This window comes from Oncorhynchus masou, chromosome 23 (assembly GCF_036934945.1).
Source record: "Oncorhynchus masou masou isolate Uvic2021 chromosome 23, UVic_Omas_1.1, whole genome shotgun sequence".
Lineage (NCBI taxonomy): Eukaryota > Metazoa > Chordata > Actinopteri > Salmoniformes > Salmonidae > Oncorhynchus > Oncorhynchus masou.
Genome location: NC_088234.1, coordinates 15,052,560 through 15,117,664, shown reverse-complemented (window position 1 = coordinate 15,117,664; position 65,105 = coordinate 15,052,560). Strand labels below are relative to the sequence as shown.

The 65,105-nt window shown below is 43.3% G+C and overlaps 1 protein-coding gene across 1 annotated transcript; it reads left to right on the top strand.

Moving 5' to 3' along the window:
- Positions 1-16,404: 16,404 nt before the first annotated feature.
- Positions 16,405-60,704, top strand: LOC135510393 (astrocytic phosphoprotein PEA-15-like). Its single transcript, XM_064931275.1, has 4 exons — positions 16,405-16,823; positions 57,993-58,167; positions 58,496-58,651; positions 60,557-60,704. Exons 2-4 carry the CDS (start codon positions 57,996-57,998, stop codon positions 60,619-60,621), a joined length of 393 nt encoding a protein of 130 aa, XP_064787347.1. The 5' UTR covers positions 16,405-16,823; positions 57,993-57,995; the 3' UTR covers positions 60,622-60,704.
- Positions 60,705-65,105: the final 4,401 nt, after the last annotated feature.

Below are 65,105 nucleotides of genomic sequence, written 5' to 3'. Positions count from 1 at the left end.
TCCTGTTCACCTGGCACTCCAGGCATGCTAGACCAAGCACTGAAAGTATTTAAAATATTTAAAATAGTATTTGAACCCATGTCTGACACATATTGGCATTTCAGGATGACAAGAAGATGACAATGTGTAGTCACTGTTTACGTCCCAAAAGGCACCCTAGAGTACCCTTGCCCATAGGGAATAGGGTGCCATTTGGGACAAAGTAAGTGTAAAAATGGAAGGATTCTTTGACAGTTTGTTAACGACTCAGGGACATGCTGCTTGGTAACTGCAGAACCTTACAGAATGTCAAAATCTAAACTCAAAGTGTGTGTGTGTGTGTGTGTTTTACACACTCTCTCTGTCTCTTTCTCTCTATCCACACACACACACACACACACACACACACACACACACACACACACACACACACACACACACACACACACACACAAGAGCTGTATCTGAGGCAGATGGTGCTTTAACCAAAGAGCAATACAGAGGCCCTTTCTTTTTGTTTATCTTAATTCTCTGTTTATCATGTTCTGTGGAAAACATCTTTGTCCAATTAGTCACTTCAGTTCCTGAAATTGTAATTGCTTTCCTTTAGTCTACATGACCTTGAATCAACTTGATGCAGCCATTTTATAGTCCAAAAACATACCGTAGGCCTACTGTAACAACCTCTTAATTGTTTTTGTAAATTGTTACAAAGTCAACCAAACGGATCACAAAGAAACAGAACATTAATTTAACCCGCTCTAGTTTTGCAACCCGCCATTACTGTTCTTCTCCCTGACCCACACTGAAACTGCAACCATTTTGGATATTTTCCCTCCAGCTGTGCCACACTGAAAATGCAGCCATTTTGGATCTTCTCCCTCCACCTGCACCACACTGAAAATGCAGCCATTTTGGATATTTTCCATCCTCCTGCACCACACTGAAACTGCAGCCATTTGGAAACTTCTCCCTCCACCTGCAACACACTGAAACTGCAACCATTTTGGATACAGATTAATGAGGTAAAAGCTGTAGTTCAGCAGGGGTTCTGTGCTGCAGTTGCCAGGGCCTAGTAGCTGCTGAATCGGGTCTGTAATTACAGCGTGGCTTCCAGTCACAGCCCCCGGGGGAGGGGCCTAATTAACGAGCTTCTGGTAATATATACTAATTAGTGTTGCTGTTAGTGTCCCACTCGGGTCTTAGGCCGGTTCTGTGTGGCACCCTATTCTCTATATAGTGCACTACTGTTGACCAGAGCCCTGAGAGCCCCAGGTCAGAAGTAGTGCACTATTAAGTGAATAGGGTGCCCTGTGACCTGGCCTCGTCGACTCTCACACAGCACTGGGGAGAACACAAATTGGTGTTGCTGCATGGCTGTGAGACACTCAGGGTCCCATCCAGTTAGTTAAAAGGTTTTGCTACGTTTTCTAGCTATGCATTCTGAATAGCACATCCTCTCTGAATAAGGCTGGATAAATTCCGCCTACCGAACATGGTCTCCCAGGGTTTTAAGCAGAAAAGGTCAACTCAAAAAGCTGAAGTACTTCAGAAGGCAATCCAGGAGCAGGGTTGCCTTTCCAGCCACTGCACTGGAACACACATCTCTAAGTACTAACTAGATGCCAATATTAAGCGCTATTTACTTCCTTACGCTTGTTATTGACGTTCAATTAGTACATAGCGACGTGTGTTGGCCAGCCTGTACTTAGACACACGCACGTGCACACGTACACACACACACACACACACACACACACACACACACACACACACAGGACTGTCCAGTCTCTAATCAGGGCTGTCAGATCAGTGTCAGACAGGAAAAAAGAGAGAGTTGTTTAAAACGAGAGAAAGAGCAAGAGTTAAAAGGAGAGAGGGGCAGAATGACTCCGCATTTTCACTTTTTGTCTTTTCTGTCGACTCCACCCCCACAACAAGCGTTCCTTTCAGCGACATCACAGCCAGTGGTCAGGGAGAGGACACACACACACAGACGCTCTCTCTCTGTCCTTCTCCTTCTCCCTGTCTCTCTCTGTCCATCTCCTTCTCCCTGTCTCTCTCTCTCCTTCTCCCTGTCTCTCTCTGTCCTTCTCCTTCTCCCTGTCTCTCTCTCCTTCTCCCTGTCTCTCTCTTGCTGTCCTTATCCTTCTCCGGGTCTCTCTCTATCTCTCCTTCTCCTTCTCCCTGTCTCTCTCTGTCCTTCTCCTTCTCCCTGTCTCTCTCTCCGTCCTTCTCCTTCTCCCTATCTCTCCTTCTCCCTGTCTCTCTCTGTCCTTCTCCTTCTCCCTGTCTCTCTCTCTGTCCTTCTCCTTCTCCCTGTCTCTCTCTTTGTCCTTCTCCTTCTCCCTGTCTCTCTCTCCTTCTCTCTGTCTCTCTCTCCTTCTCCCTGTCTCTCTCTCTGTCCTTCTCCTTCTCCTTCTCCCTGTCTCTCTCTCCTTCTCCCTGTCTCTCTCTGTCCTTCTCCTCCCTCTCTCTCTCTCTCTCTCCCTCTCTCCCTCTCTCTCTCTCTCTCCTTCTCCTTCTCTGTCTCTCTCTCCTTCTCCGTCTCTCTCTCCTTCTCTCTGTCTCTCTCTCTCCTTCTCGCTCCATCAGATGACTAGCAGAAATGTGTTTAGGATGTATTGTACAGGCTGCTCTCAGAATCCACAATAACAAAGCTACTTTTGTATCTAAAACAGTAAATCTTTGTCTTTATAAATTAAAACAATATATATTCCTCTCCTCTATCTCTCCTGCTAATCATTTAGTTTTATCTTTGTATCTAATATTTCTTCCTTACTTTCCCATCCTTTGTTCTCAAATGGCCTTGATAAGCATGGCTCCTAAGGGAGGGTTGTTTTTGAAGAGTTCCTCTGTGTGTGTGTGTGTGTGTGTTTGGTATGAGGTATTTTCTGAAGGTTTCTTGAGATAGCTGCAATGAAATAGCAGCATTACTGCACTGTATATTCCATCGTCATTGGCAACTATGCTAAATTAGTAGTAGTACTGTCTGTTTGTCTTTGTGTGTGTCTTTGTCTGTGTCTGTGTGTGTGTGTGTGTGTCTGTTTTGTGTGTGTGTATTATGTGTGAGAGAGCATGTTTGTTTTGCATAGTGCGGTGGGTGTCTGTTTGTTTGTTTGTGTGTGTGTGTGTGTGTGTGTGTGTGTGTGTGTGTGTGTGTGTGTGTGTGTGTGTGTGTGTGTGTGTGTGTGTGTGTGTGTGTGTGTGTGTGTGTGTGTGTGTGTGTGTGTGTGTGTGTGTGTGCGTGCGTGCGTGCGTGCGTGCGTGTGTGCGTGTGTGTGTGTGTGTTCGTCTCTGACAGTCACTTCTTCTTCTCCCTAAATGAGTTGATCTTGTGATGGGAAATGAGAACTTCCCTGTTAGACTTTCTCCTGGGTGTGAACACACAAACACACACACACACACACACACACAAACAAACAGACACCCACCGCACTATGCAAAACAAACATGCTCTCTCACACATAATACACACACACAAAACAGACACACACACACACAGACACAGACAAAGACACACACAAAGACAAACAGACACACAGACAGGGCCTTGTTTCCTAGTATGTTCTATGTCTCGACCCAGGAACATGCAGTCCCTGTAAACACAATCCAGACCAGACAGGGAGAGCCAACACAGCACTCCAAATGCACTTAAAAAACACACATTTGCATGCATGCAAACACACTCACAAACACATATGGATTCACACGCGAGTATGTACACATATCTGTGCATGTGCATAAACTCACACACACATACGCGTGCACACACACACACACATACACACACAAGCACACATACACTCCTGAATACACACACACACACACACACACTTCTGAATAGCACACACTGGCACACACACACGCTCACATACACATGAACATGGCAGGACACGTGCTGTGTTTGTCAAACAAACACGATCAAATATTAATATATGTGAAAAACAGGTAAAAACACAATCCAGAATCCAGTCATAATCTCTTGGGAACATTATGTAAAACCACTGCATGAATATTCCAACACCAAGGAGTCTGCGTTTCTCTATAATACTTCATAGTAATTACTTTTGGGTTACTCTGTAGATCTGCTGTGCTATTCAAACGCTGGGTAACTCTTCATTTAATTAAAGAGTATGGAACAAGATCTGTAAAAAACATACTCATTATCCATTGCAAAGTCACAGAGAAAACACGGATACGTTCTATATTATATACAGCTGAAGAAAGAAGTTTACATACACCTTAGACAAATACATTTAAACTCAGTTTTTCACAATTCCTGACATTTAATCCTAGTAAACATTTCCTGTCTTAGGTCAATTAGGATCACCACTTTATGAATGTGAAATGTCAGAATAATAGTAGACAGAATGATTTATTTCAGCTTTTATTTCTTTCATCACATTCCCAGTGGGTCAGAAGTTTACATACACAAAATTAGTATTTGGTAGCATTGGCTTTAAATTGTTTAACTTGGGTCAAATGTTTAGGGAATCCTTCCACAAGCTTCCCACAATAAGTTGGGGGAAATTCGGCCCATTCCTCCTGACAGAGCTGGTGTAACTGAGTCAGGTTTGTTGGCCTCCTTGCTCGCACATGCTTTTTCAGTTCTGCACACACATTTTCTATAGGACTGAGGTCAGGGCTTTGTGATGTCCACTCCAATACCTTGACTGTTGTCCTTGAGCCATTTTGCCATAACTTTGGAAGTAGGCTTAGGGTCATTGTTCATTTGGAAGACCCATTTGCGACCAAGCTTTAACCTCCTGACTGATGTCTTGAGATGTTGCTTCAATATATCCACATAATTTTCCTACCTCATCTATTTTGTGAAGTGCACCAGTCCCTCCTGCAGCAAAGCACCCCCACAAAATGATGCTGCTACCCCCATGCTTCAAGGTTGGGATGTTGTTCTTCAGCTTGAAAGCCTCCCACTTTTTCCTCCAAACATAACGATGGTCATTATGGTCAAACAGTTCTATTTTTGTTTCATCAGAACTGAGGACATTTCTCCAAATAATACGATCTTTGTACCCACGTGCTGTTGCAAACCGTAGTCTGGCTTTTTTATGGCAGTTTTGGATCAGTGACTTCTTCCTTGCTGAGCGGCCTTTACAGTTATGTGGATATAGGACTCGTTTTACTGTGGATATAGATACTTTCGTACCTGTTTCCTCCAGCATCTTCACTTTGCTGTTAATCGTGGTCCCATGGTGTTCATACTTGTGTACTATTGTTTGTAGAGATGAACATGGCACCTTCAGGTGTTTGGAAATTGCTCCCAAGGCTGAACCAGACTTGTGGAGGTCTATAATTTTTCTTCTCTGAGATCTTGGCTGATTTATTTTGATTTTCCCATGATGTCAATCAAAGAGGCACTGAGTTTGAAAGTAGGCCTTGAAAGACATCCACAGGTACACCTCCAAATGACTCAAATGATGTCATATAGCCTATCAGAAGCTGCCATGACATTCTTTCTGGAATTTTCCAAGCAGTTTAAAGTCACAGTCAACTTACTGTATGTAAACTTCTGACCCACTGGAATTTTGATACATTGAGTTATAAGTGAAATAACCTGTCTGTAAACAATTGTTGGAAAAATGACTTGTGTCATGCACAAAGTAGTTGTCTTAACCGACTTGCCAAAGCTATCGTTTGTTAACAAGAAATTTGTGGAGTGGTTGAAAAACGAGTTTTAATGACTCCAACCTAAGTGTATGTAAACTTCTGACTTCAACTGTATTTCTTTGTTCTGTTTTCTGTTTGTCCATTGTGCTGTATCGGCTTCAGCAACAAGGGACCACCAATCAGCCGTTTTCTGTTAGATGTATGCAAATATAGAACTGGAAGAGGATTTGCATAAGTCAAAAACAATATGCAAGTGTTATTCTTGAAACCAACTGTCAATATGATGAAGAAAGCCATGGGCCTATAAGGTAGTTGAACAGTGCAGATGCAAAGTTTGGTAACAGAACGACGGCACAAACAGCAGAAACCGTCATTCTCTTTTACCAAACTTTGCACTTTGGTATAATGATTCCAACTTAAAATAATCAATCTATGCTTTATAGCTACCTATTTTTATTACGTCACATCCGATATTATTGTCATGGAGAGATGTAATTATAAAGTAATTGGTCTTGTGGAGTCGAGCTTGTACTTCATATTATCATTTTGAATAATACAATAAAGATTATACGTGCAATTACTTGTCTAGTGTCATCCATCGAAACACACACACGTCTTTTCACATAAAACATGTCAGGGGTGTGTATTCACATTTCATATTAGGATACCAGATGATATTCAATACCATAATGAGTTTGGATGTAAAGACATGGGGAATAGGGTCAAACGTAGTGCACTACTGTATACAGAGAATAGGGTGCCATTTGGGATGCAGGCTCTGTTCATTTATCACACTTTCTGGCACAGTTCTTAGAGTACTAATGCTGCTTTTAAACAGATCAGTGCATATTCAGATATGGCGACATGCCCTCTTCAACACACACACACACACACAGAGAGAGAGAGAGAGAGAGAGAGAGAGAGAGAGAGAGAGAGAGACAGAGAGACAGAGAGAGAGGCAGAGAGAGAGAGAGAGAGAGAGAGAGAGAGAGAGACAGAGAGAGAGAGAGGTATTTACACACTAGAGCTGGGATGATAACGCAAAAATGATCGACACTGACCATACCGATCACTTATCCCAGGCATTTGTTGATATCATTCATTATGATAAGTAGTCTATGCTAGAGAAATGTTAAGTTTGAAAATAAATATATGGGTGATTGTTAGTGGGACATTTTATGTCTCCATGTCACGACTTCCGCCAAAGTCAGCTCCTCTCCTCGTTCGGTGGTCGAGGTCACCGGCTTTCTAGCCATCGCCACTCCACTTTTCATTGATCCATTTTTGTCTTGTTTTGCACACCTGGTTTTCATTTCCCAGTCACACTGCATGTATTTATTCCTCTGTTCCCCTCCATGTCTTTGTGTGATATTGTTGTGTGTTACGTGTCATGTTTGACGCGCCAGATTGGTGTTCGTATTTCCCGTGTTTTGTCACGTGGTATGTTTATTTGTTTGAACATAATTATTGTGGCGCGCTTTGCACTTTTGCCTTATTGGCTGGAGGTTTTGACGCAGAGGCGTCCGTCTGTTGGTTTCTTCTGCCTTAATAAAGTGTGCGCCTGTTCACAGCTCTCTGCTCTCCTGCACCTGACTCCGCTACCAGTACACACACACCTGACTCCGCTACCAGTACACACACACCTGACTCCGCTACCAGTACACACACACCTGACTCCGCTACCAGTACACACACACCTGACTCCGCTACCAGTACACACACACCTGACTCCGCTACCAGTACACACACACCTGACTCCGCTACCAGTACACACACACCTGACTCCGCTACCAGTACACACACACCTGACTCCGCTACCAGTACACACACACCTGACTCCGCTACCAGTACACACACACCTGACACTACAACCATCAAACTAGTAGTAGAATTTCAAAAGATAATTAAGAAAAACTGTGGTGCACATTGTTATACTGATTCATTTTATTTTTATTTAACCTTTATTTAACTAGGAAAATCAGTTAAAGAACACATTCTTCTTACAATGACGGCCTACCAAAAGGCAAACGGCCTCCTGTGGGGATGGGATTAAAAATAAAGGACGAAACACACATCACGACACCACAACACTACATAAAGAGAGACCTAAGACAACAACACAGCATGTTATCGTTCTACATATCGTTTTCACATCTATTCAAGATTTTTGTCCATATCACCCCGGCTCTAATACACACAAACACACACACACACACACACACACACACACACACACACACACAAACACACACACACACACATCTCTACCTCCATTAAACACCCCTGTGAAAGTGTGGCATGTCTGGGTCTAAAGTTACACTTTTAAATAAAGGAGGACATTCCATTCTCTGTTCTCTCTAGTCAAAAACAGCTGTCCCTTCTCTCTCCATCTCTGTTCCTGCCATCTCACTCCTCTGCTTCTCCCATAATACTCAACCCACCACATCCCACCCACATAGACAGGGTCTAGGATAGCTACAAGATGACAGTTTAAAGGTGGACTTAGCAAAAGAGCGTTGCCACGAGAAGCAACACAGATATTGAGATGAGCAAGATGCAAGACTTCACACAGTATCTGCACTGGTTTTCTTTGTAGCCAGGTGACCAAAACAGTGGAGAAGTTGAGACTGGGCTTCAACCCTTATTAGTTGTTGTGGAAATTGACGCGCTGTGCTGTTTACTTTCTGCATCTATGTCATATTTCGGAGTCTACTTGTAATAAACCCTATAGTAGGCTAACCTCATCCCCAGGATAATCATGTATTAAGCCGGAAGTGGCTGATGAATAACAGCAGGCCTACAAATTTGGCTACAACTGCATCAAAGTTGAGAGAAAATTGTAATTCTGATGTTTTTTAACTGTGATAAACAAACCTATTCCGCAGTCTAGAGAATTCCATGCCATCTCCTTAGCGCTTTTTCTGGCATCTCGCGCTTCCGATGGCACACTGAGATAGTAGAAAAAGAGTTGGATGGGAATTGTGTATGGGGATGGGGGGGGAGGGAGGGAGGGAGGGAGGGAGGGAGGGAGGGAGGGAGGGAGGGAGGGAGGGAGGGAGGGAGGGAGGGAGGGAGGGAGGGAGGGAGGGAGGGAGGGAGGGAGGGAGGGAGGGAGGGAGGGAGGGAGGGAGGGAGGGAGGGAAAACGAGGTAGGATTTGCGAACCGGATAGCGCGGTGACATCAGCTTGGAAATATGCTAGTGTCTGCAAAGCAACATTATCAGACGGTTTCCACTAGTTACCAACACAATTGGCTGATAATTTAAGGTTAGGGGTTAGGAATAAGGTTAGCAGTGTGGTTAAAATTAGGTTTCAGGTTAGGGTTAGGTTTAAAATCTGATTTTAAGAAGATAAATGGTAGAAATGGGCGGGGTTTATGACTTTGTGTTCATGGTAACTCGTTAGGACCCAGACAGCGCGTGTGACCGGGAACGAAAACCGAGAGAGGACAGCGATAGTGTAATATTTTCTGTTATTTTTTTATTGTTTATTTCACTTTTGTGTATTGTCTACTTCACTTGCTTTGGCAATGTTAACATATGTTTCCCATGCCAATAAAGCCCTTGAATTGAAAGAGAGAGGGGGGGATTGCCGTTTTCCTAGCAGCAGGATATTATGATGGCAGGACGAACGCGAAATGTATCTTTTCAAAATAAGAGTCCCTCTGCAAAGACATGCTAAACTTTGGGAATGTCGAGAGAAAAAAGGAAGTGGAAGTGGAATTAGTGTATCCTCTTATTCTCTTTCATACTGGCTTAAGGAATCCATAATTGTTCCATTTGATGTAATGCTATTACAGCTAGCATATGTTGCATATCTATAGCTGGCTATAACTGTCCAATGTGACTTCAAGATCACAGGCACTATTACATGATCAAAACACCAGCAGTTTTGGGCCGTGCCAGGCACATTTGGCATAACCTTTTCGCTGTCACTAAACAGACTCTGTAATTGTTGACTTGCAAAAGACGCAGGTGACACAAATTGTTCCTTCACATGTGACTTCAAAATATAATTGTAACCGTTAATTATTTGGTCGATGAATCGTTTTGGTTGTCTTTGGAATTAGAAGTTTAGTCACAGATGAGTCATTCTTTGTGCATTTGTCAGAGCACAGATACTTCTGTCTTTCTGAAGAAAATGTAGTACTTTTTCACTGTGCTTCTTTTCGTATGATACCAGATAGAACACAGCATGCTTCAGGAACTCGTGGACCTCCTCTAAAGTTAAGCCCACACTTGGTTGGGATACATGAGTGCAGTCAATATAACAGAGCTAATGTGTACGATTTCACAAATGTGTAATTATCGGAAAATGCTATAACACTAGATAATTCAGAGAGATGTGTGCAATATATGCCGGATAGATTCAAGCTCCTGGGTAAACAGCTATCTGCTGGCCTGTCTACCTTCACAAGCAATGTCTTCAAATCAAAATCAAATCAAATTTTATTTGTCACATACACATGGTTAGCAGATGTTAATGCGAGTGTAGCAAAATGCTTGTGCTTCTGGTTCCTGCAATGCAGTAATATCCAACGAGTAATCTAACCTAACACATTAACTTTTTACTGCAGTGGGCTATATCAGGGTCACACCGAGTGATTCTTGGTAGTCTTAAACAAATCTACTTTGAAACAAAAGCATACATCTCACACACATGGTTATGACCTTAAATTAAAGAAGAGATCTGTACCATGTCAGATATAGAGTTGAAATATGTGACATTTTGAGTTTGCATCCCAATATTACACATTATATACAGTCGTGGCCAAAAGTTTTGAGAATGACACAAATATTAATTTCCACAAAGTTTGCTGTCTTTAGATATTTTTGTCAGATGTTACTATGGAATACTGATGTATAATTATAAGCATTTCATAAGTGTCAAAAGCTTTAATTGACAATTACATGAAGTTGATGAAAAGAGTCAATATTTGCAGTGTTGACCCTTCTTTTTCAAGACCTCTGCAATCCGCCCTGGCATGCTGTCAATTAACTTCTGGGCCACATCCTGACTGATGGCAGCCCATTCTTGCATAATCAATGTTTGGAGTTTGTCAGAATTTGTGTTTTTTTGTTTGTCCACCCGCCTCTTGAGGATTGACCACAAGTTCTCAATGGGATTAAGGTCTGGGGAGAGTCCTGGCCATGGACCCAAAATATTGATGTTTTGTTCCCCAAGCCACTTAGTTATCCCTTTTGCCTTATAGCAAGGTGCTCCATCATGCTGGAAAACGCATTGTTCATCACCAAACTGTTCCTGGATGGTTTGGAGAAGTTGCTCTCTGAGGATGTGTTGGTACCATTCTTTATTCATGGCTGTGTTCTTAGGCAAAATTGTGAGTGAGCCCACTCCCTTGGCTGAGAAGCAACCCCACACATGAATGGTCTCAGGATGCTTTACTGTTGGTAGGTGATGGTAGCGTTCACCTTGTCTTCTCCGGACAAGCTTTTTTCCGGATGCCCCAAACAATAGGAAAGTGGATTCAGAGAAAATGACTTTACCCCAGTCCTCAGCAGTCCAATCCTTGTACCTTTTGCAGAATATCAGTCTGTTTTTCCTGGAGAGAAGTGGCTTCTTTGCTGCCCTTCTTGACACCAGGCCTTCCTCCAAAAGTCTTCACCTCACTGTGCATGGAGATGCACTCACACCTGCCTGCTGCCATTCCTGAGCAAGCTCTGTACGTGTGTCGCCCCGATCCCGCAGCTGAATCAACTTTAAGAGACGGTCCTGGCGCTTGCTGGACTTTCTTGTGCGCCCTGAAGTCTTCTTTTTTTCACCTTTATTTAACTTGGCAAGTCAGTTAAGAACAAATTCTTATTTTCAATGACGGCCTAGGAACAGTGGGGGCAGAACGACAGATTTGTACCTTGTCAGCTCAGGGATTTGAACTTGCAACCTTTCAGTTACTAGTCCAGCTCTCTAACCACTAGGCTACCCTGTCGCACCCAACAATTGAACCGCTCTCCTTGAAGTTCTTGATGATCCGATAAATGGTTGGTTTAGGTGCAAACTTACTGGCAGCAATATCCTTGCCTGTGAAGCCCTTTTTGTGCAAAGCAATGATGACGGCACGTGTTTCCTTGCAGGCAACCATGGTTGACAAAGGAAGTACAATGATTCCAAGCACCACCCTCCTTTTGAAGCTTCCAGTCTGTTATTTGAACTCAATCAGCATGACAGAGTGAACTCCAGACTTGTCCTTGTCAACACTGATATCTGTGTTAACAAAGAGATTCACTGACATGGTGTCAGCTGGTCCTTTTATGGCATGGCTGAAATGCAGTGGAAATGTTTTTTGGGGATTCAGTTCATTTGCATGGATTTTGCAATTAATTGCAATTCATCATAACATTCTGGAGTAAACGCAAATTGACATCATACAAACTGAGGCAGCAGACTTTGTGAAAATTAATATTTATGTCATTCTCAAAACTTTTGGCCATAACATGTCCACTATCTGTCAAAAGTTTTAGAACACCTACTCATTCAAGGGTTTTTCTTTATTTCTTACTATTTTCTACATTGTGTTACGGTTTTCTAGGTGTGAAGGAGAGTCGGACCAAAATGCGGCGTGTAGATTGCGATCCATGTTTAATAAACTGAAGCAACACGAATCCAAATACAAAAACAATAAACGTAACGAAAACCGAAACAGCCTAATACTCGTGCAAACTAATACACAACAGACACTAAGGACAATAGGACAATCACCCACCAAACACTCAAAGAATATGGCTGCCTAAATATGGTTCCCAATCAGAGACAACGATAAACACCTGCCTCTGATTGAGAACCACTTCAGACAGCCATAGACTTATCTAGAACACCCCACTAAGCTACAATCCTAATACAAAGCACACCACATACAAAAACCCATGCCACACCCTGGCCTGACCAAATAAATGAAGAAAAACACAAAATACTTCGACAGGGCGTGACACATTGTAGAATACTAGTGAAGACCTCAAAAATATGATACCCATTTGTGTATTTCCCACCCTGAATCATGGAGGAGGGGGTGTTAGGGGGTGGGGTGCTTTGCTGGTGACAATGTCTGTGATTTATTTAGAATTCAAGGCACACTTAACCAGAACAGCTGCCACAAAATTCTACAGCGATACGCCATCCCATCTGGTTTGGGCTTAGTGGGACAATCATTTGTTTTTCAACAGGACAATGACCCAACACACCTTCAGGCTGTGTAAGGTCTATTTTAACAAGAGGGAAATTGATGGAGTGCTGCATCAGATGACCTGGCCTCCACAATCCCACAACTTCAACCAAATTTAGATGGTTTGTGATGAATCGGGCCGCAGAGTGAAGGTAAAGCAGCCAACTAGTGCTCAGCATATGTGGGAACTCCTTCAAGACTGTTGGAAAAGCATTCCAGGTGAAGCTGGTTCAGCGAATGTCAAGAGTGTGCAAAGCTGTCATCAAGGAAAAGGGTGGCTGTTTGAAGAATCTCAAATATTAAACATATTTTGATTTGTTTAACACTTTTTTGGTTACTACATGATTCCATATGTGTTATTTCATAGTTCTGATGTCTTCAATATAATTCTACCACGTAGAAAATAGTAAAAATAATAATTTCAAAAATCAAATTAGTTGGAGTGTAACTTTATATTTTTATATACAGTTGAAGTCAGAAGTTTACATCCACCTTAACCAAATACATTTAAACTCAGTTTTTCACAATTCCTGATAATTAATCCTAGTATAAAATCACTGTCTTAGGTCAGTTATAATCACCATTTATTGTAAGAATGTGAAATGCCAGAATAATAGTAGAGAGAATGATTTATTTCAGATTTTATTTCTTTCATCACATTCCCAGTGGGTCAGAAGTTAGTATTTGGTAGCATTGCCTTTAAATTGTTTAACTTGGGTCAAATGTTTATGGTATCCTTCCACAAGCGTCCCACAATAAGTTGGGTGAATTTTGGCCCATTCCTCCTGACAGAGCTGGTAGGCCTCCTTGCTTGCACACGCTTTTTCAGTTCTGCCCACAAATGTTATATAGGATTGAGGTCAGGGCTTTGTGATGGCCACTCCAATAACTTGACTTTGTTGTCCTTAAGCCATTTTTCAACAAGTTTGTAAGTATGCTTGGGGTCATTGTCCATTTGGAAGACCGATTTGCAACCAAGCTTTAACTTCCTGACTGATGTCTTGCGATGTTGCTTCAATATATCCACATAATTTTCCTACCTCACAATGCAATCTATTTTGTGAAGTTCTCCATTCCCTCCTGGAAAAAGAACTCCCCCGTTTTCCTCCAAACATAACGATGGTCATTATGGCCAAACAGTTATATTTTTGTTTCATCAGACCAGAGGACATTTCTCCAAAAAGTAGGATCTTTGTCCCCATGTGCAGTTGCAAACCGTAGTCTGGCTTTTTTATGGCAGTTTTGGAGCGATGGCTTCTTCCTTGCTGAGTGGCCTTTCAGGTTATGTCGATTAGGACTCGATTTACTGTGGATATAGATACTTTTGTACCTGTTTCCTCCAGCATCTTCACAAGGTCCTTTGCTGTTGTTCTGGGAACTATTTGCACATTTCGCACCAAAATACGTTTATCTCTAGAATACAGAACTTCATCCTGAGCGGTATGATGGCTGCATGGTCCTATGCTGTTTATACTTGTGTACTATTGTTTGTACAGATGAACATGGTACCTTCAGGCATTTGGAAATTTCCCCCAAGGATGAACCAGACTTGTGGAGGTCTACCATTTTTTCTGAGGTTTTGGCTGATTTCTTTTGATTTTCCCATGATGACAAGCAAAGATGCACTGAATTTGAAGGTAGGCCTTGAAATACATCCACAGGTACACCTCCAATTGACTCAAATGATGTCAATTAGCCTATTAGCTTCTAAAGCCATGACATTATTTTCTTGAATTTTCCAAGCTGTTTAAAGCCACAGTCAACTTAGTGTATGTAAACTTCTGACCCATTGGATTTGTGACACAGTGAATTGTAAGTGAAATAATCTGTCTGTAAACAATTGACTCCCCGTACTTGCTTCTCATCCCCAGCATCGGTCCTTACGGTAATTTTTTAGATATTACTTGTTAGATTTTATTGCACTGTCAGAGCTGGAAACACAATCATTTCGCTACACCCACAATAACATCTGCTAATCACGTGTATGTGACCAATAAACTTTGATTTGATTTGATTGATTGAACTGAATGCCTTGATGCCTGTCAGCCTGCTTTATATAGCAAGCCACGCCCGGTGACTCACTGTTCGTAGGAGTTTTCCATTTTCGTGAATGGGGTGCGTTACCTAATAAACTGTCCGGTAAGTGTATAACTGTTGCAGTGGCCTCAATATTTGGGTCTTCTATAGAGAAAGTCGTAATCTTAAATGAGTCAAGTATAAACTGGGCCCAATAGTGTCCTTTCTTGGCTTTTATCCCTGAATGACAGATTACTGAGCTCAATCTGTAGGTCAACCTCTCATTGAAAACTGCTGGAAGATCAATAAAGCAAAATGGGGATACAGGGTTTTGAATTACAGTGGTGACCTTTGACCTTACACAAGTAACAAAAAGTACAAGAATATCTGGAGTGCCGGTGTAAATTGTTTGTCTACTGAGTACTGCTGCACATTTCACTGCATGTGTGCGGTGCTTCTCCCTTTGTAATCATTTGCTTGAAAATAATGTTGAATCTTTTGTCTTTGTTCGTGGAATGCTAAACATGGACGATTTTAATAAGACAAAGGCCAAGTAATAATCACTTGTATTTCTCACAAATTGCAATTTGGAGAGATGACCAATGATCTATGAATCAGTCCAAGAGGCAAACCTTTGATTTGATTGCGACCAAAGTGTGTTTAAGTAAATCATTGGAAGTCTTTGCATAATTGCGGTGATGTAAACCTATAGCAACATGATTTTCCTAGGATACTACCACAAAAAAAAAAAAACATTTTATTTGCCAGGTCAAGCGATTTGACTTTATGCATTTTTTTGGCACATGTCAGGGCTTGCCTTAGGCTGACTTCAATGTGTAATGGTTAGTCTATTACCATCACCATTAGGTTAATCTATGTCGTTAACAGGTATGCCAGTCCATCATTGTGTACATTGTGTCTTTGTTTACATTTTATTTCCACGCTGGGCGAACAAAGTAAGCAACAACATAAAAGCGTTCAGTCTTTACAACTGATATTCAACAGAACAACAGTAGATTCATTTATTGTTTTGGAATTCATATAACATGCATGACTAAATACATAACACAGTCCCCCTCCAAAACCAACCATATTTGGTTAGTAGAGAGTAGAAACCCTACTGAGTATTTTCCATCCCACTTTAGCTGAAACAGTTAGAAAAGCTTTCTCTCTTCAAGTCAATATGCATCCCATGTAAAGTATATTACATTGTATTGCATTGGAGGCTCTGGATTGGTGGACAAGGAAGTGCTGCTGGGTATGTATGACACAGCCCCCTCTAAAACGACACATATTTGGTTAGTTAGACCCCACTCAGTTCTCTTTATACTACAGTCCCATTTTCTCAACATACCAGTGTTCAATTTCATTTTTTTCATTATTGGCCTTAAAACATGTTTTTAAAACCATATTTTTTAAATTTGTTTTCTCAAATGACTTATTGCATTCACTTGTTGGCACAATAAACGTGTCCATTAATTAACATGCAATATAATTTGAATGAGTTATCCACATTGCAATGTTTTGAATTGTGGGCTTTTATTTTTGAAGGATTCCTTATTAGCATACAAAGTAACATCATCGTTTGTGCTGCTGCCAGAATACCAGTAGGAAAAGGCGTTTCCATCCACGATCCGGCAAGACTGTGTAGTTTATCCTACTAACAACCTGACGGACGGATCAAACTTGCCTGGACCAAAAAACAACAACGCATTTATCCACACTAGCTAATATAATTTCAACATAAGAATTGCTTTTGTAATCGCTTTTATAAATTTAGGCTATACAATAAAATCCATTACAAGACAGCGGTCTACAGCTAACAACATCCTAAACCAACTACATTCTGGATAGAGGAGCTGACTGAGGAAGAGTACTTTGCAGCAAGATTGTACGCGTGTACATCAAATATAAATCACATTTTAATAAAGTTTTGTGATAGAAGTGAACACTTTCTCTTACGCACAAACACAGATCATCTCTCTCGCTTCGCTGACTCATAGACTCCACAGAAACCAGGGTAAGTCACCAAGTCTTTTCGTTTCTGTCTTCACTCATTCGTTTTGATGTTATAATAATGTTGGTGTTATATATTGTATTGTGTGCTAATGTGTTCGGCTGTAGTTTTGCTTGTGGAACTTTGTCATGATCAAATAATCAATAATCAATCATTGGACTTGCTGTAAACTATAGCCTATCGTCATGTTTGCACCATCGGTGTGCATTCCCACACACAATGGACCATAAACCATGATACTTCCATAATGGTGTGTTTCAAAACGCTTGACATGGTTCATTTTCAATTTGTTTTCGTTGTTTTTTTGTCTGGGATGATGACCCATTTCCCAACAAGTTAACAATGCCGGTAATTTTCCTTGGTTTAAATGATGGCAGGTTACTCGGAAGAGAAACCGGCTTGAATGAACCGGTTTACATGGACCTGACGGTTGAACCGTTAAAGGAGACGGCCCTATCCTCCAACTAAGGACCATTTAATTGAGTTAATTTATGGATTAGTCGTTGTGATGATATTGTGTAGGCTGTCACTCCTGCTTTCTACACATTGTTGCGCAGACAAGGTTAACCTCTTCAAATAAAATAAAATGTTATTTGTCACATACACATATATAGCAGATGTTATTGAGGGTGTAGAGAAATGCTTGTGTTCATAACTCCAACAGTGCAGTAGTATCAAATCCCATCCTTTAATAATAAAATGATTTTTATTTTAACATCGAATGGCAACCCATACATCTGGAACGTTCTATGATGTTCAATATCGGACGATAATAATCGATATTAAAATAACAACCTCTGATCTAGTTCGTGTCAGTTGGTGTTCATCGGTGCCTCGTGAGTAGGAATGAATGGGGGAAAATGTCGAGCCTACATCATTCTTAATCCCGAGTGTTGCGCGAGTCCAGCATCACCATGCACGAATGTGTGCACGACTCGCGAGTGAGAAATTGTGGGGGGGGGGGGGTGAATGACTGCTTGCTGAATGACTACTGTTGGGCTATACTGTAATGAATAAGGATGATTATTGAGACAATAGTGTTATTACTAACATTACTGTAATGAAATGATAACAACATTATTAGGTGGTTAATTAGTACTAATGCATTACGAATGTATTATCATCAAGATATCATTTTTGGTCGATTTCATGCTCATTTCTGTCAGTGATTTGGTGCACAGTGTTTATATTTTCCTTGCACTACTAGGCTACAGAGCTGCTGCCATATAGGTAGCATCTCAGAGTAGGACTGCTGATCTGGAATCAGTTTATCATTTTAGCTCAGGTTGGCGGGGGGGGTGTGATCCTAGATCTGCAATGCTACTCGGAGACACTTGATGCAACATACGGCTCCTGATCCTCCCTACAGTAAGTGTAGTGATCCAGACTGAACCATTCTGTACAAGAATTAGCCAAACAAGGTGGAATAAGCTGTAAACATGGTTAAGCAAAGGATGACAGCTGTCACTGCATTTCCCGTCACTGCATTTCCTGTCACTGCATTTCCTGCCATTGCTTTTCCTCTCAAAAGTGACATTCCAAATATACCAAGTACACTTCCACTAGTTTGACTAATGATATGTATGTGCACAATACTTGTGTACAAAAAAGTGTGCAGATAAACTCCTAAAATAATATCTGTTGTAGGCTACCTTAACACGTCGTGTCAAATGTGTTATACGTCTGTTGTACCTGAGTGTGTGTACTAGGCCAATGATATTTGGTTAAAAGCACATATTTGGTAACAGGCAATATTTATATTGTCCAAGGTCATTCTGTGACAGGGTATAACACTTAAACTGTCACAGCAAAGAAAGTTCTCCTCTGATCTGTGCTATTAGAAAAGGACCAGTTGTTTTTGTGTTTAATGTTTTTAAATGTCTTCCTGAAACTCCTTTTAGTTGACTCAGAGACTGCTGCAAACACTCGACCACTAACATTCCCACAGACACAGACAGGAAGTAGCCAAGGGGAAGCACATTTCTGCTGCACTGGCCATTTTTGTCCACCGAGCAAAAACACTGAAATCAATAGATCAAATGGGAGCACACTGCCCAGCCTGGCAGAGAGAGATAGAGACAGAGAGAGAGACAGACAGACAGACAGACAGACAGACAGACAGACAGACAGACAGACAGACAGACAGACAGACAGACAGACAGACAGACAGACAGACAGACAGACAGACAGACAGACAGACAGACAGACAGACAGACAGAGAGAGAGAGAGAGGGGGGGGGGGGCAGAGGATCATTCAACCAGAAAGCTGACTCAATGTCACATATCTACCACCACATCCAGGAGACACACCCTGTTGTTATTTTGGCTTTACGGATCAGAGCAGAACTTTCTGTACTGTGACCATTGAGAATTTTCTGACTGACTCACTTCACTTGTGGATTAAGGAATTCCCCACTCTCTTCCAGAAAGAAAGGACTCTATAAATGAAATGCTTTGTCATGATATGATTTAAGATACAGCAGTGTTTCTGTATTGGTGTTGGCAGTCTCTGCACATATGTTTTGTTTCCGACAGACAGTAAGGGAGTTGGGATGTGCTCGTGACAATGCACAGTATCCGTTATAGCTCTGGGATGTTAACACGTTCATCTCACTCTGCCAGATGAAGAGGAAGCTCTGTCTCAAAGGGATCCTCCTGTTGGGTCCTGTGTTACATCATTTCTTCCTGTGTTACATCATTTTTTCCTGTGTTACATCATTGAGCTGTAACTGTTTATATTGCGTTGAACTCTGGAGAGAATTTTGGAATTGGAAATCTCCCCAAAATCTTTCAAACCATGATTCCATTCTGGAACAGATTTGGATCCAGATTTATTGTGATTCAGTCACACACAAATGTACACAGAAACACACACGCTCACACACATGTGCAGGCAGACACACACACACACACGGGGACACACATGCGTACACACACACACACCATCAAATTTACATCCTTGACTGGCACAGAGGAGCACAACAACCCAAACATTAATGGAAGTCTTTCACTTTAGCCTAATAGAAGTGGAACTAATCAAATGTGAAGCAACGGAGAGACCTTGCATTTTGTGTGGTGTGTGTGTGTGTGTGTGTGTGTGTGTGTGTGTGTGTGTGTGTGTGTGTGTGTGTGTGTGTGTGTGTTTGGTATGAGGTATTTTCTGAAGGTTTCTTGAGATAGCTGCAATGAAATAGCAGCATTACTGTACTGTATATTCCATCGTCATTGGCAACTATGCTAAATTAGTAGTAGTACTGTCCTCTCTGGCTGAACACCAATGTTTCACATGGCATCTATTGAGTGTTTCTGACTGTGGGCGTATAATATGTGTAATAATATATAATATGTGTTTGTTTGTTTTGTCACCACAGTCTGTTGATGGAGACATGTAGCTCAGTCTCATTGTGTTATATCATGAGTTTGGATAAAGTGTTTTTATTCTGTAAAGCCAGTTAATAATTGGTTAGTACAACACGTGTGCAGAAGGGTCAGTGTATATGCCAAGAGCTCAATCTGGCAGTTTATCAACAGCTGCTGTTTGCCTGTTACACTGGAAATTCAACACTACTGTGAAAATATGCAGAAGGTAGGGCAATGCACACACACACACACACACACACACACACACACACACACACACACACACACACACACACACACACACACACACACACACACACACACACACACACACACACACACACACACACCCCTCTGGACTGCAGCCAGCCCCAGTGAACAGAGCATTACAGACCCCTTTATCTGTGTGTGTAATGCTCACATCCGGACCAAGGCCTGCTGTGTGTGTGTGTGTGTGTGTGTGTGTGTGTGTGTGTGTGTGTGTGTGTGTGTGTGTGTGTGTGTGTGTGTGTGTGTGTGTGTGTGTGTGTGTGAGAGAGAGAGAGAGAGGGCGAGAGAGAGAGAGAGAGAGAGAAGCAGAATAGAAGGAAAATGAATGAGGAAATGCTACAGGATGCAATGACCTTTTCCCACTAGCGCACCAGGGTCACAGCTGCAACACACACACACACACACACACACACACACACACACACACACACACACACACACACACACACACACACACACACACACACACACACACACACACACACACACACACACACACACACACACAGCCTACTTCCCATTGAATGTAGGCCAAAATCCTGATTATAGTCAACAGCCCAACTGCATCATGGGAGGAAAGTAGCTTCCGTTTTGTATCTGCATTTATATATTTGGCTAGGAATTTGTTCTTAACTGACTTGCCTAGTTAAATAAAGGTTAAATAAAATAAACAAACAATCAAATAAACCAATGAAGCAGGAGGAAGATAAGGACAGGCTGTTGGCATGGAAACGTTATATTATTATCCACTGTTTGCTTTAATGACAACACCCAAAGCCTCTTACTCTAACTGCCCTAGTGGTGGAAACGAAAGAGGGAGAAACACCTGTTAGTGAAGCCTTTGACTTTCACCCATGTTGTTTTTCACATGGACTCTGAGTCAGCTGTAACATGTTGCAGAACAAGTGATGTCAGGTTATTTACTGTAAGACCTGATGCCAGTTCAGGTTTCAGGTGTCAGCTGGTGGTTGTACAATGATATCCTGTATAATGTTCTGTGTCCAACAGATCCAGGGTTGCTTTTGATTCTCAGATCCTAATGGGAAAACTGATCCTACAGTACATCTGTTAATGGCAAGTACAGCCTGCAGCGTCACGTTGCTTCACTTTCCTTTCAGAAGGGAAGGGGAGTAACAGGGAGGGAGGGGTGGAGGAGGGAGGGAGAGGGGAAGCAGAACATTTTTCAGAAGGGAAGGGGAGTAACAGGGAGGGAGGGATGGAGGAGGGAGGGAGAGATGGAGGAGGGAGGGAGAGGGGAAGCAGGACATCTTTTCAGAAGGGAAGGGGAGTATAACAGGGAGGGAGAGATGGAGGAGGGAGGGAGAGATGGAGGAGGGAGGGAGAGGGGAAGCATGACATCTTTTCAGAAGGGAAGGGGAGTAACAGGGAGGGAGAGGGGAGGGAGGGAGAGGGGAAGCAGGACATCTTTTCAGAAGGGAAGGTGAGTAACAGGGAGGGAGAGATGGAGGAGGGAGGGAGGGGGGAATGAGGACATCTTTTCAGAAGGGAAGGGGAGTAACAGGGAGGGAGGGATGGAGGAGGGAGGGAGAGGGGAATGAGGACATCTTTTCAGAAGTGAAGTGGAGTAACAGGGAGGGAGGGATGGAGGAGGGAGGGAGAGATGGAGGAGGGAGGGAGGGGGGAATGAGGACATCTTTTCAGAAGGGAAGGGGAGTAACAGGGAGGGAGGGATGGAGGAGGGAGGGAGAGGGGAAGGAGGACATCTTTTCAGAAGGGAAGGGGAGTAACAGGGAGGGAGGGATGGAGGAGGGAGGGAGAGATGGAGGAGGGAGGGAGAGGGGAAGCAGGACATCTTTTCAGAAGGGAAGGGGAGTAACAGGGAGGGAGGGATGGAGGAGGGAGGGAGAGATGGAGGAGGGAGGGAGAGGGGAAGCAGGACATCTTTTCAGAAGGGAAGGGGAGTATCAGGGAGGGAGGGATGGAGGAGGGAGGGAGAGATGGAGGAGGGAGGGAGAGGGGAAGGAGGACATCTTTTCAGAAGGGAAGGGGAGTATCAGGGAGGGAGGGATGGAGGAGGGAGGGAGAGGGGAAGGAGGAGTGTATCTGAGTCATCTACAGTTACAGACATCATCGGAGAACAGAGGGAGGGGCGGACGAGAGGAGAGGAGAAGAGAGAAGAAGGGACGAGAGGAGAGAGGAGGAAGTTATCATTCATGGCATCCATTACCTAAGAGGGTTTAGTGTCACTCAGATCTGATGATGTCAGTGTGGGGGCTGCTAGGTGACCTCAAATCATCTTCCATTCTATCTAGTTTATATCTATACCTTAATAGTTGTATTTGAGCTACTGACCTCCTTCCCTCTTCTATCTGATGTATATCTATTCTATAATAGCTCAAACCCATACTTAGCGTTACCGTCTGTGTTTAACCTAGCAGTATGGCGCAGAGATAAACACTTAATTAGAGTATGACTTTACTCCCAAGCAGAAGCATGGCTGTGTGACTCAACACTTTACAGCATGATTCACAGGAGTGTGTGTGTGTGTGTGTGTGTGTGTGTGTGTGTGTGTGTGTGTGTGTGTGTGTGTGTGTGCGCACGTGAGTCTGTGCGTGGGTGCACTTTGTTCTTTCCATTAGTGGAATCAGCAGCATGGATGTAGGAGGAGAAGGGGGGCGCAATATGATTCAGAGAAAATGAAACTCAGTCAATCATCCAATCATCGTCCTCCTGCGCGTGCGTTCCTTCTATAGGAGATGAGACATTTATTAAATGACGTCCCAGCTAGCACATAACATTCTGAGAACCATATGTTTCTTAGAGGTTGGTGAGAGTGTTGTTGTCTTATAGTTATTTTGCATACAACATTCTGGGAAGGGTGCAGTTCTGGCAGGTATCCTAGATGTTAGAGCGTTGGGCCAGTAACTGAAAGGTTGCTGGTTTGAATATCCAAGCCGACAAGGTGACAAATCTGCCAATGTTCCCCTGAGCAAGGCACCTGACCCTAATTTCCTCCAGAGGAACCATACTGTTATGGCTGACCTTGTAAAACCACACATTTTACTGCACCTGGTATATATGAAAATAAAATAAATACGTAATAAAATATGGATAGTTGCTTGGCTTTGGAACATTCTCAGCACATTTGAGGAACTTGACAAAAACACGTTCATACAGGTTTACTCTCACTTTTATTTAAAGTGATGTTCTCAAATTATTCCAAAAACGTTAAACAATGTTCTTCGTTGGGAATTTACTTCATCATAATGTTCCCTACAGCTTTACCCATGGTTCTATTTTACCCTGTAGTTCATGGTTCTATTTAAAGTCATGTTCTCAAATTGTTCCAAGAATGTTAAGAAACAATGTACTTCTGTGGGAATGTCAGTACTTCATCATAATATTTCCTACAGGTTTCCTCATGGTTCTATTTAAAATGGCAATCCATCACTTTCTTTATTCTACAGAACACAGAAGAGTGCATGATCAGTTTCATAGAGAATTCCATCACAGGCCTTGAGCAAAAAGCAGGTGGGTGCCTTTGACAGCCAAAGATCAACTCCAGAGGCCATGGCCAGGGTTTCACCATCCCAGTCATCCGGATTGTCCCTCATAATCCAGAACAGCACATTGGTAAAGGTAGATGGTCTGCACCAGCCTGGAGGTTGTTCCATCTGGTTGGCACGGCCCTCAGTAGAGTCGGCTGCTAGCAGTGCAGCCACAGAGCCAGTCTTACCATTGATAACACTCAGACTTAAATTGTTGTGCTATTTTAAATCACTTTTGATGTAGGTCCCTAAACTCAGGTATTCTTCTTCCATGCCTTATCACCACAGTTTTCACGAGAAAATCCCACTTTGAAAACTGTTTGAGATGCAACACGTAAGCCATACCGATCAGCTGACTTTTATCTAGCAGTAAAACGAACGTAAAGTAACCACCAAAAGGCAGCAGATGACGTATGGCGTCTATAGGCAGGGCTGAACTCTATCCCTTTACTTTTTTAACGTCAATGTATCATTTGAGTGCAATGAAAATGAATGGGACATACCGTAAAACTACAATTAAACGCAGCCTCAAATAGGCGCCTGTCCCTTTTAATAGCCGGGCAATAGCAAAAAGTTCAGCAAATAAACATCTGTTTCAAATAAACGCTGGGTTACAATTAATTGTTTACGAGGTTACCATGAATAATCATTAATTGTTGATGAGGTTTAATGTTTGATTTGTTACTTTAAATAACTCAGTAATGATTTTTTAAATGATGTCAATCTTCAAATGATGGACATTATCGAACAAAACAAATATTTATTGTGGAACTGGGTTTCCTGGGAGTGCATTCTGATGAAGATCATCAAAGGTAAGTGAATATTTATAATGTTATTTCTGACTTCTGTTGACTGCACAATATGGCGGATATTTATTTGGCTTGTTGGGTCTCTGAGCGCCGTACTCAGATTATTTGCTTTTTCCGTAAAGCTTTTTTGAAATCTGACACAGAGGTTACATTAAAGAGAAGTATATCTAAAGTTCCATGCATACCAATTGTATTGTGGCTCTCTGCAAAATCACCGGATGTTTTTGGAACTACTGAACATAACGTGCCCTTGTAAACTCAGATTTTTTTTATAGAAATATGAACTTTATCAAACAAAACATACATGTATTGTGTAACATGAAGTCCTATGAGTGTCATCTGATGAAGATCATCAAAAGTTAGTGATTCATTCTATCTCTATTTCTGATTTTTGTGACTCCTCTCTTTGGCTGGAAAAATGGCTGTGTTTTTCTGTGACTTGGCTCTGACCTAACATAATTGTTTGTGGCACTGTCGCTGGAAAGCCTATTTGAAACCGGACACTGTGGTGGGATTAACAAGAAGTGTATCTTTAAAATGGTGTGAAATACTTGTATGTCTGAGGAATTTTAGTTATGAGATTTCTGTTGTTTTGAATTTGGCGCCCTTCACTTTCACTGGCTGTTGTCATATCAATCCCGTTTGGGGGATCTCAGCCCAAAGAAGTTTTTACTATGCAAATGAGCAAAGGTTGTCTGCATTGAGGAAATAGACACCTGGCTCAAATAGAAGCCTGTCTCTTATAAGTGCCTGTTGTTTTTAGTGATTTAAGAAAATAAATGCCTGTGCTATTAATAGATGTTTTACTGTATTGACACATGAAAGGCATCGTAGCTCTGTGCCTTTTGACGTCCATGAGCTGGCAGTATAAGGGAGAAACACGCATGTGCAATGGCTTGCATTGAGTTTTAAAGGTGAGAAAGGCCCACGCCGAGTCTGTGTTTCCGCTGGCCTCCTTGCACATTTTGTACCAGAGCACCGCAAGTTTTAGAAGTACTAGTTCAGAAATCAAGGACATTCAGAGACTTGTTCCGAAGCCACTCCTATGTTGACTTGGCTGTGTGCTTAGGGTCGTTGTCATGTTGGAAGGTGAACATTTACTCCAGTATGAGGTCCTGAGCGCTCTGGAGCAGGTTTTCATCAAGGACCTCTCTGTACTTTGCTCTGTTCATCTTTCCCTTGATCCTGACTAGTCTCCCAGTCCCTGTCACTGAAAAACATCCCCACAGCACGATGCTGCCACCACCTTGCTTCACCGTAGTGAACGAGATAATCTTGTTTCTTATGGTCTGAGAGTCCTTTAGGTGCCTTTTGGCAAACTCCAAGTGGGCTGTCATGTGCCTTTTACTGAGGAGTGGCTTTCGTCTGGCCATTCTACCACATAGACCTGATTGGTGGAGTGCTGCAGAGATGGTTTTCCTTCTGGAATATTCTTTCATCTCCACAGAGGAACTCTGGAGCTCTGTCAGAATGACCATTGGGTTCTTGGTCCCCTCCATGACCAAGGCCCTTCCCCATATTGCTCAGTTTGGCCAGGTGGCCAGCTCTAGGAAGAGTCTTGGTGGTTCCAAACTTCTTCAATTTAAGAATGATGGAGGCCACTGTGTTCTTGGGGACCTTCAATGCTGCAGAAATGTTTTGATACCCTTCCCCAGATCTGTGCATCGGCACAATCCTGTCTCGGATCACTACGGACAATTCCTTCGACCTCATGGCCTGGTTTTTGCTCTGATATGCACTGTCAACTGTGGGACCTGATATAGACAGGTGTGTGCCTTTCCAAATCATGTCCAAACAATTTAATTCACCACAGGTGGACTCCAATCAAGTAGGATCAATGGAAAAAGAATGCACCTGAGCTCAATTTCCAGTCTAATATCCAAGTGTCTGAATACTTCTGTAAATATGTCACGTCTGCTTTCGCTCTGTCTCGCTGGCACTCGAGGTCACCAGGCTGCTCATCATTACGAACACCTGTCACCATCGTTACTCGCACCACACCTGGTCTCCATCACGTCATTGATTGCCTCACCTATATCTGTCACTTTCCCAGTTTCATTCCCATGTCTGCATTGATGTTGTTTTGTTTCTCTTGTCCAGATGCTGTTTTTTTGGTTTCATGTCTATTTATTATTAAATCCTCACCCTGTACTTGCTTCCTGTCTCCCAGCATCTGTATTTAAGGAACCATTGCAAAATAAGAAAATTCATTTTTTTATACGAACATTTCTGAAACCCTGTTTTTGCTTTGTCATTATGGGGTATTGTGTGTAAATTAACGAGGAACATTTTTTAATTAATCCATTTTAGAATAAGGCTATAACGACACAAAATGAGGAAAAAGTGAAGGGGTCTGACTAGTACCAATCAAAAATTTGCTCACAGCTACTCATTCCAGGGTTTTTCTGTATTTTTTTACTATTTTCTACATAGTAGAATAATAGGGAAGAAATCAAAACTAGGAAATAACTAACACATGTGAAATCATGTAGTAACCAAAAAAGGGACAGCTTTGCACACTCTTGGCATTCTCTTAACCAGCTTCATGAAGTAGTCACCTGGAATGTATTTCAATTAACAGGTGTGCCTTGTTAAAAGTTAATCCTTGTTAATGTGTTTGAGCCAATCAGTTGTGTTGTGACAAGTTAGGGGTGGTATACAAAATATAGCTCTATTTGTTAAAAGACCAAGTCCATATTATGGCAAGAACAGCTCAAATAAGCAAACAGAAACGAATGTCCATCATTACTTTAAGACATGAAGGTCAATCAATCTGGAAAATTTAAAGAACTTTGAAAGTTTGTTCAAGTGCAGTCGAAAACCATCAAGTGCTATGATGAAACGGCTCTCATGAGGACCGCCACAGGAAAGGAAGACCCAGAGTTACCTCTGCTACAGAGGATGAATTAATTAGAGTTAACAGCCTCAGAAAGTGCAGCCCAAATAAATGCTTCACAGAGTAACAGACACATCTCAACATTAACTGTTCAGAGGAGACTGTATGAATCAAGCCTTCTTGGTCGAATTGCTGCAAAGAAACCACTACTAAAGCACACTAATAATAAGAAGAGACTTGTTTGGGCCAAGAAACACGAGCAATGGACATTAGACTTGTGGAAATCTGTTCTTTGGTTTGATGAGTCCAATTTCAAGATTTTTGGTTCCAACCGCGTGTCTTTGTGAGATGCAGAGTAGGTGAACGGATGATCTCCGCATGTGTGATTCCCACCGTGAAGCATGGAGGAGGAGGTGTGATGGTGTGGGGGTACTTTGCTGGTGACACTGTCTCTGATTTATTTAGAATTCAAGGCACACTATACTAGCATGGCTACCACAGCATTCTGCAGCAATAATTCAACCCATCTGTTTTGCGCTTAGTGGGACTATTATTTATTTTTCAACAGGACAATGACACAAAACACCTCCAGGACGTCTAAGGGCTATTTGACCAAGCAGGATAGTAATGGAGTGATGTATCAGATGACCTGGATTCCACAATCACCCGACCTCAACCTAATTGAGATGGTTTAGGATGAGTTGGACCGCAGAGTTAAGGAAAAGGAGCCAACAAGTGCCCAGCGTATGTGGGAACTCCTTCAAGACTGTTGGAAAGCATTCCAGGTGAAGCTGGTTGAGAGAATGCCATGAGTGTGTAAAGCTGCCATCAAGGCAAAGGCTGGCTACTTTGAAGAATTTAAAATCTAAACTATTTTGATTTGTTTAACACTTTCTTGGTTACTACATGATTCCATATGTGTTATTTCATAGTTTTGGTTTCTTCACTATTATTCTGCAATGTGGAAAATAGTAAAAATAAAGAAAAACCTGAGTAGGTGTGTCCTAACTTTTAACTGTTACTGTTTTTAAAATATTTTTTTGCCAGTCCCTAAACTACATTTATCAGGACAATGCTGTACTTTGACTTGGGTTGGGTCATTTTCAGAACAGTGATGAAGTTAATATTTAGTTACCAACTCTTCAAGTAACTCCACACATTTCAACTGACTATTCCGTTCCTATGGACATCGTCAGATTCACTGTAGGAAGAGCATAATGGACACATACTCGATTAAGGAGAGAGTATTTCGGTATTGAGTACTGCACTGTTGGGTAGGACTTGCAAGTTAAGTATTTCACTGTACTTGTGCATGTGACACATAAAACGTGAGTGGAGGTAGAGATAGGTGGAGAAAGAAAGAGAGGGAGAATGAAGGAAGAGACACGGAGAAGGGGAGGAGAGTGCTTCAATTCACACACGAGATCTACAAATGACATTAAACTACAAATGAATGTACATATATTTTAGTTATATCTCCTGTTTTTTTAATATATTTTTTTACTGTTTGCCATATCAATGTTTTCTGTCAGAGTTGTGAACATGGATCTGTACCCATCTTCTGATGTATCGATGCAAGTAGTCGGACTTTGGACTGTTCATTCAGACCAGGAGTGCATTGAAATCAAGTCAACAACAGCCACAAGCCTGTCTCTAATATGTGCCTGTCTCTGTTTCCAGCTATGGAAACCCTCAACAGTCTCCAGTATGTACAGAAGTTTGAGATCTCCTTCTGTCTAAATTTGTTCTCTTTCTCAGTCACCACCTCATGTGGACACAAGTTTTGCAAGGCCTGTAATGAACATACACTGGGAAAAAGTGACCTGTTCAAGTGTCCACTCTGTCAAGAGCCATTCCAAAGAAGACCTAATCTACGTGTCAACACAACACTAAGAGATGTTGTGGATCAATTTAATGCAAAGTGCCCAGCTCCTGCACCAGCTACAGCTCCAGCTCCTGTACCAACCCCAGCCCCTGTCCCAGCCCCCAGCCCCAGCCCCCAGCCCCCAGCTCCAGCTCCAGCTCCATCCCCTGTCCCAGCCCCCAGCTCCATCCCCTGTCCCAGCCCCCAGCTCCAGCTCCAGCTCCATCCCCTGTCCCAGCCCCTGTCCCAACCCCCAGCCCCCAGCCCCAGCTCCAGCTCCATCCCCTGTACCAGCCCGAGCTCCAGGCTTAGCTCCTGCCCCAACACCAGCCTCAGGTCCAGCCCCTACCAGTACCAGCCCCTTCCCTGGTGAGACCTGGACTTGTGCTTGGTATGATCATGGCCCTGGTGCTCTGGTTCTGATGATGTATCCACAGACATACCTGCAGTCTGACCAGAGTGAAACATGCTCACTGAAGTACCCAGAGGGGGGTGTAAGAAGCCATACAAACCTCTGGGGGGAGAGAAGATGTTCAAGAAAGCGAAGGCAGAAATGCAGCAGATGATCTAGGAACAACTGGGGAACGTTAAGGAGATCAAACACTCTGTGGAGCTCAGCAAGAGTAGAGCAGACAGCGAGCGAGAGATCAGTTTGAAGTCCGTCAGCGATATGAAGCTCTTAATTGAGATGAGCCCGGCTGAGCTCATAGAGATCAAGGGGAAGCAGAAAGCAGCAGAGAGGCGGGCTGAAGGGTTCATCAAAGAACTGCAGCAGGAAATCACTGAGCTACACACACACACACGCACACACACACACCACACAGACACACACACACACAGCCATTGTGCAGCTTGACATGTTCAACATCTTACCTGTCCATTTAGGATTAGAATAATTCACTCAGGCATTTGTTTATACTAGTAAATTATAGAAAGGTACATTACTGTTGGTGTGTGTTCCCCCGTTTGTGTGTGTGTGTGTGTGTGTGTGTGTGTGTGTGTGTGTGTGTGTGTGTGTGTGTGTGTGTGTGTGTGTGTGTGTGTGTGTGTGTGTGTGTGTGTGTGTGTGTGTGTGTGTGTGTGTGTGTGTGTGTGTGTGTGTGTGTGTGCATGCGTCCAGCTCCTCAGTAAAGTCTAAACGACTAGGTGCATAGGTGCTTGTGCACATGTTTGCATAAAAGCACTTTGTATTTGAACAGGTAGGAGGCTTCAATATTGGCTGTGTGTTATGCTGTGTACAGCAGTATGAACCTTGTGCTGTTGTGATTCTTGGCAGTAACATCCTGTGAGAGGTTGATGTCAGCCAAGCTATAGCACTCTCCTTTTCTCTGTCTCTCTATCCCTCTCTCTCTCTTTCTCCTTCTCTCTGATTTTCTCTGTCTCTCCATCCCTCCTACACATATTATCTGGAGGTGGGTGATGAGAGAGAGAGGGAGAGAGAGAGAGACCAAATTCTGAGATTGCAATAACCCAGCACCGTCTTGAGAGAGAGAGAGAGAGAGAGAAAAGGAGAGCAAGACAGAGGATAAATAGAATAACCATGTGTGAAGAGGGTGATAGGAAGGTGGAGATAGAGGGAGGGGATGGAGACAGAGGGTGTAGGGAAGCGGTGGAGATAGAGGGTGTAGGGAATGGTTGGAGATAGAAGGTGGAGGGAAGGGGTGGAGATAGAGGGTGTAGGGAATGGTTGGAGATAGAAGGTGGAGGGAAGGGGTGGAGATAAAGGGTGTAGGGAATAGTTGGAGATAGAAGGTGGAGGGAAGGGGTGGAGATAGAGGGTGTAGGGAATGGTTGGAGACAGAGGTTGTAAGGAAGGGTGGAGAGAGAACGGCAGGATGGATGAAGGGAAGGAAACAGAAGAAGTGTTGGAGGAGTGAGAAGGTGAGAAAAGAAAATGAAAGGAGCATGTTATCTCTCATCTTATCCGTGTCTAATCCTGAAAGCTGATTGGTCAGAAGCGCATTCCAGTCGGTGTCTATTCCACAAATTACCACCGGCTAAATCTATGAATTTAAAATGCCTATTTACTCTGTTCCATCGGAGGCTGACGACAACGAAGCAGAGAATCTTCACTTGTAAACTCAGTTACAGAAACCGATGCACGCACACACACACACACACACACACACACACACACACACACACACACACACACACACACACACACACACACACACACACACACACACACACACACACACACACACGTGTGCTGGTGAATACTAAGAAATACTCTTGTTAATGCCTGATGATCCCTGACCTCCAGCTTCTTGACTCGATGACTTAATTATCTTTAACCCGTTGTGGTTACAGGAAATAAACTGGCTCTTGTGCTCGCCATAGTCTCTGTCATTAGGCTACATGCTAAATACCCAATACTCTCTCTCTCTCTCTCTCTCTCTCTCTCTCTCTTCTTCCCTCAGGCATCTCTCCTCTTGTCTCCTTTATTCCTGTGTGTTCATCTCTCACCCATTAGATGATCCAAAATGTCACCCTCAACATAGTGCACAGAGAACCCTATGGGCCCTGGTCATAGCTAGGCCACTATATATGGAATAGGATGCAATTTGGGATGTAGGCTAGGAGCTACCAGACAAACCCCCAGACTGATTTAGAGCAAAATGTCTGTCTGAGCTTCCTTACTGGCAAGTTGTCCTCAAACTGTCTGCGTGTGTGTCTGTCAGTGTGTGTCTCTCTATCGGTAGGTGAGTGTCTCTCTCTCTCTCTCTCTCTCTCTCTCTCTCTCTCTCTCTCTCTCTCTCTCTCTCTCTGTCCATGATGTATTGTTAGCTCTCATTAGCAGCAGTAGTCAAAGTTGTCACCATGTTTCACTTGGGTGGCGCTGTCTCTGTGTCAAAAATGACACCCTGTACCTATTCCTAGTATAGTGTACTACTGTCTTCCTCTAGTCAGAGTAGAACAATTACATTCATAAACACAGTCTCACACACACACACAGTACTGAAAAATCACAAATGATCAAGTGAAGTAAACTCACACCTCTCTCTCTCGCTTTTTCTCTCTCTCTCCACCCAGAGGCAGAATTATATTTTTATCTAGTGTAACGCAGAGCCACTAATGAACCATTAGAATACAGAAATACATTTCATACCACGCTACTAGAGCATCAACTCTCATCCATGTTAACCTACATTCACAGTCTCACACACACACACGCACGCACACATGCACGCACACACACTCAGTGTCATCCACAGTCAAGAATGATCCATACACAGTCATCTGTGTTTCTAACTCACACATTCTGCTGCAATTTATAGATAGAAGCGATTTGTATAGTGTTTTTGGGATGCCTATAGACAGTCTCTGCATTATACAATATATTGTCATTGAGGACAGAGAGAGAGAGGAAAGAAGAGACAGAGGGAGAGAGAGGGATGGAAGGAGAGACAGAAGGAGAGAGAGGGAGGGAAGGAGAGACAGAGGGAGAGAGAGGGGAAGGAGAGACAGAGGGAGAGAGAGGGAGGAAAGAAGAGACAGAGGGAGAGAGAGGGAGGGAAGGAGAGACAGAGGGAGAGAGAGGGGGAAGGAGAGACAGAGGGAGAGAGGGAGGGAAGGAGAGACAAAGGGAGAGAGAGGGAGGAGGGAAGGAAGGAGAGACAGAGGGAGAGAGAGGGAGGGAAGGAGAGACAGAGGGGGGAGAGGGGAGGAAGGAGAGACAGGGGGAGAGGGAGAGAAGGAGAGAGAGAGTTAGAGAGAGGGGGAAGGAGAGAGAGGGAGGGTAGGAGGGAGAAGGAGGGAAGGAGAGAGAGGGAGGGAAGGAGGGAGAGATAGGGAGGGAAGGAGAGAGTGGGAGGTAGGGAAGGAGAGACAGAGGGAGAGAGAGGGAAGGAAGGAAAGACAGAGGGAGAGAGGTAGGGAAGGAGAGAGACGGAGAGAGAGGGAGGGAAGGCGAGAGAGGGAGAGAGAAGGAGGGAAGGAGAGTCACGCATCACTACCAATCCCTACCATAATAATTCTAATAGCTGTAGCGTGTTGCTACCTTCATGTGTTTTTTTCACTGACAGATTCCGTTGGTGCCTTAGATGTAAAAATGATGCCATGCTAAGTACTAGTCTTTGACAATGGACTACATAGGGAATAGGGTGCCATTTGAGACACAGACACAAAGACACTGTGTGTGCCAGTATTGTTAGAGTGAACTGTTCATCCCTTAGCCCTCCTCCACTGATCTATTCACCCTATCCCTCAATTCCTCTGTCATTCTATCCCTCTCTCTCTCTCAACCTCAAATGCACGCTCTCCTTTTGTATGCCTCCTCTGTCTCAGACTCTCTCTCTGTCTCCACCCCCCCCGCTCTCTCTCTCTCTCAAATTCAAATTCAAGCTGCTTTATTGGCATGAAAAACATTGTGTCAGTATTGCCAAAGCAACAATGTATTCAATATGCATTGTAGTAAAATTATAAATGATAATAAATAATAATATAAAATGGTAGTAAATAATAATACAAAATTAAATACAAAAATAATAACAATATAATGGTAACAGTCAATAGTAGAAATGTAATAAATGTAAAAATATAAATATGGAAAATGAAACTATAACTAACTAACTAAATAACGGTCATCTTCACCATTACATCAGTACTACAACAACTATCATCATTACTACTACTACTACTACCATCACTAAACTGTCATCATTACCATTACTACCCATACCACTACTATTTGGAATGATAAACAACAATAATAATAGCAATAACAATAATAGTAATAATAAGTATGTTACTGCTTACTATACAGATGTTATTATTCAGTGTCCCTCCGGCTACGTCAGGAAAAGACATATTTGGCTGCAAGAGGAGCCATTGCTCCTTCGCCCATGAGTATTTTTAGTTTTTCCTCTGGGTTTAATCAGTTTGGAATAAATGTAGTCATTTCTGTGAATAATGAATCTCTTTTTGAGGAATATTTATCACAGTAAAGGAGAAAGTGCATCTCTGTCTCTACCTCCCCTGTCATGCAGTGACCACAAACACGCTCCTCTTTGGGTAGCCATGTCTTTTTATGTCTGCCGGTTTCTATTGCAAATCAGTGGTCACTCAGCCTGTACTTGGTAAGGATCTGTCTCTGCTTCGTATCTCTGACAGAGCAGAGATAATCAGCCAATTCATATTCCCTGTTTAGGGTCAGATAGCAATTTAGTCGGCTTTTGGCATTTTGTTTCGTTTTTTCCAATGTTGTAAATATGATTCCTTTGATTGGTTCATGATTTTGCTTATTGGAATTCTTTCTTTTGAAGCAGTGTTGGTGTCGGCTTGGTTGGTGAGGTCCAACACCAGCTGACTGAGAGGGCTCGTTTCTGGGCTCAGCTCCTGGGTTTGAAGTGCTTTAAATTGCACACTTGAATTTGGACTTGAATTTAGATGTAGCCAACATTTTTAGGATCTTTTCTGTATTTTCATTACTACTGGAAAGCAGCCCAATTCTGCCCTACATGCATTAGTTGGCTTATTTCGCTGGACTTGTAGAATTTTCCGACAGAATTCTGCATGTAGGGCTTCAATTGGATGTTTGTCCCACATATTAATGTCCAGTTTATTGATTGGCCCCCAAACCTCACTTCCGTAAAGAGCTGTTGGTAGGATTACACTGTCAAATATTTTGGTCCAAATTCTAATTGTGATGTTGATTTTGAATCATTTCATTTTTATTGCATACAATGATCTGCAGGCTTTTTCTTTGAGTGCATTCACTGCCATATTAAAGTTTCCCGATGCTGAAATGGTCAGACCAAGGTATGTGTAATTTTTAGTGTGTTCAATTATGGTGTTGTTCAGGGTGAATTTATATTTGTGTTTCTGACATGTGTTTTTTTTGTGGAAAATCATGATATTCATTTTTGGGCCAGGGCCCAATTATGGCAATATTGTTCTAGAATATTAATGTTCTGTTGAAGACCTTCTTTGATTGGTGATAGAAGTGCCAAGTCATTAGCATATAGCAGGTATTTCACCTCTGTGTCAAATAGTGATTCCTGGGGCTGGAGAATGGTCCAACATGTCTGCTAATTCATTGATATAAATGTTGAAATGATTTGGACTCAAACTGCAGCCTTGTCTCACACCTCGACATTGTGAAAATAATTATGTTCTTTGGTTTTTGATTTTTATTGCACACTTGTTTTCTGTGTACATCCATTTTATTAAGTCATATACCTTTTACCACCAGGCCCACTTTGGAGAATTTGGTAGAATAGCCCTTCGTGACAAATAGAATCAAATATTTTTTTAAAGTCAATAAAGCAAGCAAAGATGTTGCCCTCTTTTTTTTGGTGGACGTGTTTATTAATTAGTGTGTGTAAGGTGTATATATGGTCAGTAGTGAGATGGTGTTTATTAATTAGTGTGTGTAAGGTGTATATATGGTCAGTAGTGTGATGGTGTTTATTAATTAGTGTGTGTAAGGTGTATATATATGGTCAGTAGTGAGATGGTGTTTATTAATTAGTGTGTGTAAGGTGTATATATGGTCAGTAGTGTGATGGTGTTTATTAATTAGTGTGTGTAAGGTGTATATATATGGTCAGTAGTGAGATGGTGTTTATTAATTAGTGTGTGTAAGGTGTATATATGGTCAGTAGTGCGATGGTGTTTATTAATTAGTGTGTGTAAGGTGTATATATATGGTCAGTAGTGAGATGGTGTTTATTAATTAGTGTGTGTAAGGTGTATATATGGTCAGTAGTGCGATGGTTAGGGAGAAAGCCAATTTGACATTTATTCTTGAATTCAAAATGCTACAGAAAACCTTTCCCAAGTTACTGTTTATGCAAATTCCCCTAATGTTGCATTTCTTTCGTTTTCTCAGATTTGCTTTTTGGAATATGCAGTTGATGTTTTGCGTAGCCAAATTGACACCATCTTTATTGTTTTGGTATTGTGAGTTATTGAGAAACTGTATAGAGTTCATCATTTCATTTGAGTTCAATGTTTCATTGAATCTCTGCACTGTTTGGAGCATATGAATATTGAATATTGCCAGTTAATTTCTTCAGTAACACGTTGATCTGACTGTGATCTGACAATGGTGTCTGTGGTCTGACAATGAATGCACTAATGGAGGAGGAGTCAATGTCAGTGTTGGCATAATCGACTACACTTGTCTCTCTCTCTTTCCCCCCTGTCTGTCTGTCTGTCTGTCTGTCTGTCTGTCTGTCTGTCTGTCTGTCTGTCTGTCTGTCTGTCTGTCTGTCTCTCTCTTTCCCCCCTGTCTGTCTGTCTATTTCCACCCTGTCTGTCTGTCTGTCTGTCTGTCTGTCTGTCTGTCTCTCTCTTTCCCCCCTGTCTATCTCTTTCCCCCCTGTCTGTCTCTCTCTTTCCCCCTGTCTGTCTGTCTGTCTGTCTGTCTGTCTGTCTGTCTGTCTGTCTGTCTGTCTGTCTGTCTGTCTGTCTGTCTGTCTGTCTGTCTCCCTCTCTCCCTCTCCCTATCTCTCCCTCCCTCTCCCCATCTTCCTATCTCTCCGCATCTTCCTATCTCTCCCCCTCTTCCTCTTTCTATGTGGATATGATTCCATTTGGGACTCAGCTTGAGAATATGGTGAATCAATTGACATATTACACCAGACAAAACCAACAGGGAACTGAGAGCTGCACAAATACAACATTCAAAGTGAGAGACAGACATATAAAGGGAGAGAGACAGGCAGAGAGTGAGACATACAGAATGAAATAGAGAGAGATAAAGAGTGATAGAGAGAGAAGGAGGCGAAAGAGAACCAAAGACAGGTAGGGAGATAAGAGGGGGGAGAAGGAGAGAGAGAGGTAGGGAGATAAGAGGGGGGAGAAGGAGAGAGAGAGGTAGGGAGATAAGAGGGGAGAGTATCTCCTAGCATGGTGTATCCAACCTCTATGTCCCCACATGGAGGGAAGTATCTCCTAGCATGGTGTATCCAACCTCTATGTCCCCACATGGAGGGAAGTATCTCCTAGCATGGTGTATCCAACCTCTATGTCCCCACATGGAGGGAAGTATCTCCTAGCATGGTGTATCCAACCTCTATGTCCCCACATGGAGGGAAGTATCTCCTAGCATGGCGTATCCAACCTCTATGTCCCCACATGGAGGGAAGTATCTCCTAGCATGATGTATCCAACCTCTATGTCCCCACATGGAGGGAAGTATCTCCTAACGTGGCGTATCCAACCTCTATGTCCCCACATGGAGGGAAGTATCTCCTAGCTTGGTGTATCCAACCTCTATGTCCCCACATGGAGGGAAGTATCTCCTAGCATGGTGTATCCAACCTCTATGTCCCCACATGGAGGGAAGTATCTCCTAGCATGGTGTATCCAACCTCTATGTCCCCACATGGAGGGAAGTATCTCCTAGCATGGTGTATCCAACCTCTATGTCCCCACATGGAGGGAAGTATCTCCTAGCATGGTGTATCCAACCTCTATGTCCCCACATGGAGGGAAGTATCTCCTAGCATGGTGTATCCAACCTCTATGTCCCCACATGGAGGGAAGTATCTCCTAGCATGGTGTATCCAACCTCTATGTCCCCACATGGAGGGAAGTATCTCCTAGCATGGTGTATCCAACCTCTATGTCCCCACATGGAGGGAAGTATCTCCTAGCATGGCGTATCCAACCTCTATGTCCCCACATGGAGGGAAGTATCTCCTAGCATGGTGTATCCAACCTCTATGTCCCCACATGGAGGGAAGTATCTCCTAGCATGGTGTATCCAACCTCTATGTCCCCACATGGAGGGAAGTATCTCCTAGCATGGTGTATCCAACCTCTATGTCCCCACATGGAGGGAAGTATCTCCTAGCATGGTGTATCCAACCTCTATGTCCCCACATGGAGGGAAGTATCTCCTAGCATGGTGTATCCAACCTCTATGTCCCCACATGGAGGGAAGTATCTCCCATCGTGGCATATCCAACCTTGGACAGAGGCAACCTCTATGTCCCCACATGTAGGGAAGTATCTCCTAGCATGGCGTATCCAACCTCTATGTCCCCACATGGAGGGAAGTATCTCCTAGCATGGCGTATCCAACCTCTATGTCCCCACATGGACGGAAGTATCTCCTAGCATGGTGTATCCAACCTCTATGTCCCCACATGGAGGGAAGTATCTCCTAGCATGGTGTATCCAACCTCTATGTCCCCACATGGAGGGAAGTATCTCCTAGCATGGTGTATCCAACCTCTATGTCCCCACATGGAGGGAAGTATCTCCTAGCATGGTGTATCCAACCTCTATGTCCCCACATGGAGGGAAGTATCTCCTAGCATGGTGTATCCAACCTCTATGTCCCCACATGGAGGGAAGTATCTCCTAGCATGGTGTATCCAACCTCTATGTCCCCACATGGAGGGAAGTATCTCCTAGCATGGTGTATCCAACCTCTATGTCCCCACATGGAGGGAAGTATCTCCTAGCATGGCGTATCCAACCTTGGACAGAGGCAACCTCTATGTCCCCACATGGAGGGAAGTATCTCCTAGCATGGCGTATCCAACCTTGGACAGAGGCAACCTCTATGTCCCCACATGGAGGGAAGTATCTCCTAGCATGGCGTATCCAACCTCTATGTCCCCACATGGAGGGAAGTATCTCCTAGCATGGTGTATCCAACCTTGGACAGAGGCAACCTCTATGTCCCCACATGGAGGGAAGTATCTCCTAGCGTGGCGTATCCAACCTTGGACAGAGGCAACCTCTATGTCCCCACATGGAGGGAAGTATCTCCTAGCATGGCGTATCCAACCTTGGACAGAGGCAACCTCTATGTCCCCACATGCGTCCTCCATTGCCTGGAGAAGTGGCATGCGGGCATAGGGTTGGTGATCATACACTTTCCAGCGCCAGGCTGAGAAGAATTCCTCTATGGGATTTAGAAAAGGTGAATATGGGGGTAGGTACAAAACTACAAATTGTGGATGGGTGGCAAACCAGTTTTGGACCAGAACAGCCCGGTGAAAACTAACATTGTCCCATAATACCACACACAAATCTATCAGGCTCCTGATCTGGATCAGGGACAAGCATTGTGTACATTGCATCCAGAAAAGTCAGCATATGGCCGGTGTTGTACGGACCCAGTGTGGTGTTGTGATGGAGGACTCCGTTTTGAGTGATGACAGCACACATTACCCCCACGCTGTCCAGGGACATTGGTAATTGCCCTCTGTCCTATTACATTTCTTCTGCGGCGCCTGGTTTTGGTGAGGTTGAAGCCAACCTCATCCACATAAATAAATTCATGGCGAATTACATGGGCATCCAGCTCCAACACTCTCTGTAACAGACAAAAGGATATACAGATGAGTAAATATGGTATGTCTGAAGTACTGGAAGTAGTGTTGCTTACATACCTCTACAAAGTCATGTCGCATATTCTTGACTCTGTCAGAGTTTCTCTCAAATAGCACCTTGTAAAGTTGTTTCATCGTCACGCGGTGCCGTTGGAGGATGCGTTGTATGGTCGACAGGCTTACAGCATTGATGTTGTTAAATATGGTGTCATTATTCAAGATATGCTCTCTTATCTCCCGAATACTAATTGCATTGTTGGCCAAAACCATATTTATAATGACAGTTTCTTGTACATACGTAAACAAGCGTCCTCGTCCTCCATGATGTCTTTGCCTTTCCACTCTGTACAGAATTCAAACACAGTATGTGTTCAGCATAGGAACTGTAAACAATGTACAAACAAAAGGTAGTACAGCATGATAACCAACCTCATTCATTCAATGCAGTGCAGCATGATAACCAACCTCATTCATTCAATGTAGTACAGCATGATAACCAACCTCATTCATTCAATGTAGTACAGCATGATAACCAACCTCATTCATTCAATGTAGTACAGCATGATAACCAACCTCATTCATTCAATGTAGTACAGCATGATAACCAACCTCATTCATTCAATGTAGTACAGCATGATAACCAACCTCATTCATTCAATGTAGTACAGCATGATAACCAACCTCATTCATTCAATGTAGTACAGCATGATAACCAACCTCATTCATTCAATGTAGTACAGCATGATAACCAACCTCATTCATTCAATGTAGTACAGCATGATAACCAACCTCATTCATTCAATGTAGTACAGCATGATAACCAACCTCATTCATTCAATGTAGTACAGCATGATAACCAACCTCATTCATTCAATGTAGTACAGCATGATAACCAACCTCATTCATTCAATGTAGTACAGCATGATAACCAACCTCATTCATTCAATGTAGTACAGCATGATAACCAACCTCATTCATTCAATGCAGTGCAGTAAATGGATGGCTTAGAGTTACAAATGTTTATACAATACTATGCAGTCGTACGTATTTTACAGTACATTACTGTAATGCTAAAATAGTCATTAGATAGTTGCGTACCTGTTCTCATTTCTGAAGGTTCGAATTATGGACGTCACTGTAAATCGACTCAAATTGGGCTGGACTCTCAGTGCAGCCTCTCTCACGGTCAAACTGTGGTTGATCACATGATCAACAAGTGTTGCCCTAAATTCATCAGAGATGGCTCTCCTTCCTTCTCTTCTTTGCCCTCATCCTCTTCTTCCTCTTCCTCTCCCTCCTACTCCTCTTGCTCTCTGTCCATTGTTGGCATCCATTGTTCAAAACAGGTAATCTGACCTTTGACCTATTTTTAGGCCTATACTACAGTAAAGCAGTGATTGGTTAGTGATCAGTTAAGCTATTAGTGTTTGCACATGTGAGGAGTGTGTGTGTGACCTGGTGAATAAGTGTAGCATTTTGATTGGTTGTGTTTGGAAAAGGAAAGCAAGTCACTTCCTGTTAGATTTTTGTGTTTTAGGTGGGGGGTTTTTTTGTGTGTGTTTTAGAATTGTGTGTAGTGTTTTGAAAAAAGTGTTTTATGCAATTGACAACTGAGTCAAAGGCTGAGAAATAGCTTATGGTTTTGGATATTTGGTGTGTAGTTTTGCACGTTGAGTGAGAGGTTTCAAAAATCGTGTGACATGAAAAGATTTTGTGTTTAAGCAGTTGGAAAAATCTGTAATACCGATGGTAAATCCAGCTGCTGTTTTTTTCCTCTGCTGCCCCCGACAACCAGCCAGGAAGTGTTTCTATGGTGATGGCAGGAAGCAAGTTTGTGTTGGTCACTTACAGCTGGGTTACCACGACAACCAGGCTTGGCTCCTTAAGCCCAGAGAGAGAGCGAGAGAGCGACGATGAGGGAGGGAGGGAGGGAGGGAGGGAGGGAGGGAGGGAGGGAGGGAGGGAGGGAGGGAGGGAGGGAGGGAGGGAGGGAGGGAGGGAGGGAGGGAGGGAGGGAGGGAGGGAGGGAGGGAGGGAGGGAGGGAGGGAGGGAGGGAGGGAGGGAGGGGAAAAAGAAAAAGGTGGTTAAAGGAAGGAGAAGAGGGGAAAAGGAACAAGGGAGGAGAGAGGGATGGGAAGGATCTCATAGTGGTGGTGAGCTGTTTTTTAACTTAGGCAAGTGAGGTCAGTGAAGAACACATTCTTATTTACAACTGCATTGGTGTTTGTGTACTACTGTATGCCACAGTACATCCAACTCTCATCCTCTCTCTATTCTCTCTGTCCCTCCTCTCCATCCCTCCCTCTCCATAGTGTGTGTGTGTGATTGAATGTGTATCTGTGTGTGAGGATGAAGTTAGTTGGTCTGTTTGTTGGACGTCTCCCATGGTTTCTGTTTGACCTTAGACCCTCATCTTAAACAACAGCTACCGCCAGCGAGCATCAGTATGCCCAACACACCCACACACACACATTCACAAGCAACAGTCATCACGATTGTTAAAAGTTATAATGGATCAACATACTCCACAAACTTTTAGATTTAAAAAAAATCCATTAGGTATTGAAGGAATCATTAAACATTTTACTGGCACAGACAAATAAAATAAATTAAGTTCAGGGATTTTGGTCAGAATTCAGGTTTTCCATTTATTGTAAAATGTTCCAGTTTTTTATTTATGGATGGCACTCCTATATATATGTGCTCTAATCATATCAGGTATTTATTTTATATGTTGTATTAAAGAACAAAAATAATATGTGCCTAATTTGCATAAATACATGGGGGGTGTATTTGTACATGCATTCATTAACATAAAGGTGCGTAAACAAGGCCGCAACCACAAACAACTCCTCTGTTTAGGCGTACCTGCACTCAGCTACGCTGTCTCGACCACTTCATTATTTACTGTTGTTGTCACGTTCTGTTGCATAATTCAACAGGCAGGATACCCTCAGATTGCAAGTCAAAACGCTTGGCTCTAGATTACACCCATCTATACATACATTACATTGTTTTCCAGATCAGACATAATATCACTATAAAGTGTTCATTTGCTTTGATTTCAGCGCATCTAATTTGTAAATATTTCAACTGTATCAAATGATCACTTTTTTCAATTCCACAAAACGTTTCCATCCATCAAAATGTACTTATTGGGATTTAAAATTGAGATAATGAGGTAAATCCCAGATGAAGCTTTAGCGTTCTTATAGATGGAACTACTGACTAACTACTGACTAACTGCTGACTAACTACTAACTAACTGCTGACTAACAGCTGACTAACAGCTGACTAACAGCTGACTAACTGCTGACTAACTACTGACAAACTACTGACTTTACTGACTAACTACTGACTAGCTACTGACTAACTGCTGACTAACTACTGACTAACTACTGACTAACTGCTGACTAACTGCTGACTAACTGCTGACTAACTGCTGACTAACTACTGACTAACTACTGACTAACTACTGACTAACTGCTGACTAACTACTGACTAACTACTGACTAACTACTGACTAACATCTGACTAACTGCTGACTATCTACTGACTAACCACTGACTAACTACTGACTAACTGCTGACTAGCTACTGACTAACTACTGACTAGCTACTGACTAACTACTGACTAGCTACTGACTTTACTGACTAACTACTGACAAACTACTGACTTTACTGACTAACTGCTGACTAACTACTGACTAGCTACTGACTAACTACTGACTAACAGCTGACTAACAGCTGCCTAACTACTGCCTAACTACTGACTAACTACTGACTAGCTACTGACTAGCTACTGACAAACTACTGACTAACTACTGACGAGCTACTGACTAACTACTGACTAACTACTGACTAGCTACTGACTACTGAGTAACTACTGACTAGCTACTGACTAACAACTGAGTAACTACTGACTAACTACTGACTAACTACTGGGTGTATTTTAGTATTGAGGTTAATAATATGTGTGGGAGTCTGTTTATCAGTGTGTGTGTGCGTGTGTGTGTGTGTGTGCATGTGTGTGTGTGTGAGAGTGTGTTTCACCACTGAGCAGTAATACCAGATGTCCTCTATCAGCAGGGGAGACTTTTACCTGTATGTAACACACACACACACACACAACACACACAACACACACACACCAAAACACACACATAAACTTTGCCACAAAGTTAAAAGATTCAAAGTAATCAATAGCTTCTCTCTCCCCTGTGAGTTATATCATTCAATAATGATCCATTTTTAAAAAGGCACACGGAGCCTACATATAAATACACACGCAAACTATCTAGGTCAAACAGGGTAGAGGCATTGTTCCGTGAGGGGAATAGATGAATGGAGAAGCATCTGGAAGTTCAAACAAAGGACCCAGATCAGGGAAGCTCAAGTTTCAGCCGTTTCCACCGATCTAATGTCCAACGGTTGTTTTCATCTGTAGGTAATGATACATGAAACATTCTTACCAAATGTTTGTCATTTTATTTAACCTTTATTTAACTAGGCAACTCAGTTAAAAACTAATTCTTATTTGTTTACAATGACGGCCTACCAAAAGGCAATAGGCCTCCTGCGGGCTGGGATTAAAATAAATCAAATAAAATATAGGACAAAACACACATCACGACAAGAGACAGCAAGACTCTCTCCCTTTTCACTTTCTCTGTCTCTCTCTCCTTGTCTCCCTCAGTCTCTCATTCTTTGCCCACTGAACACATACACTCCCACTGTAGGGTAAATAGGGTTGGAGAGGAAGGGAACATGTTGTTTTTAAAGACTGGTTGACCGGTTGGATGGAGCGCTTAAATCCTGTAGCTGTCGAGGAAGGCAGTTGGAAGCATATGGCATGATGGGGGAGTGAGAGAGAGAAACAGAGAGAAACAGAGAGAAACAGAGAGAAACAGAGAGAGAAACAGAGAGAGAAACAGAGAGAGAAACAGAGAGAAAAACAGAGAGAGAAACAGAGAGAGACAGAGAGAGAGACACAGAGAGAGGAACAGAGAGACAGAGAGAGAGACAGAGAGAGAAACAGAGAAACAGAGAGAAACAGAGTTAGAGGAGGAGAGGATGTGGTAGAGAGGGTCAGGGACGTGGGAGGGGAGGAGAAACGAGGAGAAAGAGATATAATTATGTTTACATACCCTACATTACCCATCTCATATGTATATACTGTACTCGATACCATCTACTGCATCCTGCCTATGCCGTTCGGCCATCGCTCATCCATATATTTATGTGTACATATTCTTGTGTGTATAAGGTAGTTGTTGTAAAATTGTTAGATTACTCGCATTATCGTCTGCTAACCTTGTGTATGTTGATTTGATTTGAGGTGAGAAGGAGAGGAGAGGCGAATGGCTGTGACCTTAAGCGTGGCCTTTAACCTTTAATTGGCTGTGGTGAGATCAAATCTTACACACACTTGTGTGTGTGTGGGCGTGTGTGTGTGTGTGGGCGTGTGTGTGTGGGCGTGTGTGTGAGTGTGGGCGTGTGTGGGCGTGTGAGTGTGTGTGTGTGTGTGGGCGTGTGTGTGTGTGTGTGTGTGTGTGTGTGTATGTGTGTGTGTGTGTGTGTGTGTGTGTGTGTGTGTGTGTGTGTGTGTGTGTGTGTGTGTGTGTGTGGGCGCGTGTGTGTGTGTGTGTGTGGGCGCGTGTGGGCGCGTGTGGGTGCGTGTGTGTGTGTGTGGGCGCGTGTGGGCGCGTGTGTGTGTGTGTGGGCGCGTGTGGGTGCGTGTGTGTGTGTGTGGGCGCGTGTGGGCGCGTGTGTGTGTGTGTGGGCGCGTGTGGGCGCGTGTGGGCGCGTGTGGGCGCGTGTGTGTGGGCGTGTGTGCATGGATTCACATGACAATGCTTAATTGAAGCCCTCTAGCTGTAAAACAGAGAACATACAGAGACACAGTCAGTGGAATAGTGCTTCACTGTTAGCTCATTTTCCCCCAACATCGGACACCCCCTAACGTCAGACACTCTCTAGTGGTTGGAGGATCACCTCGAGCTCAACGTTTCAATGCCCTAAAAAAACAATATGTTTTGCGACTAAAGACACCCTTCTCGCTAGCTGACCACTGATTGTCATTGCCGTTTAGGTATGTTGTAAAATTCAACTGTGTGACAGATCGTTTAATATCCAACTTTTTTACCTAAATTATTCATGCTCAGTTATATGTTAGTATTAAAATGTTATCTACGTTCTCAAAACATAAGATTCATCTGTAAAACAAACAATGAGACATGATTTGGTTAAAACACTGAATTAGAGAAGAGTCTACAGGAGTGTGCACCGGGCTACGCAATGACAAGTTGACAGTCTTTTTCACTGGAAGGCTAAATAGCCAACTCATCAACTATCTAGTAAACACTTCGGATACGAGGTTGGTGTCTCTTTTTTGAACAAAATGAAACTGATAAGCCAATAACTGGGGACTGTATGCCGATAATACCGGACTTATTTTTTGAGGTGTATTTTGGTAGAAAGTGGTTAGCAGCCTGAAACTCCTGAAACCTATAGCAGTAGCCATTGCACAGATTGAGGGAGACAATGTCATCCTGTCTGATGTTCAGACTCTGCAGATGTAAGAGAAGAAATCTGTACTGCCCTGCCCACTTCACTGCTGCTCCAAGCAGAGGAAACTGCAGTTCTGAAATACATCAAAAAGCGTGAAGACTTCTGCCTGAAGCCCATACACGCCACAGCGTACATGTTGGACCCCAAGTGTGCTGTTAAGAGCATCCTGTCTGGTGCAGATCAACAAGGCCTATGGTGTCATCACTACCGTGTCTCGCCACCTTGGCCTGGATGAGGGCAAGGTTCTTGGGAGTCTGTACACTTTCAAGCAAGGGCTTTGGGATGGAGATGCAATATGGCAGTCGTGCCAACATCTCATCAGCCACCAGGTGGAAGGGACTTTGTGGATCTTTCCCTTGTTGCCTCCATCATCCTCCAAATCCCACCAACATCAGCCGTCTCAGAGAGCAACTGGTCCTTGTTTGGGGACACACACCAATACAAGGGTTGAAAAATTGGTGGCCGTCTGCAAATCTTTGGCTTTTTGAGCCTGACAACGAGCCATCCTCAACAGGGTTGGAAAGTGACATCATTGTTGAGGATGGCTTGTTGTCAGGCTCAAATAAATTCAAAATCTGATGTTCAAGAGATGGACATTGAGGAGGTCCAGGGAGAAGACTTGGAAGCCTGAGAGGAAGACAACCAAAGCTTTAGTTTCTAGACTATCATTTTACAGATGTATGTTGAAAACATTTTTGTTAGATGCGATGGATCATTGGGGATCATTCAATATTCCTTCTCTTTTGTTGTTCAGTGAAATCATCCCATGTGAAGAGTCAACTCATTTTGTTAAAGTATAATTTGTAACTAAAAAAATTATTTTTCTATTAGAAGGATTTAAAAATGTGCAATTATTATGATAAGGTTTATGTTTCTGGCTCCATATGATGTGGTAAATATATCCAATGAAAAAAACATCTACATTTAAATGGTATTAATATTCATTCCCATATATTCCCTTTAATTCCCACGGAAGGTTTCCACCTCTGGATATTCTCCAAAATGTGCAGCCCTCATCATGTGTAGTACTTACTATAGAATGTTGTAGTATACTGTAGAACAAAAACATTACAGTCAACAACAACAAAAACATTTTGCTCCTTGACCCCTCTCCCTGCTCTGTGTCTCAGATGGTGGCCTTTCTCTCACCGAAACCCACACAAACACACATAGAGAGAGAGAGATGGAGGTATTTTATTTTCTTACTAAATCCTTGTCAGAGTGATTTTTGTGGCTCACATCACAGTAACGCGGTTGTCATGGGTACATGTAAAGATGGATATTTAGCCATTCCACTCTGGTTAAGCTTTGAGACCCATGGTTCAAAAGTGTGCGCACATTCACATGTAGAGATATTTAATGGTAGAAGGGGTCTATGTTAATCTGGCATTGTTTAAAAAACCCTAAGGTCGATGTTCACGCTCCCACCAACATCTATTTAGCATAATAACATCATCCCCATAAACATCTGTCAGTTTCAAGCTGAAGATATCTGGTCATTTGCATTGGATGCGTCTCAATTCACCACATCCACCGATGTCGCACTTCCGCGGTGGAGGGTTGCAGAGCTAGATTGGTGTTTGCCAGACCATGAGACATTCCGAAAATCGGTCTTTTCACAAAATTGTCTGTACCTTCTGAATGGTTTGTTCTGCAAACTATTATGAGATGAGCCTCTCATGAACACGAAGGTGTTCTCCGCTCTGCCCTACGACCACCTACAAGCGTGTTGGGTCTCCTCTGCCCTACGACCACCTACAAGCGTGTTGGGTCTCCTCTGCCCTACGACCACCTACAAGCGTGTTGGGTCTCCTCTGCTCTACGACCACCTACAAGCGTGTTGGGTCTCCTCTGCTCTACGACCACCTACAAGCGTGTTGGGTCTCCTCTGCTCTACGACCACCTACAAGCGTGTTGGGTCTCCTCTGCTCTACGACCACCTACAAGCGTGTTGGGTCTCCTCTGCCCTACGACCACCTACAAGCGTGTTGGGTCTCCTCTGCTCTACGACCACCTACAAGCGTGTTGGGTCTCCTCTGCCCTACGACCACCTACAAGCGTGTTGGGTCTCCTCTGCCCTACGACCACCTACAAGCGTGTTGGGTCTCCTCTGCTCTACGACCACCTACAAGCGTGTTGGGTCTCCTCTGAAGTCGGTAAAGCTGATCTGCCAACTTCTGTATGTAGTGTCAGAACAGTTTGGGCTACACACTAATACGGTGAGACTCTCTAGTGTCAGAACAGTTTGGGCTACACACTAATACAGTGAGACTCTCTAGTGTCAGAACAGTTAGGGCTACACACCAATACGGTGAGACTCTCTAGTGTCAGAACAGTTTGGGCTACACACTAATACGGTGAGACTCTCTAGTGTCAGAACAGTTTGGGCTACACACTAATACAGTGAGACTCTCTAGTGTCAGAACAGTTTGGGCTACACACTAATACGGTGAGACTCTCTAGTGTCAGAACAGTTTGGGCTACACACTAATACGGTGAGACTCTCTAGTGTCAGAACAGTTTGGGCTACACACTAATACAGTGAGACTCTCTAGTGTCAAAACAGTTTGGGCTACACACCAATACGGTGAGACTCTCTAGTGTCAGAACAGTTTGGGCTACACACTAATACGGTGAGACTCTCTAGTGTCAGAACAGTTTGGGCTACACACTAATACAGTGAGACTCTCTAGTGTCAGAACAGTTTGGGCTACACACTAATACGGTGAGACTCTCTAGTGTCAGAACAGTTTGGGCTACACACTAATACGGTGAGACTCTCTAGTGTCAGAACAGTTTGGGCTACACACTAATACGGTGAGACTCTCTAGTGTCAGAACAGTTTGGGCTTCACACTAATACAGTGAGACTCTCTAGTGTCAGAACAGTTTGGGCTACACACTAATACGGTGAGACTCTCTAGTGTCAGAACAGTTTGGGCTACACACTAATACAGTGAGACTCTCTAGTGTCAGAACAGTTTGGGCTACACACTAATACAGTGAGACTCTAGTGTCAGAACAGTTTGGGCTACACACTAATACAGTGAGACTCTCTAGTGTCAGAACAGTTTGGGCTACACACTAATACGGTGAGACTCTCTAGTGTCAGAACAGTTTGGGCTACACACTAATACAGTGAGACTCTCTAGTGTCAGAACAGTTTGGGCTACACACTAATACAGTGAGACTCTCTAGTGTCAGAACAGTTTGGGCTACACACTAATACGGTGAGACTCTCTAGTGTCAGAACAGTTTGGGCTACACACTAATACGGTGAGACTCTCTAGTGTCAGAACAGTTTGGGCTACACACTAATACAGTGAGACTCTCTAGTGTCAGAACAGTTTGGGCTACACACTAATACAGTGAGACTCTCTAGTGTCAGAACAGTTTGGGCTACACACTAATACAGTGAGACTCTCTAGTGTCAGAACAGTTTGGGCTACACACTAATACGGTGAGACTCTCTAGTGTCAGAACAGTTTGGGCTACACACTAATACGGTGAGACTCTCTAGTGTCAGAACAGTTTGGGCTACACACTAATACAGTGAGACTCTCTAGTGTCAGAACAGTTTGGGCTACACACTAATACGGTGAGACTCTCTAGTGTCAGAACAGTTTGGGCTACACACTAATACGGTGAGACTCTCTAGTGTCAGAACAGTTTGGGCTACACACTAATACGGTGAGACTCTCTAGTGTCAGAACAGTTTGGGCTACACACTAATACGGTGAGACTCTCTAGTGTCAGAACAGTTTGGGCTACACACTAATATGTTGAGACTCTAGTGCCAGAACAGTTTGGGCTACACACTAATACGGTGAGACTCTCTAGTGTAAGAACAGTTTGGGCTACACACTAATACGGTGACACTCTCTAGTGTCAGAACAGTTTGGGCTACACACTAATATGGTGAGACTCTCTAGTGTCAGAACAGTTTGGGCTACACACTAATACGATGAGACTCTAGTGTCAGAACAGTTTGGGCTACACACTAATACGGTGAGACTCTCTAGTGTCAGAACAGTTTGGGCTACACACTAATACGGTAAGACTCTAGTGTCAGAACAGTTTGGGATACACACTAATACGGTGAGACTCTCTAGTGTCAGAACAGTTTGGGCTACACACTAATACGGTGAGACTCTCTAGTGTCAGAACAGTTTGGGCTACACACTAATACGGTGAGACTCTCTAGTGTCAGAACAGTTTGGGCTACACACCAATACGCGAGACTCATGTACACGTCCGTTGTTCTGTTCTAGAACACTCACAGGTCTCAAAAGACTTGTCTAAAGGTCCTCAGGTACCAGCTGAAAACATGATGGAAGGATAAATGGAGACGGTTTCATGCCAAACAAACGGTTAAATACATGTAAAACAATAATAACATATGTTTCGTGATATGTCTATCCTATATCTCTCAGATATAGGAGAGACATTTCAGAACAAACTTTGTTTTTGGGACTATCTATTGTTCCATGTTGTGAATCTGTTATTCAACGCGTTTGTATGGGCTAGTGGCAGTAAGGCCAAAATCTGTGTGTCCTGGCTTAGACAGGGCGTGGCCTATTATGGTTCAAAAGATGTTGGTCATGGAGCTATAGAACAGTGAGCCTGTGTCCGTGTGTGTGGACATCAGTCAGACGTTGTCACCATAGTCACATTTGTACCATGGTGTCACATTCAAAATCTCAAGTAAGTCAGTCAGTCTCTCTCCTCTCAATTCAATTCAAGGGCTTTATTGGCATGGGAAACATATGTTAACAAGTGAAGAAGATAATTAACAAAAGTGAAATAAATCATAAAAATTAGCACATTTTTTACTATAAAAAAACATTAAACATTACTCTCAGAAAAGTTCCAAAAGAATAAAACATTCAGATGTCATATTATGTGCAAATAGTTAAAGTACAAATGGGAAAATAAATCAACATAAATATAGATTGCATTTACAATAGTTGGCAACGTCAGCAGGGTGAATGGCGTGGGGGGGGGGTGATTACTTTAACAACAGCCCCCTAATCAGGCAGACACACACAGTCCGTGTAACGTAAAACATAAATTAGTAGCCCAGGTGTTTATTTGCTTAAATCACTGAACACAGCAGGCGCTTATTACAGACAGGCTTCTATTTGAGCCAGGCGTCTATTTCCTTAATGCACAAAGCTTTTGCCGAATAGAGGGCGATCGGCTGATTTCTGGGGGTCTGTACTCCCGAAGTTGTTGTGCTTGCAAGTTACTCTCAGCTGTTATTAGCCAATTGCAGTTTCTTACTGGAGATCAAAATGGATTATTGCCATATATTGTTTTGTCACTACTGATTAATTTTAATTAACAAATCCAACATTGAACCTCGTAAACAATTCATGGTAATTCCTGGTAACCTTGTAAAACAATTAATTTAGACATTGAGTTTATTTGAAACATGACATTTATTTGCTGAAATGTGTGACACTCAAGTTGCCAGGTGTACCTGTGAGAATCTGACTAGTAGAGACCAACAACGTCTCTTCGCTAGCAGTGGAAGTGGTGAACAAAACAATTTAAATATCCAAGAAACACGAGGATACCAACTTTTATGCCTGTGGGCTTTGCTTCTAAAAATGAAACTTTCAGAACATCTCTCACAGTGCGCACAGCCTCCCAGACAGTCCGTGTTGCTGCGCAAGGTGGGATATAACATTAGGATTCTTACTTCTTTGTGCATTTCCAGATATCAAACAAAATGTCAGAAATACTTTGAAAACAGCTACTGCAGTATAGATTTAGCTATAAATTGCAAGTTGCACATGTGTCCATTCTTCTGACAATATTTATGAAATGCTTGCAATGTAGAGCACTGAGAGGGACCACCCTCCAACGTGGTCGAGTGGGCATGGCAATAAAGTGATGGAGGCACAGAGATGGAGAGAGAGAGAGAGAGAGATGGAGAGAGAGAGAGAGAGAGAGAGAGAGAGAGAGAGAAAGAAAGAAAGAGAGGGTGAGAGAGAAAGAAGGAGAGAGAGAGAGCGATAAAGGAGAAGGCTCCTCTCTCAGATGTGTGAAGCATGTTTTCCCCTCATATTTTACTCGCTGGTTCCTTCAGCTCCTTGACAGTTGTGTGTGTATGTGCATGCTTGACAGAATGTGCATGTGTGTGTGAGAACAGTAGGTCTTGTCTGCGAAATAGATAATAGCACAGTGACATTGCTCTCTTGTCAAATTAACCGTTTCTATGGTGTGCTAGGCTCTAGGCTGCCACAACTGGGTTCAAATCATTTGTAAAACATTTAAAATAACTTTGAGCGTGTACTCTAGCCTGCCAAGAGGTATCAGATGGGAGGAGATTACAATTTTGAGACTATTCTATTGATCCATGAAGCCAGTTAAGCTCAATCAATCACAAAGTGTTTGGAATGATTTCAAATACTGTTTGAACCCAGGTCTGCTAGGCGCTAGGCCAGAAGGATGCCAGGGGGTAGATTAAGCAGTTTAGTCACGGTGGAGAGGGGCTGCTTGGGCTAGGCAGGCGGCCATGTCCCCCCTCTGCACCCTCCTTACACTGGGATGGAGGGAGGGAATGGAGGAAGGAGAGAGGGGAGAAGGAAAGAAACGGAGAAGACCAGCAGAGGTTCTCTCCCCTCTCCAACCTCCAAACACTGGAATAGAGGAAGGGAGGGGTGGAGAGACAGGGAGAGACAAAGGGAGAGCAGAAGAGCAGGAGACAAAAGCATGTTTGTGTTCATGAGAACGTGCTGGATTTAGACAGGGGCTCTACTATGTGTGAAAGTAGTGTCAGCCTCGTCATAGAGTGAGAGAGAGAGAAGGGGCGAGAGAATGGGAGAGTAAGGGGGATAGCGAGAGAGAGAGGGGGATAGGAGGAATGGAAAGAGAGAGAGAGAGCGGAAGAATGGGAGAGAAAGAGGGGTAGAGAAAGGGGGTAGGAGGCACAGAGAGAGAGAGAGAGAGAGAGAGAGAAAGGGGGTACAGAGAGAGAGGGGATAGGAGGTGTGGAGAGAGAGTGGAAGAATGGGAGAGAGAGAGAGAGAGAGAGAGAGAGAGAGGGAGTGGAAGAATGGGAGAGAAAGTGGGCTAGAGAAATAGAGGGGGTAGGAGGCACAGAGAGAGAGAGAGAGAGAGAGAGAGAGAGAGAGAGAGAGAGAGAGGAAGAATGGGAGAGAGAGATGTAGAGAGGGAAGGACAAAGTACGAGAGACAAAAAATAAGAAAGAGAGCGAGGGAGAGACGGAAAGAAAAAATAAAGGGAAATAGACAACACTGTAACGTAAAACTGTAAATGATAGTCATTTTTTGGCATTATTAACAGTAAAATACTATATTACCTTTTACTGTAGTATACTGTAAATTATGGTGCATTATGGGAAAATGTTAAGAGCGGGGAAAGAATTGTATTTTGAATGGTACTATAAATCAATCTCATGGAATACAGTAGCATACTGTATCTTTGGAGCGCAAAAAAACTTTTGACCAGCAAGTCTTAAACCTTAAATGTTGGAGTATTTTGCAGTGTCCAGTTGGTCAAAATACTTATTAATATACTGTAATGCACACACCCTCCCAAACACATACACCCTCTCTCCCACACACACACACCCTCCCAAACACACACACCCTCTCTCCCACACACACACACCCTCCCAAACACAAACACCCTCTCACCCACACACACACACCCTCCCAAACACAAACACCCTCTCTCCCACACACACACACACCCTCCCAAACACAAACACCCTCTCTCCCACAGACACACACCCTTCCAAACACAAACACCCTCTCACCCACACACACACCCTCCCAAACACAAACACCCTCTCTCCCACACACACACACCCTCCCAAACACAAACACCCTCTCACCCACACACACACACCCTCCCAAACACAAACACCCTCTCTCCCACACACACACCCTCCCAAACACAAACACCCTCTCTCCCACAGACACACACCCTTCCAAACACAAACACCCTCTCTCCCACACACACACACCCTCCCAAACACATACACCCTCTCTCCCACACACACACCCTCCCAAACACAAACACCCTCTCTCCCACAGACACACACCCTTCCAAACACAAACACCCTCTCTCCCACACACACACACCCTCCCAAACACATACACCCTCTCTCCCACACACACACCCTCCCAAACACATACACCCTCTCTTCCACACCCACACACCCTCCCAAACACAAACACCCTCTCTCCCACACACACACCCTCCCAAACACAAAAACACCCTCTCTCCCACACACACACACCCTCCCAAACACATACACCCTCTCTCCCACACACACACACCCTCCCAAACACATACACCCTCTCTCAAACACACACACACACGCCCTCCCAAACACATACACCCTCTCTCCCACACACACACCCCCTCCCAAACACATACACCCTTTCTCCCACACACACCCTTCCTAACACATACACCCTCTCTCCCACACATACACACCCTCCCAAACACATACATGCTCTCTCCCACCCACACACACCCTCCCAAACACAAACACCCTCTCTCCCACACACACACCCCCTCCCAAACACAAACACCCTCTCTCCCACACACAGACACACCCTCCCAAACACATACACCCTCTCTCCCACACACACACACCCTCTCACACATACACCCTCTCTCCCACACACACACACGCCCTCCCAAACACATACAACCTCTCTCCCACACACACACACCCCCTCCCAAACACATGCACCCTCTCTCCCACACACACCCTTCCTAACACATACACCCTCTCTCCCACACATACACACCCTCCCAAACACATACATGCACTCTCCCACCCACACACACCCTCCCAAACACATACACCCTCTCTCCCACACACACACACACACCCTCCCACCCTCCCAAACACGCATTGTCACATATCCCTGCGCTATATCCCCTCTTCCATTCACCTGGGCCGTGTGTTTCCCAGGCAGTCCTCGGTCTCACCTGGGCCGTGTGTTTCCCCAGGCAGTCCTCGGTCTCACCTGGGCAGTGTGTTTCCCCAGGCAGTCCTCGGTCTCACCTGGGCAGTGTGTTTCCCCAGGCAGTCCTCGGTCTCACCTGGGCAGTGTGTTTCCCCAGGCAGTCCTCGGTCTCACCTGGGCAGTGTGTTTCCCCAGGCAGTCCTCGGTCTCACCTGGGCCGTGTGTTTCCCCAGGCAGTCCTCGGTCTCACCTGGGCCGTGTGTTTCCCCAGGCAGTCCTCGGTCTCACCTGGGCAGTGTGTTTCCCCAGGCAGTCCTCGGTCTCACCTGGGCCGTGTGTTTCCCCAGGCAGTCCTCGGTCTCACCTGGGCAGTGTGTTTCCCCAGGCAGTCCTCGGTCTCACCTGGGCAGTGTGTTTCCCCAGGCAGTCCTCGGTCTCACCTGGGCAGTGTGTTTCCCCAGGCAGTCCTCGGTCTCACCTGGGCAGTGTGTTTCCCCAGGCAGTCCTCGGTCTCACCTGGGCAGTGTGTTTCCCCAGGCAGTCCTCGGTCTCACCTGGGCTGTGTGTTTCCCCAGGCAGTCCTCGGTCTCACCTGGGCAGTGTGTTTCCCCAGGCAGTCCTCGGTCTCACCTGGGCCGTGTGTTTCCCCAGGCAGTCCTCGGTCTCACCTGGGCAGTGTGTTTCCCCAGGCAGTCCTCGGTCTCACCTGGGCAGTGTGTTTCCCCAGGCAGTCCTCGGTCTCACCTGGGCAGTGTGTTTCCCCAGGCAGTCCTCGGTCTCACCTGGGCCGTGTGTTTCCCCAGGCAGTCCTCGGTCTCACCTGGGCAGTGTGTTTCCCCAGGCAGTCCTCGGTCTCACCTGGGCCGTGTGTTTCCCCAGGCAGTCCTCGGTCTCACCTGGGCAGTGTGTTTCCCCAGGCAGTCCTCGGTCTCACCTGGGCCGTGTGTTTCCCCAGGCAGTCCTCGGTCTCACCTGGGCCGTGTGTTTCCCCAGGCAGTCCTCGGTCTCACCTGGGCAGTGTGTTTCCCCAGGCAGTCCTCGGTCTCACCTGGGCAGTGTGTTTCCCCAGGCAGTCCTCGGTCTCACCTGGGCCGTGTGTTTCCCCAGGCAGTCCTCGATCACATTTCAGTTGAATGCAGTTGTACAACTGACTAGGTATCCCCTTTACCTTCCCTTTATTGAGTAAAAATGGCTTTTGATTAAGCATGTGACATTTAAGGTAATGACACTCTGTGTGTGTGTGTGTGTGTGTGTGTGTGTGTGTGTGTGTGTGTGTGTGTGTGTGTGTGTGTGTGTGTGTGTGTGTGTGTGTGTGTGTGTGTGTGTGTGTGTGTGTGTGTGTGTGTGTGTGTGTGTGTGTGTGTGTGTGTGTGTGTGAATGAAGGGTGGGCCTGTTATTATACCTCACTTCTTTGGGCACAGATCTAGGTTCACCTTACTATAACCTTACCTTTTGAGGGAAAATGCCACAAACTGACCTGAGATTAGTTTCTGCCAAGAGAGAGATTACAGTGAAGGGTCGGACTGGTACTCAGATCCAGACTCAATGCAGAGAAGAAACTAACATCTGTGAGTGTTGCATTTGGCCGGAGTGAGGAGTCTGGGCAGCTTAAGGGAGAGACGGCACACACACCATTGCATCTATAGATCAGCCACTGCTCTCTGCTGGTAGAAGAGAATATGACACTTATAGTATTTAGGCCATCCCTGAGCCTTGTTCATCTCACACACACACACACACACACACACACACACACACACACACACACACACACACACACACACACACACACACACACACACACACACACACACACACACACACACACACACACACGCACACACACACACACACACACGCACACTAAATCAGACTTTGGAGAGACTCACCAAGCATTTGACTTCACCTTTCAAGTCTAGACAGTGTTTGTGCATGTGCATACGTGTGTGACAACTGAAAGCCATTGTTGTTGATGTCACACGATGCTCCTTAATCCACCATTACTCATGTTATATTGTACGCAGATGCCATTGTACAGAAGTCAATAGTGCACACACACAAACCCACACACAGACTTACACAGAGAGATAGACAGAGAGACAGACACACACAGACACACAGCTGTCTCAATGTCTGTTTTGATGTTTCTGTGGCTTCCTGGCTATGGTAAGAATAGCCACTCTCCAGCCTGCCATCGGTAGAGTGGGAGAACTTGTTGTAACAGAGATCACAATAGAAGGACAGTGTCCAATAGAGTCTCTCTCTCTCTGTCTCCCTGTCCCATTCTCTCTCTCCTACTCGTCTCTAAAGAGATAGAATTGTGGTCTCAGTTCCATGTAGGGGGTGTCCGTAAACACAGCTCTAGGATCAGAAATAGAGCTGACTGTGGAATAGGGGTAAGGGGTAATGTCTAGAGAACAGAACATTGACAGACTAAAGGAATGTAACCACACATTCATGCTCTTATGTACATGATTTAATAATAGTTTACTAGTTTTGGCAGCAAGAGGCTAGCATGATCATAGATCTGTGTGTGCTATCGTTCCACTCTTTGCCACTCCTTGTCATTCCAAGCCTTGTCATGCCAAACTAAGGCTAGCAAGATGCCTCTGTGACCCTCATGACCTGGGCTGTTTTCTCTGATAAAGAACCAGAATTGACTAACGTTCATCCTCACTCCCTCCCCCTCCTTCCATCAGACCATGTCGGAGTACAGCTCTTTGCTCAGTGACCTGTCTGAAAACATCACCAATGAGGACTTGGACCAGCTGAAGTCTGCCTGCAAGGAGGACATCACAGAGGACCAGAGCAACACCATCACCTCCTCCAATGAGTGGTTCAACTACCTGGAGGAGAACCAAAAGCTGGCACAGGGTGAGGGAGACATTTCCAGGTTTCCCAGCTCAACATTTGGGAGGGGAAGGGAAGGGAGGGAAGTATGGATGGATGGATGGAGGGGAGTGATTTAATTACCTGGCGAAGAATGACAAACTGGCACAAGGTGAGGGAGAGAGAGAGAGAGAGAGGGAGAGGAGGGAGGGAGCAGGAGGAAGGAGGCTGCAAATGAGCACAGATCTTATAATGCACGTTGAAGAAAATCAAAAAATGTAATCACGCTGCCATGTTACAGTAAGGTTTACTGTATTTTTGCAAAGATCTGTGCTCTTTTGCACCTTACAAATATCCTATGTTTCCCTTGCAGATAACCTGTCGTACATTGAGCACATCTTTGAGATCTCACGGCGACCAGACCTGCTGACCCGTGTCATCGAGTACCGCACCACGGTTCTCAAGATCTCTGAAGACGATGAGATCGACACCAAGCTCACACGCATCCCCTCCGCCAAGAAGTACAAAGGTCACTTTACTATACCTCTTTTTTCTGTTTCTAACGTTCAGGCCCTTTTTTGCATTTCTTCTTCCTTATTCCTCTTGCCTTATCTTTCTCACTCCACTTTTTGTTTTTTTCTCACTTTCTTTCCCTCCTCTCTCCACTTTTTCCTTATCTTTTCTGTATTTCTCTGAGCTCTCTTTCCTAATCTGTCTCTAGCTATAAACTGTATTTCTCTGAGCTCTGTTTCCTAATCTGTCTCTAGCTATAAACTGTATTTCTCTGAGCTCTCTTTCCTAATCTGTCTCTAGCTATAAACTGTATTTCTCTGAGCTCTCTTTCCTAATCTGTCTCTAGCTATAAACTGTATTTCTCTGAGCTCTCTTTCCTAATCTGTCTCTAGCTATAAACTGTATTTCTCTGAGCTCTGTTTCCTAATCTGTCTCTAGCTATAAACTGTATTTCTCTGAGCTCTCTTTCCTAATCTGTCTCTAGTAAACTGTATTTCTCTGAGCTCTGTTTCCTAATCTGTCTCTAGCTATAAACTGTATTTCTCTGAGCTCTGTTTCCTAATCTGTCTCTAGCTATAAACTGTATTTCTCTGAGCTCTGTTTCCTAATCTGTCTCTAGCTATAAACTGTATTTCTCTGAGCTCTGTTTCCTAATCTGTCTCTAGCTATAAACTGTATTTCTCTGAGCTCTGTTTCCTAATCTGTCTCTAGCTATAAACTGTATTTCTCTGAGCTCTGTTTCCTAATCTGTCTCTAGCTATAAACTGTATTTCTCTGAGCTCTCTTTCCTAATCTGTCTCTAGCTATAAACTGTATTTTCTCTGTTTCCTAATCTGTCTCTAGCTATAAACTGTTCTCTAAGCTCTGTTTCTAATCCAGCTATAAACTGGTTTTCTCTGAGCTCTGTTTCCTAATCTGTCTCTAGCTATAAACTGTATTTCTCTGAGCTCTGTTTCCTAATCTGTCTCTAGCTATAAACTGTATTTCTCTGAGCTCTGTTTCCTAATCTGTCTCTAGCTATAAACTGTATTTCTCTGAGCTCTCTTTCCTAATCTGTCTCTAGCTATAAACTGTATTTCTCTGAGCTCTGTTTCCTAATCTGTCTCTAGCTATAAACTGTATTTCTCTGAGCTCTCTTTCCTAATCTGTCTCTAGCTATAAACTGTATTTCTCTGAGCTCTGTTTCCTAATCTGTTTCTAGCTATAAACTGTATTTCTCTGAGCTCTGTTTCCTAATCTGTCTCTAGCTATAAACTGTATTTCTCTGAGCTCTGTTTCCTAATCTGTCTCTAGCTATAAACTGTATTTCTCTGAGCTCTGTTTCCTAATCTGTCTCTAGCTATAAACTGTATTTCTCTGAGCTCTGTTTCCTAATCTGTCTCTAGCTATAAACTGTATTTCTCTGAGCTCTGTTTCCTAATCTGTCTCTAGCTATAAACTGTATTTCTCTGAGCTCTCTTTCCTAATCTGTCTCTAGCTATAAACTGTATTTCTCTGAGCTCTGTTTCCTAATCTGTCTCTAGCTATAAACTGTATTTCTCTGAGCTCTCTTTCCTAATCTGTCTCTAGCTATAAACTGTATTTCTCTGAGCTCTCTTTCCTAATCTGTCTCTAGCTATAAACTGTATTTCTCTGAGCTCTCTTTCCTAATCTGTCTCTAGCTATAAACTGTATTTCTCTGAGCTCTCTTTCCTAATCTGTCTCTAGCTATAAACTGTATTTCTCTGAGCTCTGTCTTCTTTAGTCCTTCCTCGAGGTGTTCCTCTCACTTAAACTCAGATTTCTAAATTCTTTCTTTCTTATTTGACTTTTTCTTCATTTATTTTCAGTCATTTTCTCACATCTGTTGCAGCAGTTTACTGAGACCTCTCTCTCTCCTCTCTTTCTTTCTTTCTTTCTTTCTTTCTTTCTATCTCTTTAGATATCATTCGCCAACCCTCTGAAGATGAGATCATCAAGCTGGCTCCTCCCCCTAAAAAAGTGTGAGGTCTACACCTCTGACCTTTGCACTTTGACCCCTGGCACTCCAACCATCTCGACCCCCCCCCCCTCCTCCCGCCTCCCCCCAGTTCTACTAACACAAACCATTTTACACAGAGACCCTAGCAACACCTCTCCAATCAACCAATCAGATCGCCATGATGCTTCGCCGCCCCTTTATCCAAGGCTAAGGAAGAGCTGAAGATGAAAGATGGAGAGAATGAATCCCCCTTGTTAAGAGATGTGTTGGTCAGTTTAGAGCTTGTGTACGTACCTGTACTTGTAACACTGTTTTAAGAAAATGTGTAAGTGTGTGTCTGAATGCATGTCCGTGTGCGTGTGTATGTGTGTGTCTGAATGCATGTCCGTGTGCGTGTTTATGTGTCTGTCTGAATGCATGTCCGTGTGCGTGTGTATGTGTGTGTCTGAATGCATGTCCGTGTGCATGTGTATGTGTGTGTCTGAATGCATGTCCGTGTGCATGTGTATGTGTGTGTGTATGTGTGTGTCTGAATGCATGTGCGTGTGCGTGTGTATGTGTGTATCTGAATGCATGTGTATGTGTGTGAGCGTGTGTGTGAGTTTAAACATCTCTCTTTGTGTTTGTATGGGATCCCCTCTAGTTCGACCTAGAAATGTTGCAGGAAAAGCAGCATTATATCCGATACGTTATTCGCATGACCTGTGTTAGGCCATTAGAATGAACATGCTGCCATTAGGTACATACATTTGCAAACATATCCTTCAATCACTCTTGCAATACACTTGAATTGCTATTCCACTAAGAGACAAAGCAATTGGGAGACTAAGTGAAAATGTCACTTCAGTGGAAGTAGGATTCCACTTAACTTAGCATTATGCATTACGCTTTATCAGTGGAGCAAAAAGGAAGCTATAGTACAGGTGTCATATTTCCTTCACTCATAACTCAGACGAAATCATCAGATCATTGGATATTAAAAAGTGTTTCGTTAGGGATTCATAGAAAAAGCCAATATTTGCCTTTAGCCTAGCCATAGCCATGGAATTATCGAAGAAGAAACTGTTATATTACATGTATTATTATATTTATATGGTATTACACCATGACAGTAGTATCATGTGATCGTCTTTTTGTTTTGTTGACTTAAAATGAACATGCTATCCTATACTCTACATCGTTATAAGGACCAATAGAATTCACATGCTGGAGGGTAATAAAGCCTATTGGCTACTCTCTGTTTTGTTCATACTAAGCTTTGAGTATGTAATATATAATTGTATGAATATCTATTTTATATACATATATAATTATATAAATACATATATTATTATTGAAGTCTATGGTATGAAAGCTTATAAGCTAACTCCAAGGCTAGGTGTAGGCTAATGCTAGCAGGGAACTCTCATTACAGTGCTGTGTAACGTGATTCCAACGGTAATCCAACGTCTGTCAAATAATAGTGTTTTTAAACAGTGATTTTACACAAAGATTCAATGCTCCTTTAATGTGAAATAGTATTTTAAAAAGACACCTTATTGTAAACCTTATTATAAAAACATATACAGAATTCTTGTATGGATCAATTTAAAAACTCTATATGAAACACTATCTAATATTAGAAAAACTAAAATATATATATTTTATAAGGATATAAAATATGTATGATATTTACTGTGTTTGAATAAGAATCAACATCTTTCTGCTCCGAAAGTGCCACTCGAATTCCAAGCCAAAAGTTTTTCAGGACAGAAAACAACGGACCAATCAGGGGGAGGGACTGCAGCCTCTGAAAGAAATGTAAGGAAATAACAAAACGGTAGATAGACGCAGAAAAAGAAAAACGGCCGCAATATCATGACAAAAGAAGTACAATATATAAACCAATGATATACATACATAGTTCATCATCTGTTTTGTAAAAAGCCCAAGTACTGCATTAATCATTAACACACACACACACAACAGTGCACTACACTTTAAATCAGGTGTGTCAAACTCATTCCCTGGAGGGCCGAGTGTCTGCAGGTCTTTGCTTTTTCCTTTCAATTAAGACCTAGACAACCAAGTGAGGGGAGTTCCTTACTAATTAGTGACCTTAATTCATTAATCAAGTACACGGGAGTAGCAAAAACCCACAGACACTCAGCCCTCTCGGTGGAATGAGTTCGACAACTGTGCTCTAAATATCCAAATCACCTAAATCCCTAACACATTTTGGGTCTCAGTCACCATACATAAAACAAAGCAAGATTGTTGATTCAAATAAACAAAATACTCATATATATTACACTGTGTTTCCTCCCTACGAAGAATTCTTAGCAGAATTTGGTGTATACACTCCATGACGACGAATGTGTCAAATGTGAAAATGTGTGTGAGCATGTGTGGTTGCACCCACACACTTGTACAGTCAGTACACATCACGTTCAATCTCACTCGTAAAGACGGGGACTATTTAGCGAGTTTGCTGAGGGCTTCACACCTCACGACTGGTCTGTGTAGATGTCTGCCAAACTAAAGGGATACTAATTCTAAGTGTGTGAGCTGAGGGCTCCTGGTCCTGATGAAACCTTCACAGAGGTCCTAAGATCTCAAAAACACCTATACAACGAATTCTATAAATGCACAGTCACGGCCACCACTTTCTTTGGGGGAAAAAACTGCCTTTTCTCTCCCATAGCCTCTACTCTCACCTCTCCCCACACCCCCTCTTTCCCTACCCCCAGTGCCAATGACCAAGACTTTTATTTCCATCGCAATTTCTGTGATCTGGTTTTGTATTGCTCGCTGTGTTAAACGTCTAGTGTTGGAACTTATTAGTATCCCATGCACTTCTCTTTGATATATTCTCCTCCACATGTATTATCCTCATTATGTAAACCAGGGACTGTAATCATGAAGCGCTAATAGGATTCCTGATCTAGGATCAGGTCCCCCCTGTCTATATAATCATAATGCATTATAATCTGAAAGGCAAAACTGATCCTAGTTCCGCACACCTACTCTGAGACTAATGAATGCATCCCAAACTACTGAACTGAGTAAAAAATAGTATTGTAAATATATTCAGGGCCAATTGTTTGTAAGGTTGACTGTCAAGCACGCCCACCTTAGGAAGCCAGCACCCCTTTATGGTGAAGCGGTGGCTGCTGTTAATGAACCCTGTGCCAAAATGTGTAATCTGATCCTAGATCTGTTGTTTGTTGCGACTTCTAATCTACTGTAATTTGTGCTGAATGGGTTATGGTTAGGATTACCTGTTGCTAGGGAGCAGCAGTTCATCTTGCAGGCAAGGGCAATCAGTTGTACTTACCGCTATGATCTGTGGGTGCTGGTAGACAGGGTAGATATGTGCTCACCTTGCTGGAGGAAGAGTTTGTGTCAGATGACCATTATAGATCCTCTTAGGCTTACTATTTCACTTACCACTAACAGATCTCTGAAGAAAAGCAGATAAATTGTCGTAACAGTAATAGGAAGTTGTAAACAAAGTGTGTCCAAAAACAAAAATACATATTTAAAAAAATAAAATAATTGTAGATTCTTGTGAGGATCGCAAGGGAGGTGTTGTTTTCTTGTTAGTTTTTTGTCTTGTTTTTGTTTTGTGTGCTAAAAAAATATATACTTAAACAGTAAGTAGGGATGTTTGAATCTGTGTTTGTGATCATGTTACTTAGGTATTTTTTTCATGTCAGAATTCCACTATGGGTAATAATGGACTGTGCCATGTTAGCGATTGTGTGGTCGGATGTCAGTAGATAGAGTGATGGGTGAACCTCACACACACACACACACACACCAATAAACTCAATAATACAAATCAATTGCCCTATACCAATAAGGACCAACCTCCACTTTACAACATTCACGATTATCCTCAAATCTAAACACATTTGTATTTGGGATTGTTCACGTGTTGTTGTAGCTCCTGTAGCCTATGCATATTTTTATATTTTAGCCCAGAAAATTAATTCAAGCAGTGAGGAAGTTGCTATATGTTTTACTAAGAATGCAAACCCCCCCTTTCATTCCTGTTCTCAGAAAAAACACTGAAAGCACTGCTCCTCTCTTTCTCCCTTCCCCCTCTTCCACATATCCTCTTCCACTCCCTTCCTCCCTCCCAATGGCAACTCTGATATAGTCCTTTCCCCATTGGCTACAATGCAAAGACAACAAGGAAGGACTCACACTGTGTGAGATACAACCATACATTCTTAGGTGAAGTTTTCATTTCATGGTTTCTTTTTAATCCAAGTTTACATATGCCCAGTACAGTAAAATCGATAGATCTGGTCGTAGCTAAGAAGGCCGAGAAATTGTTCCATTCTGATTAATTGGGGCTTTATGACATCAGCCTAATGTTCAATACCTATGGTAAAATCTCAAACCCATAAGCATCTGTGTGGATTTCATATCTTTCTGATTGGTTAGAAATTATGTGTATGACATCGTTTATCTTTTTATGTGACCATTGGCACATACAATAACTACATATCACTCATACATG

Excerpts from the sequence above, each read along its gene's own strand:
- LOC135510393 (XM_064931275.1), top strand. The coding sequence starts at position 57,996 with ATGTCGGAGTACAGCTCTTTGCTCAGTGACCTGTCTGAAAACATCACC. Across the intron at positions 58,168-58,495 it reads GAACCAAAAGCTGGCACAGG|ATAACCTGTCGTACATTGAG; the intron begins GTGAGGGAGACA and ends TTTCCCTTGCAG. Across the intron at positions 58,652-60,556 it reads CTCCGCCAAGAAGTACAAAG|ATATCATTCGCCAACCCTCT; the intron begins GTCACTTTACTA and ends CTATCTCTTTAG.